Consider the following 72,089-nt stretch of genomic DNA (forward strand, 5'->3'; position numbering starts at 1 on the left):
TTAGAATGACATTGGTTTAACCCAGAGGCCTCTTACTGTTTATGTACTAGTTTTAGGATTTTAGACCCAGATCTAGGAAACAAAGTCCTAGATATGGCTCCACTGTAATCCAGAAGACTGCTGCCAAACTCTGTAAGCAACTAAGTTTTCATGGTAAAAGTTCCCTCAACTCCTATGTTTCTGCTATGACCATGTGCACTGCTGCCTCTGTCTTTGCACCCAGATGCCTATCTCCCATTTAAGCCCCAGAGCAATCCAGGAACTGGGGAAAGTGAAGTGTTTAGCCACCTAACTCACTTGTGAGGTCTGAATCAGTGGGTGTTTTCACAGGCCACCAACCAGATTGGGTTGCATTCAAAACCCAGCTAGAGCACTTGGTAGTGCTCGTCTTATAACTTTTATCCCAATGGTTAAGGCACATCCCTGGGATGTGGGAGACCCATGTTCAATTTTCCCTCCTCTGCCAAAGTGGGAGAAAGGATTTGAAGAGGGGTCTTCCAGCTGTGAACAAACCACTGAGCTATAAGATATTTGGATGTTTGTATCCAATGTGGATAAATACTTAAGTAGTCCTTGGGCCAGAGAGCAAGTGACTCTGTATTCCAGTGGTTTGGAAACCCAGCTGGAAGGCCTTGGGTGCAGTCTCCTTACTCTAAACATTATTTTGTTATTTAGCTATAGTGGAACAGCTTTAGCATGCAAGACTGAGGGAGCCAAGAAAGCCCCATAGCTCAGTGGTTAGCACACATTCTGTTGAGTTAGGGGATCCTTTCTCCCCCTCTGACAGAGAGGGGGAATTCGTCCTGGGTCTCCCACACCACAGTCAAGTGCTCTAACCACTAGACTAAAAACCACAATATGGGCGCCACCTCATCTTCCAGCCATTTTCCATGTAGCAAGGCAGGTGTCTGAACTCATTCCAACAAGAAATGGCTCAGATGCCTAAACCTCCTGATTCCAGGTAGCAGGTTGCTAAACAGAGATAGGTGCCTCCCAGGAGCCCGGACTTAGGTGTCTATATCTGTTGGAGAGGAGGAACTTAGCATACACTCCTCTGGTCAGCATCTCTCATTGATTATCTCAGGCGGATCAGCTCCTAGCATGCTAGCTAAGATCACATTCTTAGGTATCTATTTGTCCCCATTCATTGAATAGGGAGCCTACATTGGGAAAGAGTTAGTGACATACAAAGACACAGAGAGAGAGAGAAATGGGTGTTGGAACAATTCACATGTTCTCAAATTGCTCTACAAAGGAATTTTTGTACTTCTTCTCAAAGTCTTTAACTCACATGACTGGTCTTAGTTTGGAACTGATATTTACTGGTATGTCTATCAATGACAGGGTGAACTGGAAGCTTTTTGAATGTAGGGAAATCTCTCTGAATCTCTTAGTTGTAAACTTCAGGCTTGGCTTATCTGATGTTCAGAGTTTTATACCTCTCCATCTCTGGATGGCTGGTCCAGAAAGAGAGCAGGATATAGCGTCCGATGTCATTGTAGTTGTGAAAGAGCCCCATCTCCTTCCTTCCTCATGGTTAGGATCTTTTGTGTGGATCAATGTTCCCTTTTTCACCTCAGGGCACACCTCAATATCTTCAAAGGCCAATCAGGTGAAACCTGGTAACTTGGCCTGGCATCTTGACCTTGAAATCACATTGAAGTTTCCAGGTTACTGTATATGTGTCTTACAACAATCTGTTGATAACCACAAACAGATGTCTCTTGAAAACAGGACACAAGAAGGCCCAATACATAAATTCCCTAACTGTTTAAATATAATTAATAGCTCATCAGCATTTGCACATTCCCACACATTCTCATGACACTGAGTTCTGACACTGGGAAATTCACCTGAGAGATAGACACAGATTATAGGGCAAGTGAATGATCTTCCCCTGAAAACCTTTTGCCACAAACCAGAAAGCTACTTTGGATATCTCCTAGCAATGCTGTTTCATTAAACAAATGGCCAAGTAAAGTTTCTCAAGCCTAAATCCAAATATGGCCTATATTTCTTACATGGATCACAAACCTTTGGAGCCATGTGGTGGATAGGAGGAGACTTATTCAAACATGAAAATCACTGAAATGATTACTATCTCAAAAAGTTTAATAATAGGATATGAAGTTATAAGCACAGAAATTTCCATAATTGTTCTGACCTGTGCTCCATCCATTCCAGCATCTTGTGTTTGGGAGTGATACAAAATGCTCTTTGAATCAGGTTCTCTAACAGTGGCCAGTTCCAGATATTTCAGAAGAATGTGTGTATCTATGTAATGGACAATTATAGAATAGCCTACCCCTAGGAAAACATATTTCCTAAATCAAGGCTGTTAATTTGCAGCTTACTCCCTATAAAATGAACATGTATATAAAGACCTGGTAGCAGATTGTAATGTTTCTGGAAAACATTGCAAGACTGGGCCATCTCAGTGCTAAACTGTTGCCAGGTTGAAAATTGATCAATGCTTCCTGGCCCAGACAAGAAAAGAAAGTGCAGTGGTATAAGAAATGAAATTTTATAGTGCAGAAAAAGATCTGATTATTTCTTTTGAACTTGAAATAGTTGTCCAGTGTGAGGTTAGAGTTAAGATTCAGATCGATATTTGTTTTATCTTAAGCTGTTTCACTCATCCCCATTACTAACCCCTGCTAACAGTGTGTCCTGTTCCACTGATACGAAGGGGACTTATTGAGGAGTTTCCCAGCACAAGGGAATCTTTGGCTGGCTAAAACCAGTGTTGGGTTTCTTCAGCGATAGGCGGGGATGGAGTCAGAGCACATTGCACCCTGGAAATTCCAGTACAATGGAACAGTTGTTAAAAGACCATTTCAGACAAATTAAGTTAAAGCAGACCCTTGGACTGTCCCCTGGATTAAGGAAGGAACACATATGGTTTACAATCACCTTCAACACTCTTCCCCACTCATCTGCAATGAGTGGGGATCCAGCAAAGGGTATCTGTATTAAATATTGTGGGTTGTTTCATTTTGCTTTGGGATTTTTTTTTTTTGCTGTTGCAATTATAAGTTACAATGTAGGTATTTAGCTTATGTACAGATGGAACATATATATTACAAAGATTACAAAATAAAACATCAGAATATCCTATCAGATGTCATCTATTGTAGATAGAAACAAAGTCATACAAGATATAGAAAAGAACAATACAGTGTAGCAAGAAGTAAGAAAATACCAGAGCCTCATCTGGTGAAAAACAATATAGTTCTACTGACTTTAGTGGGACTACACTCTGATTTACATCATCTGAGAATCTAAGTAAAGTTTATTATTTTTAGAACACAGAAGATTTGGTTTTCTCGGGACTCTTTTTTTGGTATAGTCATGAGGCTCCTCAAAGAAGTTAAAGCTGAAGTAGAATCACTTTTCTGAAAAAAAAAATATAACTGATATCATCATACACAAAAATGTCAAGGAAAATAAATAAATCACAATAGCAGAATCATTCCTAATGGAAAAGAAACTCCTGTGACATAGAGTTCTCTTATGTTTATATATACTATATTAGAGATGCAAGTTACCACAAGGCCTTCAATTGATTTGATTTTTCTGTGGTTGGTTTAACTCGATATTTCAAGGTCTTGCTTCTTTGCTACGTTGCCCTTTGCTTCTTAGTTAAGCCTTTATTTTGAAGTATTATAAGATGCACTAGTTTGAGCATCAGTGAAAAGAGAGAATATGTATTGGTTCATATTGAATCTCACTATATCCCAGGTCAAACTGATATTTGGTCCATTTCTCCTCTCAACGCTCCTCCGCGCCCTCCCCCCCACCCAAAAAAACCCCAAAACAACTAACCTTTAGAAAAATTCAGTTAGAAAGATGAGCTATTTCAACAAAATAGGTGCAGGTACAAAGGATTCCTATGGCTGAACGTTGTGTGCTGCTGTTACATGTGGGTTGTTAGGAGTGGGCCAGATACATGGGGCTGATCATTTGTTACCTGGAACAACTTGGGGAAGGGATAGGAGAAGAGTGTACTGAAAAAGTGGCATCTTTGCAGCTTCCTGATCTTTGGGTTGCCAAGCATTAGTCTAGGAAGTGGGGGCAATTTAGAGTGGACTTTGAGTTGCTGTAAGGTGCACATTGGCTACGATGGCTCTTAAGGAGCTTTTCCAGCAGTCGAAGGTTGACAGCACACAAGACTGCTTTTGGCCAGGCTTCTACACTGGTGTAGTGCTAACTACAATAGACATTTTTCCTGAGTAAAACTAGGTAAAGATTGAACAATGTGGGGTGAAGGAGTTGTTTTATGATAGTGTACTGCTTGTAACTAACAATTTAACTTCTTATACTTCACCATTTTTTGATAAACTGAGTGTAAATAATCCCTGTAATTCAGAACCATTTATTCACCTTCCATATATACATAGAATCTGACACTTTTTTGAAAGTCATTTGCTTAAACTGCCTCTAATGTTCTGTAAAAGCTCCTTAACTAAATGTGGACACAATGCTCAGAGTCAATGAGAAGAGATTGCTCAATCTAAACAAATTTGTGATAAACTTCACTGGATGAGATTTTATAATGCATTTTTAAAACATTGAAAACTACCAAAACCTGTTTGAGTATTGCCCTGTTCGCTCATATCTGACATCATTCATAGTGATTTCTATCTCACAGACTGTTCTATGAACATTTAAAATGACACCTAATTGTATTCTCTGTTGAAGAGTCAATGCATTAATATTTATTTCTCTTAATGTGGTCTCTGATTTTTATTTTGAAGCACTTACCCATATAGCACAGGTTAAAAAAACAAAAATAAAAAAGAACCCTGATTCTAAAAGCTTAAACACCAAATGTAACAGATGTTAGTGGCATCACGTAATACACTACTAGAAGATGCTCAGATACTTTGTTGATGAGTGTGGTATAGGAACCTATATAGAATACAGACTAAAGATGATGCCAAGAAATGACTAACAAAACACTAGGGAGGGACTGGAGAATGCAGATCAAGCAAATGGATAACCAATGAATGCTAGTTCACAGCATGATAGAGTCAAGAAGTGTATTGACATTTGAATAAAGAAAAGATTGAAGCCTTGCAGACCTGCTGCACACATAGGAAGTAGCATGCAAAAAAAAGTATGATGCCAGTTATGTGGAAAGTGGTCAAAAGTGGGAGGGGGTACAGAAGGGAGCCTTACTAGCAGGATGGAGGGGATTTAAGGGATCTGGCAAGAGAAAATGTTGGATAAGAATTCAGGACAGAGTTGTATGGGAACTTTAAAGCAAAGAGAAGAATCTTGATCTATGTGCATTAGAGAAAGGGGAGCCAGTAAAGAGGTTCACATGGGGTGACATGGTGAAATCAATAATCACTATCAATAAGAAAGGATTTAGACATGGCATAGTGTGGATGAGAGAGAGAGAGGAATCTGCTCAAGATGAACCCGAGGTTACAGATATGAGTCATATGGAGTTTGGTGATGATTTCAACAGTGATTGAGAATGGGAGGCATGAAATAGTTAAGGAGGAAGGACCAGGAGTTCAGTGATATCCACACTGGTCAAGTCTGATAGTGAATATGTTACAGATGAAGTTAAAATGTGTGATTAAGCACAGGGCCAGGAGAGGAGAGGAAGTTTGTGAATCATCATCATAGAGGTGGTAGGGGTGGCTGGAAAAAAATAATTCCATTTCACACAAAAAAATGAGGTTTCAGAATTTGTTTTTGTTTCACATCAGAATGAGACTGAGATTTTTTGAAAACAACACAGCTCTCAATCAGGGACTTGAACCTGAATCTCCTACATACTGGAGAATAGATCAGAGAAAATCCCCAACCACTGAAGTGTTCTGGGGTGGCTTGCACTTGCTATTTGATCAGAAATTACATACTGGACCTGAGAAACCTTGCCAATGAAAGTTTAATCAAAACTAATAAGTTTCTGTGAAAAGTTTCCATTTCAATGAATCAGCAATGATAAAAGATTTAGAAAACCTGACCTATGAGAAAAGGTTAAAAAACTGGACATGTTTAGCCCTGAGGAAAGAAGAATGAGGGGGGACCTGATAAGTCTTCAAATATGTTAAGGGCTGTTATAAAGAGGAAGGTGATCAATTGTTCTCCATGTCCACTGAAGGTAAGAAATAATAGGCTAAATCTACAGCAAGGGACATTGAGGTTAGATATTAGGAAAAAACTTTATTACCTGGAATAGGCTTCCAAGTGAGATTGTGGAATTGCCAGCATTGAATATTTGTAAGAACATGTTGGACAAACACCTGACAGGGACGATCTGGTGCTTTTTTGGTCCTGCCTCAGCACAGGGAGCTGGACTTGATAACTTCCTGAGGTCCCTTCCAGACTTACATTTCTATGATTATATAAATGTCCATAGAAAAACCATTTTGTTGAAAAAATCCTGATCAGCCATAGCTGAAATTTGAACTCTATGAATAGATGAGATCATGCAAAGGAAAAAAAGTGTGGGGAACAAGGTCAGATCCCTGAGGGACGGCAATGGAAAGTGGGAAGGGAGTGTAGAAGGAGATGCTGAAGAAGTGACCAGAGAGATAGTAGGAGAATTTTTGGAGGGCAATACAAACCAAGATGTGGAAAAGTGGATAACATAGAAATATCCAACATATATAACACCAATGTTAAAATGATGGTGAAATGACAACCTGTTTTATGATCTGTTTTATGTAACTGAACATGATAATGTTTGAAAGTGTCTCCTGTTTTTGTTTCTTTCCCTCAGTTTTTGTTCTTTATACTTTTCTAAAGTATTTACTCTATATTATTTTATGTACATATATTTTACATACATATATTTTCAGTCTAACTCCAGCTTTCTCATCTCTTTTCAGTTATAGATCATTTTCCCATTAGTCTATTTGTCTTGAACTTTTTTATTATGTATTTCTGTTTCTCTTTCACTCTTCTGTCTTTGTTCCTTTCAGGATGTTTACTTCTACTCTGTTAATTTTATTTCTTAATCTCTTTTCTTCTTTCTGCACTGGTAAATTTCTCCCTGTGCTCTTTCTCCCTATCTCTAATTCTTCCAGTCAGTCTTCTTCCCTTCCCCCTCTGCCTTCCTGGAATGTTCCCTTTCATTCCTATTTCAATTCTTTCCTGTACCCACCTCTACTCTCTTTCTTCTTCCTGCCTCTGAGACCCAGATTTCCCCTTCTCTCTTCCATATTTGTACCCCAAAATTGCCACAAGTCTTCCCCTTCATATTTAGCCAACAATCCCAATAAATGCTGCCTTTTAAATTTACCACTGTTTACCTCCCTCCAGATTTAAGTCCCAAAATTTGTCCCAGATTTTGCTTTCTAGATTTGACACCTGGGATAACCACATTCCCCCTTCTCATTTTACAATTTAATCTTCCCCACATTCACCAGAGCCAGCTGTAGCCTAGCAGGGATTTTCCTTGCAAGTGTGGCTATTGTCCACCAGAATTGTGCTACTTTTGTTCTCTCTCTCTTTAGGGAGAAGCATGACAGGATGAGGAAGTGATGTGTATACATCAGTGTTATCTAGTAGTTCACAGATAGAAGAGTATTAATTGTTCAAACTCCTGCCACTGTTGAGGCTGAGATGATATACAGCATGATTACAGAAATGAGATGATTCCAGAAATGGCAGCTCCCTTGCTGGAATGTGAGAGCCTCCCCCACCCCACCCCTCAAACAAATAAACAAAAGACCTATGTCACTGTATGGAAAATCGGTACTCGTTCAAAGCTCTGCACATTCATCAGTTACAATTCCATGCAAAAATCAGATGAAAGAGCTATAGAAGTGCTAAGTATTATTTCGATTATTAGTGATCCTAAGAACAGAGTCGTTTTTCAGGGCAGACCTGTGAAATAATTGGTATATAAAAGGAAAGTTAGCCTAGATTTGAAGTTCTGCTTTAACTAAGTCAATTTCACACCTGCTCCTTTTATCAGTCCATATGTTTGTCATCAATGAAAAATCCTCTCCACAGGAGCATTTGCAGTGGGAATGATGATGACACATTTCATTATCTTCAATAAATTGGATGATTCAGTCCTTGAACTGTGGAATACCCCACACGATCTTGTCTGCATTGCAGACTTCACTCAGTTATAGCATAATTGAGTTGAACTCATCATACAGAACATACACTTCCAACTCCATTGTGAGGTGAAGCTTTTCAGCAGAGGTACAAAGAGTGTGTAGGATTTTTTTCCCCACAAATCCAAAGGTCATAGACATTTTAAATAACTGAAATTAAGCAATTTCAATAAGTAATCAATGGCAGCCCTCTCTAAGGCTCTCTGAAGTTGGTCAGCAATTTTTAAAGCTGCACATTGATTTCAAATCACGTATGTGTTCTTCATACCTTTGGTCAACTTCTAGTGTACTGAAAGATGGTTATTGCCTTATTTCTTGCTATCCAAGAGTGTGAATTACACCCTATAGCACTTTTAGCACACTATACAAACTGGGCCAATTAAAGCACATGTAGGGAGCCATATGAAACAATTCAGTTGGTCCTTCCAGCTATATGGCCAAGATTCAATATGCAATGTACTCCTTTCCACACTGAAAACTCTTATGCAATTCCATTTTGGAGTGGAAAACATGTCGAGAACTGGTGTGTGAAAGGAAGTTAGCAGAATCACCAAAGAGCTCTGTCATGATATATGAAACCACAATCCTCCTTAAACAAGAGGAATTTATTAAAGAAAACAGCTACTAAAACAGACCTAAACAGACTTGCACCTTTCTTGATTTGTTGCTTTGTCTTCTTTGTTTATTAGGGACAGTACCGTGCCTGGAACTCCATACACTACACAGAGAAATCTAGTGGATTAATAATATAGTACAAGCAAATATATACAGTCAGCATGAAATAATTCATATTCCACACCATGTGGCAGTGGAACATGGACTGTAAACAATGCAGTAGAATGGCATTGGCCCAAGGGACTCAGGCAAACTTTTGCAAATACAAATGCTGATGCAAAAGAAGCATTTATGCTTCAATAGAAATCACCACTTCTTCACCTTCATGAAACAGTTTTATCTTCCTAATGGCTTGTGAACTAGTTTTCCTGTCCTAGGCTTAAGAAATATCACTGAGGAGAGGCTCAGCAATGAAAGATACAATCAGTTACAAGAAGCTAGTTAATTATTTTTAGTAGTAAAACTAATTATGGTAAGGCACAAAAGCCCCAGTGTGCTGGGTGTGGTACAAACACGGAAAAGAGACAATCCGTGTGTTGAAGTTCTGTGGAAATGGGCCATGCAGGATTTTAATTAACGAAATATTAACCAAAGCAACTGAAAATCATAATTCAGCTTTGGGCTCAGCTGAGGAAGAGAAGTGATTTTATGTTTTAATGAAGAATCCTTCAGCATTTGAAGGGCAACTTGTTTATTACAGGCTTTGCAGTATCATGAAAAATTTGAATTAGTTTTCAGGAAATAGAGTTCTTGTCTTCAGCTTCAGTAACTAAAACAAAGAATGATGCCTCATGTAGAACCATGTCATGTTGCAGAAAACCAGGATTTGGATTTGTAAGGCAATGGTGACCGCAGCACTGGTGTTACCCTTATCATGGAAACCTGGAAAACAGATGACTAGAGAAACCACAGGAAACAAACAAGAGCCATGTTGGCTTGTTTGAGAGATCAGCATAGACAGAAAAGTGGGTTTTGTTTTTGAGTTTCATTAAAATTTGTTCCCAAAAGAGCAAGAGAAGGTGAGCCTTTTTCATTTTTTTTTTCAGTGCATGACACTTACATAGTTGCTCACTTACAGTTTTTCTGGTAAAATCAGACTCTTGGCACTAAGCAGACTGGTGCTAGAATCCATGTACATGTTCAATAGTAGAGACTATCCTGTGCTATCTATATAACCTCATCAGCTAGTATTCTGTGTACCCTGTGCCTCTTTCTAGCTATTGACAAGGATTCTGAATACAGATGCTTCTGATCTCGTATTATACAGCAGATTATTTCAGTACTGAACTCCTTCAGTGCAGTGTCAGATCATGCCCTCACTATTGGCAATATTGACATTTCTACTGCACATCTCACCAGATGCCTTGTTTACTTTTCCATGACATAAGGGGAAAAATATTTCTCCACTTCTCCAACCCTCCCCAATTTTTCTATAAATGTACATTATTTTCTTTATGGCTGTTTTTTTTAAATTTTTTTTTAAACATGGTTACGGGTTTCAAACATGAGAATAGTAATATATAATTGTAACCTTTCCACCAGTCAGAATTAGCATCAACAAAGGCCAGGTTCAGTATCTAGGGGTTCCTTTTCAACAATACAACACAAAATTGTCTTGAGCCCACCCCCAGTGACCTGGGATAATTACACACCATCCCCTGGGTGCCTCTAAGAGGCAATACTTCCCTGCTCACAAGCACAGACTCTGAGTTTAGCAAAAAACTTAATAAAAGGAGGGAAGCAACTCAGCATTAATTTGGGAAAATGCCGTAAACAGGGTTAATAAACATGAGCAAAAGACCCATCCCCAAGTAAGTTGGGCAGTGTCTTTTTCCCCTCAGGTTCCAGCAACCCAAAAGTCTCTTTAATGTGCCTGTCCTTTCTCTGCACCCCATTCACAGTTGCTGTCCTTTGGTCAATGCAGATGCAGAGTTCACCTCCCACCCTGGGTGGAGGAATGGGGGAAAGAGGAACCTTACTCGCTCCACTTCTCAGGCACTCACTCACTACCCCTCTCCGCCCACCACCCTATTGGCCGTGCACTTGCTTGCACCTTTCCGCTCGCTCCAATTCTCTCCACCAGCTGCCCTACTGACCAATCACCAAGATGTTTTCAGGGCCCACCACTTAACACAGCTCTCAGAGATTTCAGCTGTTAGTGGGGGAGCCTCACTGCTAGTGCACATAGAGCAGCCTTTTGCATCCAAGACACTGTCCCAAACCAGGTCTAATACTTACACCTAGGTATCAGTGATTTAAGCTCTGCAGCATGTAACAAGACTCTCAATTGAGTCTAAATTTGCTCTTTTATTACATAGTGGAGACAGGAAGGGCCAAATGGTATCTACAACCCTTAAGCAGGGCCCACATGACCAGGTAAAGATATCTGTCCCCCTCCTCTCTCTCTACTCACTGGGCTTTGGTACCCATGTCCCTGCCAAGCGAGTGCCATTTAGTTGAGGGTGAGTCCCTCCATAGGGATGCGCCAAGAACACTTCTGCTGCCCTCGATTCACACAGCCAGGATAACAACCCTTTATTACTCCTGCCCCAATAACAAGGAGACTGGGGATCCAACACCAGCCAAACGTGATAATTTGGGCAAGCAATCCCATCCTGCTGAGCACTAGGCAGGGTATGTGTACCCATGCAAACAAGATCAGCTCCTGAAGTCCTCTTCCATAGCTCATCACTAGATGTCAGTGGAGAGCTCATTCAGACTCTGCTTACATAATTAAAACCGTACATACAGCGAACAGACAAAATACACAGCTATCAGGCACTACAAAAAAGAAAAGGCTTTTATGTCATCTATGATGATATTATGTGAAAGGACAGAGGGACACCTCACGCTAGATTAATCGAGACATATAGGTGCTATGAGTAAACTTCATCCCTGTGCAGAAAGCTAGCAAAAGTCCTACTCATCACTTACCTAAATTGCCCTTCAGTCTTATTTTCAAGTACCAAAATCAGACTGAAGTGGTGCATAAGCCTTTTACTGGGCTTTTGCACATGGGTGAATTTCATCTTATATGCATGAAATTCTATATGACCAAAGTTTTCACACACTTAAACTGTCAGCTCAGAATTTCCTCAGGCATCTTTTCTTATTTCTCAACTGATGTAATTTCTGATATCCCGTAACAACTGATCTCTCCAATATGAAATCTATACCACTTGATGAAGGTTGGTGTTTGGTCATTTCCAGATCTATTTTCCAGCCATATTTCTTTTACAAGTATATTTAACCTTTGAAAGTGTAGCAGGGTGGCTTGCCCCTTTACAGCTAGAGGCCTGGAGCCAGCCAACCTTGATTACTAAGGAGGCACAGCTGAGCAGGAATCGTCTGATTCCCCTATAAAGGCAGCAGGAAGCTGTGGAGAGACAATTCCCAAAATAAATAGAGGGGCTGATGGGAGCAAGTAGGTGCCAGCAGAGACACCTGGGACTTGGGGAGTGAGACAACAAGCAGGAAATGCCTGGGAGACTTGAAAACTTTATTTGGAATGTTTGTTAATCTAATAAAGCTGAACCCAGACTGGGGTGGGAGTGGACAAAAGAGTTTGTGAATGATTCCCTATAGGGGGAAAGTGAGGGGAGGGGCTGCTTGCAGAACTTCCCTGATGCTACCAGAGGATGCCTGGCTGTTGGTGTCTCATTGATAGTTAGTTAATATTATCAAATAATTCTGATTATCAATTCCTTTACTAATCATTGTAATAACATTGATCATGATTGATTTACTTAGCAATAATGTGAGTGTCTTAAGGGCTTCTATAGGATTTCCAGTGTAAATTCAACATTAATGATTGTGGCTTTGATTCCAAGTGTTATTCTTTCTTGCAAATTATGTTCTATGGGTGACAGAAATAGCTATGGCATCAGTGGAGAAAATACAATTTTATTGCTTCCTTGGGAAGATGACATTTCCAGAACAATGGCTCTGTTTTTCTTTACTTGTTTCCTCCCTGGAAAAGGTTAGTGTCATAATAAAAGAAGCCAGCTTCACCCTTTCAAAGATGAAAAGGAAAGTTTTCCTTTTTGCTTGGGATTTAGCTAAACCAGATCCAGATGTGTTAAATACACAGGTGTTAAGCCAGATGTGTTAAATACAGAATATATATAGTACTATGGATCCTTCTTATGTGGTGAAATTTTGCCCTGTGCAGACAGCTAGCACAAGCCCTGTGCACCACTTGGGGAACTGAATGTTACACAAACATTGTATGGGCCCTCTGCATGGTGGTGAATTTCATCCATAGCAAATTGTAAACTGGGATATCACAGTGAACTGGAAGCAATTCAGAGCATTTTTCACTACAGTTTCTATTCAGCTACCCTGAATCAGATTCTGTTGTAAATGATTATTTAACAAGTCTAAAGTGAATGTGATCAAGTGTGTGAGAGAGAGAGAGATGTGGGGGTGGTGTCATATCCTCATGTTAAAAAAGAAAATCCATAATGGAACTTTTTTTTCTAAAACAAGCCCTGTCAGTTTAAAGATTGGAAGAAGTATTTTTAAATGCATTTTGCTTTTCACTGTTTTTGCTTATTTAGGGCATTTATCTAAATTTGACAAAGGAAAACAATTAAGACAGTTACATTTTCAGGTTATTTTGTGCTACAATTACTGTGAAAAAATGTTTATTTCAAATAATTCCAACATTTTTTTCTAAATTGTGGCAATATTTCTAGCTGTCTTACAATTGGTAATGGGGTTGTTTATATAAAATCTGCTTTTAGAGGCAAATACATTAGTGTCTCTTTAAACCTGTAATGAAATATTTTGGCCCGACCATACCACTGATTTCAATGGGACTACTCTCAGTTTATGCAATCTGTTCAACTCTAAAAGTGTCTGCAGGATCAAGCTCTAAATGGACAGACACAGTGCACTCTGGGACCGATGACCGGAGAAAGATTATTAGAGGGGTGGGTTTTAAAATCAGGTGTTCAGTAGCACTTTTCACTTAGGTGGATTAGTAATGTAGCTGTAACAGCATTGAGAGAGAGACTTTTTAAAGAAAACTCCAAGGGTTAAGTACTCACCTATTCTAAATCAGTATAGTTCCATTTACTTTAATGGAGCTATGCTGGTTTGCTACAGCTGAGGATCTGGATCAGAAGTTTTTAACGGTGTAAATGCCTTGGGGAGATGAGGAGTTTCAATTTTAATGAAATGTTGTAAGGCTGTCTGTATGCTACTCATAAAACACTTTCTGTGATAAAACTACCTATTTATTTTTACACCAGATGAGAGTCTGGCTCAATGATACAAGAAATGGAAGTTTTTCTCCTTGGCTAGGACAGAATTATTCCTTTGAATACAAATAGTTTTCAAATTACGCTACTTCTTATGAGCATCTGAAACTTTTGTGTGTGTGTTTTTGTGCTTGGCAAATGGACAATCAGAGGCACTGATCATCCTTTATAATTTTGCCCCTCTAGCAAAGATGTGATCTTCAATCACACCTCTGGTTTAAAACTTAAAGGAGATCAGTACTGTTTTTATTTTGCTGTTTGATAACTTGCTGAAAATGCAGTTCGTGTTTCCTATAATACATTTATTTCAGTGACCATTTGTCATTTTTCAATACTTTAGATGATATGGAAACATCAAGAGACAGTAAGCAAGGCAAATATATCTACGCGTGTCTCTCAACGTGTCACCTGCCATAAAGAAGACATCCTCAAGAGGACTTGCTGAATGTGCTAACCAGCTTGCCAGGCACCAGTGAGGATGCCTATTGCATTGCAGAGGAAGCAATGAAGGATATATATTACTATTTGCTGGACAACTGTCCACTGCAGGCATATAGTATATTTTATATTACTAATTGACTCACTTCCTTTCCTCTTTCTTCTCTGCTTACCAATTACTCAGAATATATAAGGACAAATTTTCAAAGGAATCTTCTTAATTGATGTATTTTGTGCACACATAAATCCTGTAGGCAACTGCTGTGTATTATGCCTGTTTGAGTGGGATATTTTGCACACAAGCTGATACAGGTGCAGATGTTTAAGGCAATATTTAGAAGGGTTTTTTTTTTATAAATTACCCCACAAATTATCTCTCTTCTCTAGAAGGCTCAGCCAGTTCTTAGTACTAAATATTGTTAAATTTTGTGGTGATCTCAGGTAGTGAAATTTACTTCCTTGTAGAGGCACAAGGCTTATTCTCTGCTTAAGACCTAGTTGGAGGGCTTAAGGGGGATTTATGTGAGCTGGTCAACAAAACCAGTTTAAATTATTTTCTGTGCCATATGGCCACTATGTTTAGCTTTTCATATGGCACAGCATATACCATGGCTGATACACAGGTATTCGGTGTACTTTTTGCCACAGTATATAGAGACTTCATATAATATAAGGGACTTAAAAATGGATCCTAAGAAACTCAAAGAATTGGTGGATAAGGTTCCATAGGAAGAAAAACTTAAGGGATAAAGTAGTTCAGGAGTGCAGGCAGTTTCTCAAGAGACAATAATAAATATACACCTGAAAACTATTCCAACGTGAAGGAAAGATAGGAAGAACAGTAGGAGACCAATATGGCTCCATCAGAAACTCTCTAATGACCTGCACATTTTAAAAAAAGGAATCTTATAAAAAGTAGAAACATGGACAAATTGCTAAGGATGACAAAAGATTAGCACAAGTAATCAGAGACAAAATGAGAGAGGCTAAGGTACGTAATGAATTACACCCTAACTAGGAACATAAAAGACAAGAAGAAGAGATCCTTTAAATACATTAGAAGCAAGAATAAGATGAAGGATGGTGCAGTTCTTTACTCAGTGGGAAGGAGAGCTAATAACTGATGACACCAAGAAGGCTGAGGGCTTTAATGCCTATTTTGTTTCATTCTTCACCAAAAAGGTTAATGGTGACCAGATAATCAGCACAAATAACAACAACATGCTGGAAGGAACAGAAGCCAAAATAGGGAAAGAACATGCTAAAGACTATTTAGATGAGTCAGATGTATTCAAGTCAGCAGGGCCTGACTGAATTCATCATAAGAAGCTAAGTGAAGCAATCTCAGAAACATCAGCCATTATATTTGAGAACTCATGGAGGATAGGTGAGGTCCCAGAGGACTGGAAAAAAGAAAATATAGTACCTATCTTTAAAAAGGGGAATGAAGAGTATGCAGGGAATTATGGACCAGTCAGCCTAACTTCCATATGTGAAAAGATAATGGAACAAATTATTAAACAATCAATTTGTATGTATGCACCTGGAGGATTATGTGGTTATAAGGAATATCCAGCATGAATTTGTCAAGAACAAGTCATGCCAAACCAAACCAATCTGATTTCCTTTTTTGACAGGGTTACCAGCCTAGTGAGTAGGAGGAAAGCAGTAGACAGAATATATATTGATTTTAACAAGGCTTTTGACCCAGTCCCACATGACTGTCTCATAAGTAAACTAGGGAAATACTGTCAAGATGAAATTACTATAAAGTGAGTTCACAACTGGTTGAAAGACCATACTTAGAGTAATTATCAAGGATTCACTGTCAAAGTGGGGGTCCTATACAGGGCAGTCCTGGGTCCAATACTATGCAATATTTTCATATGCTTATAAAATTTGCAGAAGACACTAGCTGGGAGGGAATGCCCTTGACAAATGATAATTCATCTGAAGTCAACAAGAATAAATTCAATAAAAACAAATTCAAAGTATAACTTTTAGGAAGGAAAAAATAAAATGCACAACTACAAAATGGGGAATAAATGGCTATGTAGTAGTACTGCTGAAAGGTATCCAGGGGTTATAGTAGAAGGGATCTAGGGGTTATAGTGGATTAAAAATTGTGTATAAGACAGCAATTTGATGCAGTTGTAAAAAAGGATAATAGCATTCTGGAGTGTATTAACAGTGTCATATGTAAGACACGGGAGGTAATTGATCCTCTCTATGTAGCATTGGTGAGGCCTTAGCTGGAGTACTCTGTCCATTTCTGGGTGCCATACTTTAGGAAAGATGGAGATAAATTGGAGAGAATCTAGAGGGGAGCAAAGAAAATGATAAAAAAGTTTAGAAAACCTGACCTATGAGAAAAAATTAAAAAAACTGGACATGTTTAGTCTTGAGAAAAGGTGACAGAGGAGGGACCTGATAATAGTCTTCAAATATATGTTAAAGAGCACAGTGATTGTTCTCCATGTCCACTAAAGGGAAGACAAATAGCATTTAGAACTGATCCAAAGATGAGAACAATTTTTTTTCCAAAAAATGCTGACATTTCTAAGTTGGTTTCATTCAGAAATGTTTGAAATGGACCCATTTTGGTTTTATTTTTAAAAACTTATTGAAAGCATTAATGAAAACACTATGTAAATAGTTAGATTTTTTCATTTACTGACAAAAATTGAGAAATGAACATTTTTCTATAGTTCATGCTTTTTAAAAAAATTGCATGCTTTTTTAAAAATTCCCAGATAAAGGCACAGCATTTCTCTTTCTCCCCCTCCCCCACTCTCTGTCACACACAAATAAACAATGTAATCCATTTTTGATGAAAATGTATTTTCTGTAAAAGCCATTTTTTCAACGGATGTTTATGTTGTCTGTGTGTGTGTGTGTGTGTGCGCACATGCATGCATATACAGTGTCTTGCAGTAGCAGACCATAGTTAAGGTTGTGTTGTATTTTTGTTTATTTGTTTTACAAGGTCTGTACCTCAGTGTCTCTAAGCTTTCATCAGAACATTTTTTGTAAACATACCATTGGAAAATTTGAGCCAAATTCCAGCCACTAATTAATGTGTCTAGAATGATCTTCAATGTGTATCTTGTTGGCTTTTTTAGGAAATTTGCAGAAGTTGGAACACCAAAACTCTGATTCCCCCCCACCACATACACAGTTCACATTCACTGCCCCATTCTGCTATCTGAGCAATAACATTATGACATCAGAGAATTTCTACTGATCGCTCCCTCCCTCACTCCCGTTCATTGTAATGCTTGGCAAGAGTCAGTGTGGTCCTGGGAACAGCTTCCTTTTTCATAACTGACTTACCTCATGTGACAGGGTCAGGCCAGATGGCTACAGGAAAGTGGTCCTACTGGGATCCGGGAAGTGGGTGGGCAGAAGAATTAATGAAAGCCCTCCCACTGCTAAAGGGCCTCCCCCCAGCCTAAGGGGAGGATCCACATGACCTGGAAGCCAAATGAGTCCAGGGGACAACTAATGAGATAACAGGGACAGAAATGAGGTCAAAGGGTCAGACAAAGGGAACTTGACAGGGACACCGAACAGAGAACTCCAGACAGCACTCACTGCTCCTCGAAGGCATCAAGGGAGCCAGTGGATGCCGCCCAGAGGAACTCTGCCCAGATGTGTGAACAGACACAGATGGATATTTTAGCCTGGGCTAGGAGGAAGTTGACCAGGAGATCCTGTGACTTTGGGGCCATGGATAGGGAGTGCATAGATAAGAAGGTGAGGGGAAAAGTGCAAACAAAAACATAACAGGATGTCTAAGAGGAGCCGGAAGAGGGGCTGCAACCTGGCGCACTTCAGCTAAATGTGCACCAGGGTCTCCCTCTCACCACAGAAGGGGCAGGTGTCAGGGACGGATGTGAACCGCACCAAGTACATGTACGTGCTCACAGCTCCATGAAGGAGCCACCAACTGATATCCCCGGAGGGCCTCAGGACCAGGGTGGAATATAGGCTAGCCCGCCAGGGTTCCTCAACCTCCAGAGGTGGCAGTAGGTCCTGCCACTTTGTGTTGGGGTGGGGCGCGAGGGTGAGGACGTAAAGGGTGTGGAGCACGAGCATGTATAGATGTTTCCTCGGTGCAGTCTGGAAATGAACTGGCTACAAATTGTGCAGCCAGCTCATGGTGAAGGGGCTGGGGGGGTGGGAGCTGGTCAGGTCCATGGGACAGGGGCCCATGAAAAGGTCCGGAGGGTCTGGGGTGGAGGGTGGGTGGGGCGTGCCCTCTTGCAGGACCCAGTTGAGGTAGGCCTGAGCACCGGACGGTAAAGCGGCCCTCACCTCCTGAAGTACGCGCCAGGAAGTACGGATCTGGAGACCCCCATTCACCAAGCAAGTGTCAGAGGATCCAGCCAGTCTCCCTGGTTGTAGTCCAGGTGGACTCTGGTGACTTCTGCCAGGACCAACCTCTGGTGCACCGAGGGGGACCCGCCACCTGCACATGGAGTGTGTAGCAGGGGCTCCGCTAGAAGATCTTCTCCCTCGGTGGCTGCCACAGACCTGGTCTCTGAGAACAGTTTCCAGGTCTGGAGGAGGTCCTGGTAGAAGAGCGGCAGCCCAGAGAGGTCTTGTGGAAGGCCTCAGTTCGGCTCAGGGATCTGGGAGGTGGGAAGGGGGTCAGTTGCCCCACACCTATGAGGGATACCCCATGGGACTCGGGTCCCAGCTGCGTGGCACTGGCTGTCGCCTCAGTAGGGTCGGCGGCTGTCAGCAGGGTGCCACCTGTGGCTGGGCAGATGGAAGAGCCCACGGGACCTTTGGAGGCGGGAGCAGAAGCTGCGGTTAGGGGGATGGAGCATGGGGAAAGAGGGCCGGGGTGAGGTCATTTTGATCGTGGCCCACTGGAAGAGGGTCATCCTCCCCTGGGTGACCAGGGTAAGACCCAGGCCCTTGATCACCTCATAAATGGAGGGGAGATTACCTTCCACTACCTCGGGGTTCTCCCTGCCGGCACCGGAAGCGACGTTCACTTCACGGCTCACAGGGGCTTCAACTGTTAATGGGGGCAGGAGGGGCTCCATTGGGGGCCTCTGAGGGAAGGGACAGTAATGCCCTCCAGTTCTGCCATGTCTTCCCCAGCTGGTACTGGTGGACAAAATCCACCTGGGGCAAAGTGGAAGGCCCGGCATTGGTGCCCTCCTTCCTGGTCTTCTGTGGGACTTCCGCATCGGTGGGAAGGAGTGGAGCTCCAGCATTCCGCTTGCCCCACTTCCCCTGTACTAAAGTCCAGCCCTCTACGGCATCATCTGGGGGCTGGCTAACAGGGGTTGGGTCGGGGGCAAGGGCAATGGCTCAGGGACTCAGGAGGTAGGGGTGGGGCAGCATGAGGGAGGAAAGATTCCCCCTGGGGTGGGACCTCTCCCATGCTTGGTGGTATCCCCGCCTCACCCTCCTCCACAGGCCCCACCAGATTGCAGGCAGCGGAGGCGGGGCCCTCCTGCTCATCTGGGCATACTGGGGGAGGTTTCTCTTGGGCCAGAGTGGGAGCAGTGGTGGGCTGGGAAGGAGGAGGGGCGGCACTGGGATGCCGTGGACGACGACACCATCATCACCACCAGCTGCGAGGGGTCCTTTCTGCCTGCCTAGCCATTGGACTGCCACCTGGAGTTGATGGAGCTGCTGCTGTGTTTGCTGCCTAGAAGCTGCTGGAGCCTCGAGGAGGAAGACAAAGAGGACCATTTGCCACTGGGGGAGTGCTCAGAGATTCTGCAGACCACCATGGAGGGGGCCTCACAGACTGAGTACCTTTTGAACTGTGCTTTTGTGGTGGGGGTCTTGACTGTGTTTGTGAGGACACAGGGGGTGTGGTGTGTACCCTTCCCCCTGGTCCATCCATGTATCCCCCCTTTGTCTCCCCCACCATCATCATTGCTGCCCCCTCCACCACCCACAGTGGACACTTACCATCTGCTTCAGCTCCTGCCTCTGGGACTCAGCTGCTTGCCTCTCGGATGGAGATAAAGGATCTGCCAGTTGTATCAGAGCTCTCGGAAGCGGCGCAGGAAGGTGTGCACCAGTACGCTCCATGCTGGACTACCTGCACCATAAAGGAGCCTCTGAAGGGCCTGAAGGTGGAAGACATGGACCTCAGTGTGTAGACACTTCAGGCCATGCCCTCCCTCCTCCAGGGGCGTCCACAGCAGCAGCAAGAGCTGGGGCAGGGGTCCCTCACTCCCCTCCTCTGGGGAGTGGGCCAGCAGACCGCCAAAGGGCTGTAGATGGAGCAGCAGCAACTGAGGGTTGGGGGTCCAGCAGCCCAGCAGCAAGCTGGTAGCAGAGAAGTGGGGGGTGGTGTCTGGCCCAGCCAGGAGAGTAGCTGGAGCAGCAGCAAGAGCTCAGGGCCTAGCAGCACCAGGAGGAGCAGCAGCCCTCTCCCTCCTTCCTCCCTCCAGGCCAGAAGCCTACAGGAGAGTGGGAAGTGGGAGGGCAAAGCCCACCCACTGCTAAAGGATCCCCTCCCTCCCCCAGCCTAAGAGGGGGATCCACAGGACCTGGAAACCAAATGAGTATGGGGGACAACTAATGAAATAACAGGGACAGGAGTGTGGTCAAAGTGTCAGACAAAGGGAACCAGATGGGGACACTGAGCAGAGAACCCTGGACAGGGCCCAATGCTCCTCAAAGGCATCAAGGGAGTCAGTGGATGCGGCCCAGAGGAACTCTGCCCAGATATGTGAACAGACCGAGGATCGGAAATAGGCCCCACAGTCACAGGAGACTCCATCGGCAAACCTCCTCACCCTGGTTTTATAGATGGCCATTTTAGCCAGGGCCAGGAGGAGGTTGACCAGGATGTCCCATGACTTTGTGGGGCCATGGATATGGAGTGCATAAATAAGAAGGTGAGGGGAAAAGTGAAGCCAAAAATGTAACAAACTATCCGTGAGGAGCTGGAATAGGGGCTGCAACCTGGCACATTCCAAGTAAATGTGCGCCAGGGTTTCCCTCACACCTCAAAAGGGGCCGGTGTCCGGGATAGGGGTGAACCGGGCCAAGTACTCGCCCATGCTCATGGCCCCATGAAGGAGCTGCCAACAGTTATCCCCGGTGGGCCTCGGAACCAGGGTGGAATATAGGCTGGCCCACCGGAGCTCCTCACCCTCTAGAGGTGGCAGGAAGTCCCATCACTTTGTGATGGGGCAGGACACAAGGGTGAGGACATGAAGGGTGTGAAGCACGAGCGTGTATAGTTGTTTCCTTGGCATGTTCTGGAAGCAGACCAGCTGCAGATCGTGCAGCCGGCTCATGGCGAAGGGTGGGGGGGAGGGGGTCGGTTGGGTCAACGGGGCAGGGGCCCAATGAAAAGGTCATGAGGGCCTGGGGTGGAGGGTGGGCAGGATGTACCCTCATGCAGGACCCAGTCGAGGTAAACCCGAGCAGCAGGCGGCAAAGCGGCCCTCACCTCCTGAAGTACATGCCAGGGAGTACAAGATCTGGAGAGCCCATTGTGCTGAGCGAGCATCAGGGAATCCAGCCAGTCTCCCTGGACATAGTCCAGGAAGTCTCCGACTCCTGTGACTTCTTCCAGGACCAATCTCTGGCGCACCTAGGGGGACTCCACCACCTGCACATAGAGCTGGGGGTTGTGTAGCAGGGGCTCCACAAGGAGATCTGCCCCAACTGTGGCCGCCACAGACCTGGTCACTGAGAACAGTTTCCAGGTCTTATTGGAAAACCCAGTAAGTGGGTGGGCGCAAGGACATCTTGGTGGGGCCTGGGACAGTGTAGGCCTGGTCCGGGTGAACCATGTTCGCCAGTATGGACCCTACCCACAGCAAGATGGCTTTCGCTACGACTTTGTAGTCCATGCCGAGGAGCAAGACGGGATGCCAATTTCGTAAATCGCGGAGGTCCCCTTTCTTTGGCAATAAGGCGAGCATGGCTTGCCTGCACGAAAGAGGGAGGACTCTGCTCTGCACAGACTCGGGGCTGGTGGTCAAACGCCTCTCCAGCTCTAAGACCTCCTGTTCCAACTGGTCTATCGCCACATCTCTCTCTCGGCTGGCGCCCTGGGTGTAGTCACGGCAGAAGAGCCAGGCACACACATTCCCCAGGTCCCACCACTGTCACACCGAGCGAAAGGCTTCCGGAAGGAAGCCACAAAGCCCACATCCTCCACAAGCTATTGTTGAAATGCCAGTATGTTGTCCCGGCCTCTTTGCGCAGAGAGAGGCCATCACGGTGGCTAAATGATGATCAGAGAATGGGGCCAGCCAGATGTTGGAGGAGTGGGCCCGTGAAAGGTGGAACGTGATAAATAGATGCGGTCCAACCGGGCGTGGCATGACCGATGGGCATCCACCTGGACAAAGGTGAACGTCGAGATGTTGTCTGGGTGGTGGTTGTGCCAGACGTCCATCAGGGAGTGATGTTCGACTATCTCCTAGAGGACGTTCCGCTCCTCGAGGGTCCCAGGTGCCGAGGAAGGCGGACACCTGCTGATAGAATCACAGCCACTCTGGGCCCAATGTTGGGGCATAGATGTTAAAGAGGTTGACCATGAGCCCCTCCATATGGACCTGGAGGTGCAGCAGGCGGCACGGCACAGCCTCGGTGACCCCCACCACCTCAGGCCGTAGGTCGGGGGAGAATAGGGTCATCACTCCAGCCGTACGAACTGTGAAATGGCTAAAATAGACCCGCTCCCCCCACTCCAGCCTCCAGCTGTCTTTGGCAGCCGGATCCATATGGGTCTCCTGCAGGAAAACCAGAGTACCCCTCCCCCAAGGAATGAGAGCTCCTGCGACCTGCAGAGACCCATCCTACAGCCATGGGTATTCAATGTTGCAATGATTATAGATGCCATGAGGAGGACTGGGGGGGGATCCTTGCCAGCAGGGTTGCTCGCGGCCCCCATCGGGCCTGGCAACAAACCGTGACCTACCCCATAGGTGAGCAACGAGTCACGGAAGCCGCGGACCCTCTGGTAGGCTGCGGTGGCCTGCTTCCCAGTCCTTTTACACTTGCCCATGAGGGCCCTCGGGGCCTGGAGCATTTGATGGAAGTCCCCCCATTGCTGGAGAGTGAGCTGCACCTTATTATGGGAGCCACAGATGTCTTCAAGGAACTCCCACAGCTCTTCCCGCAGTGTATGGGGGGTCAGGGTCACTAGCCCCTGGCTATCCTCCGGATGGATCCGACACAGCCCCGTGGCCTACCAAGATGCCCAGGCAAGGGGTCGACCCAGCACCCAATGGGCCGGCCCCACATGGCCCACCTCGAACCCAGGCTCAGTAGGGGGTGGCGGAGGGAAGATAGCAGCCCCTAGTGGGTCTGGGCAGGGAAACACAAAGGCTGCTCCCTGGGGTCATCTTCTGGAAAAGGGAAGGAGACAGCCCCAGGGGCCGCAATAACATTGCAGGAGGTGAAAGGAATAGGGACAGGGTTGGCATCAGGGACAGGGCTGGTGTCAGGGACAGGGGCAGGGGAAGAGGTGAGATTCTTGGCTCCAGAAGCTGAGCAATTGGGTGGTGGAACCTCTAGGTCAGGCTCAGGGGTTCGGGCGGTGAGAAGGGGGCTCTCAGCGATGCTGGGTGCAGGCTCCATGGTTGGTTTGGCAGCCACGGCACCAGGAGGTGAACTATCTTCTGTAGGGCCCCCACCAGGAAAGGAGGTCGATTGCCCCACACCAACGAGGGGTGCCTCTGGTGGCTCAGGTCCCGGCTGCGTGGCACTGGCCGTCGTCTGAACAGGCTCGGTGGCCATCAGCAAGGTGCCATCTGCAGCCGAGTTGGTGGTAAAGTTCAGGGGCTTCTCGGAGGCAAGAGCAGAAGCAACAGTTAGGGGGAGGGAGCATGGGGAAAGAGGGTCCGGAGTGAGGTCTCCCAGATTGAGGCCCACTGGCGGAGGGTCGTCCTTCCCGTAGGTGACAGGGGTCAGACCCAGGGCCTCGATCTCCTCATAAATGGAGGGGAGATTGCCTTCCACCACCGCGGGGTTCTCCCCGCCGGCACCTGAAGTGACGGTCGCCTCGGGGCTCACAGGGGCCTCCGGTGGTAACGGGGCAAGAGGGGCTCCATCGGGGGCCTCTGAGGGAGGGGATTCCCGTGAAGGGGCAGCGCTTTTCTCCGGTGCCAGCACTCGTTGGTGGAATACACCTGTGGGCAAGGTGAAAAGCTCGGCATTGGTGCCCTCCTTCCTAGTCTTCCAGGGAGCTTCAGCATCGGTGGGAAGGAGTGGAACGCAAGCCTTCTGCTTGTCCCGCTTCTCCTGTACTAGGGCCCAGCCCTCCATGGCATCATCTGGGGGCTGGCTAGCAGGGGTCGGGAGGCAGGCCAATGGCTCAGGGACTCAGCGGGGGTAACGGTGGGGCAGCACGAGGGAGAGAAGATTCCCCCTGGGGCGGGCCCTCTCCTATGCTTGGCTGTATCCCACCGCTCCCTCCTCCACAGGCCCCCCCAGATTGCAGGCAGTGGTGACGTGGATCTCACACTCGTCTGGGTATAGTGGCGGAGGTGCCCCTTGGGCCGGAGCGGGAGCAGTGGAGAACTGGGAAGGAGGAGGGCTGGCTCCAGGTGCCAGGCAGCCAGGGGCACCAACGATGACAGGGCCGGCACCCTGCCAGGGCTCGGGGGTTCCAGATGCCCCTCCTTGCCAGGTCAGTGGGCAGTCTCACCAGATATGCCCCATCGCCCAGCTGAGGTAGCACTGGGCCTCCCCCGTAGAATAATGCATGCGGTAACAGGCCCCTTGGTAGAGGACCAGGAAGGACCCCTCGAGCGCCTCTCTGTCACGCGCCACTGGCGGCAGTTGAAGTTGTACTTGCCAACAGAACGAGATAACATGACGGAGGGCAGGGTCTTTGCAGCCCAGTGGGAGAGGGCTTACAACATAAATGGGCTTCCCCAGGGTAGAGAGGGCGGGTAATAGGGCGGCATTGGGATGGAAAGGAGGGACCAGAGGTCAGGACTAGTCATACGCCCAGGTCTTCTAGAGGCTCTAGGGGGACGAACACACCTCGCCCCGCCAGGCCCTTCTCCTAGGCCGCAGCCTCCGATGCCAAGAAGAAGATGACCTTTCCATACATTTTGGAGGCTGCCACAATGGCTGTGGGCCCCACCACCCTCACCAATGCCCACACGTAGGCCTCCACGTGGGCGAGGCACGGGTACCAGGAGTCAATGGACACCGTGCTTCCTGGTCATGGTGGGGAAGGGGCCCCAGCCTCTATAGATGGTAGCAGAGGCAGTGGGAGGGAGAGATGATGTAGTGGCAGGCGGGGAGGCTGCTGCCACCTGGGCGTACGCCCTGGGGACCAGGGGAGGGGCAGCTGCAGAGCTGGTGGAGGGAACAGTGGGGTGGGATGCCACGGGCACGGGGGGCAGCCCCTGCCATAGAGCCTTGGTCTTTTTAGTGGGGCCCTTCCCCTTCTTTTTACCCTGGCCCTTCCTGGCGGCTGGGGGTGCTTCCCATGTGCCCATGTGTGCTTGCACAAAAAGTCAATGTGAGCTGGCTGCTGCTGCTTCGGACCCAAAAGGTGGTGAAAGGGCATGGCAAGCTAGGGGAGCAGCTGAGTCCCAGAGGCAGGAGCTTGAGGCAGATGGTAAGTGTCCACTGGGGAGGGTGGAGGGGGCAATGATGGTGGTGGTGGGAGGAGTTGGGGGACACACAGATGGATCGGGGGTAAGCTCCATGCCACACCCCCTCTGTCCCCACAAACACAGTCAAAACCCCCACCACAAGAGCACAGTTCAAAAGTTACTCAGTCTGAAAGGCCCTCTCCACGGTGGTCTGCAGAGTCTCTAGGTGCTCCACCAATGGCAGACGGTCCTCTTCTTTTCCTTCTCGGTGTTCCAGCAGCTCCTCAGCGGCAACCACAGCAGCAGCTCCAGCAGGCAATCTGGTGGTCCAGGCACACAGAAAGGACCCCTCTCAGGTGGTGCTGGTATCTGCAGCAGTAACCGCTGAACTGGGGTCCCTCACTCCCCTCCTCTGGGGAGCAGGTCAGCAGCCCGTCCCCAAGGGGCTGTAGTTGCAGCACCCGAGGGTGGTGGTGGGGGTCCAGCAACCAGGTAGCAGAGAAGGATGGGGGCATCTGGCCCAGCTTGGGGAGCAGCTGGAACAGCAACAGCAGCATCAGGGAGAGCCCTAGCAGCCCTCTCACTCCTTCTCCCTCCAGGCCAGAGGGCTATAGGAGAGCGATTGAAGTGAGAGATCTTGGTCCCCGATTAACCAGGTCCCTTTTCCCTGGGTACGATAACAGGGGCAGTTTCAGAACAATCAGGAACTTGCTGGAACCAACTAATTAGGCTACTTAGGACACCTGGAGCCAATTAAGAAGCTACCAGAATCAATTAGGACAGGCAGGCTAATCAGGACACCTGGTTTTAAAAAGGACCTCACTGCAGTTAGTGAGGTGTGTGTGATGAGCTGGGAACAAGAAGTGCAAGAAGCTGAGCAGGCATACTGCTAGAGGACTGTGAAGTACAAGTGTTACCAGACATTGGGAGGAAGGTCCTGTGGTGAGGATGAAGAAGGAGGAGGAGGTCATGGGGAAGTAGCTGAGGGAGTTGTTGCTGTTACAAGAGATACTGTAGATAGTTGCAATCCATGGGGCCCTGGGCTGGAACCCAGAGTAGAGGGCAGGCTTGGGTTCCTGCTATTCTTCTCAATTCCCTATTTGGGATGAGAGGAGGTGACTTGGATGGTGGGTCCCACCAGAAGGGAAGGTCCCTGCCTGACCCACTAGCTGGGTCAGTAGATACTGTGGGGTTTGTTCTCCTCCCTTTCCCCAGGCTGGCCAGTGATGAGGTTAGCTGAGTGAATGGCAGTTTTGAACCACTAGTAAAAGTGGACAAACTGAGGGCTGTCATGAATCTCTGAGGCAAGCAAATCTGCCAATAAGCACAGGACCTACCAAGGCAGAGGAGAAACTTTGTCACACTCAGCTTACCATAACACTATTCCGAACAAGGGTCCCAGGAGGTGCTGCAATGCAAGCACGCTGGGGTTCTATAAGCTCCTGCTTTGCTCCTTTGGGCTTATACTGTAGTAAGTTCTAACGCAGGGATTGGCAACCTTTGGCACGCCACCTGCCAGGGTAAGCCCCCTTGGTGGGCCGGGCCGGTTTGTTTACCTGCTGCATCCGCAGGTATACTCCCACTGGATGCATTTCGCTGCTCCAAAGATTGCTGAACCCTGTTCAAAGGGAAATTGTTAGTTACTTCCTCAAAAAGTCTTACATGAAAATAATATGCAAAATACCAGCTCATTTTCATGTATAAGTTTCCTATAAACTGGGGGCTCTGGCTTTCTGAATATGTATCTTAAAAAAAAAAAATGGAAGTGATATATGAGAGCCCATACTCTGTTTTTTTTTCTTACTGTAACTTTCAGATGACTTTGTTTTTTAATTGTGTAACAGTTATTTACTATTTATACTGTAAATACTGATGTTGGAAGGTTTGTAGTAAATGAGAGAGCTTACTGTTGAGAAAGGATGCTCTCATGGTAGAGCAGTTGAATGCCACCCTGGAGACTGGGATTCTTTCTCTGCCTCTGTCGCTGGACAATTCACTTACTACCAACTTACACAGGTAGTCATTTTTTGCATGTAATTAAAGTCTGTATCATAATTAAGGCTATGATTTTTGTCATGGACAATTTTAGTAAGTCACAGGCGATTAACAAAAATTCACGGAAGCTGTGATCTGACTTTTTACTAAAAATGTCCATGACAAAACAGGGAAGGAGAAGGGTCGAACACTCTGCCCTGCTGTGTCTGAGAGGGACGGCTGCCTGTGGCAGCTGGGGACTGGAGTGCTCTGGGGGATCTCCTCCCCATCCCCACCCCCCGCAGCGGCTGGGGAGCTGTGGGGGATCCACCCACCGCCAGCACCAGCTCAGGAGCTCTGGGAGATTCGCCCCCCGCCACCAGTGGCTTCTGGGGAGCTGCCAGGGATCCCCCCCGCTCACAGGGCCTGGGGAGTTTGGGGGGATTCTCCCAGTGGCAGCTGGGGAGCTGTTGGCGATTGCTCACCACCTGTGGGGACTGGGGAGCTCTGGGGAATCCCCCCTCTGCCCCCACAACAGAAGCTGGGGAGCTGTAGAGGATTCCTCCACCACTCTGGGTGGCTGTGATACCTTGCAGCTCCCACCCTCTGCGGGCTGAAGTCACTGATTCTGTGACTTCCCCGAACTCCATGACCAAATCATAGCCTTAACCATAATGCCCTAATTTATTGTAGTTTAGGTTTATTGATGAGACACTTTAATTTTAAACAACTTTTTTTTTGTAAATATATATTTTGGAAAATGTCGGTCTACTCTAATTGTAGTGCTCTAAAGAGTGCTGGTTAAACAATGCATGATTCATATTATAGAGTACATCTAAGGAAAATTAATGAAATTGCATTCAGATAACTCTTGGCAGCAATTTCCAGTGAGGGGAAACTCTGGAAACTAATTTGGGACAGAGCAGGAGGCTTCCTGAAATATCAATAAAAACAGTGGGGATGTTTAAAAATATACAGTTCAAACATGTTAAGGAAAATAATGCATGTAATTTAGGTGAGGGCTATGTGTGTTTTTGTTTTTGTGTTTTTTTTTTTAAAAATCTCATTTCCCTTTTTCAGGCACAAATAACTATTAGGGCAATTAAAGCAATTTAGAAGTCTTATCAGGTACCATCATATGTCAGAGCATTCAAGTGGTAAAATATTTGAATGACCTCAATTACACCTTTTAAATTGCAAGCACACAAAGAAACACTGGTCTTAAAATCAAACCCAGGAAATTTGGTTTATGGGAATATCTAGTTAATCCAATGAAGAACCGGCTTGGTATATTGTGATTCAAATTAATTTGTGAAAGAGAGAGCTGTCTGGTTGTGGGCTATAGATAACTCATTCTGTTTGTGATATCCCAGATGAAGAAACATGAATTCCAGGCGGTAGATGGTGTACTGAAGGGTAAGAGGTAGGAAGGAGCAGTCAGTCAATATAAAAGGAGAAGGCAATAAAATTGACAATGACTAGAAAAAATGGCAGATACATTTCTTAGGAAATTAAACAAATTTAAAAAAAGATAGAGGAAGAAAGGGAATATAATGTAGCCTCAATACTGAGGCTCTAAAGAATACTGAGCAAAAGAAGGATGGTAGATAAAACTCTAATCTTCTGTCATGGTATCCAACAGAAGAAAACAATCATGAGCTTTTATTAATAGAAGTAAAGTGTTGAACATAAGTCAGAGAAATGATATATAAATGCAGGAAGTACAATACAGTACAGCTAAGAAGGAACCTGTGATACAGTATTCCAGTTATCCAAAAAGTAAAGAGAATATGAATCTTTAGAAATTTAAAGTGATGTGCACCCTCAAACAAAAAAGAGCTGAACTGTGTCATACTTGTTCTAGCAGATAACATTAAGGGTCTAGAATCATAGAACATCAGGGTTGGAAGGGACCTCAGGAGGTCATCTAATCCAACCCCCTGCTCAAAGCAGGACCAATCCCCAACTAAATCATCCCAGCCAGGGCTTTGTCAAGCCTGAACTTAAGCTTCAAAGGAAGGAGATTCCACCACCCGCCTAGTGAAAAACTTTTTTCCTAATATCCAACCTAAGCCTCCTCCACTGCAACTTGAGACCATTACTCCTTGTTCTGTCCTCTGCTATCACTGAAAACAGTCTAGATCCATCCTCTTCAGAACCCCCTTTTAGGAAGATGAAAGCATCTATCAAATCCCCCCTCATTCTTCTCTTCCACAGACTAAACAATCCCAGTTCCCTCAGCCTCTCCTCATAAGTCGTGCATTCCAGTCCCCTAATCATTTTTGTTGCCCTCCGCTGGACAATTATTTCACATCCTTCTTGTAGTGTGGGGCCCAAAACTGGACACAAGTACTCCAGATGAGGTCTCACCAATCTCGAATAGAGGGGAACGATCACGTCCCTCGATCTGCTGGCAGTGCCCCTACTTATACATCCCAAAATGCCATTGGCCTTCTTGGCAACAAGAGCACACTGTTGACTAATATCCAGCTTCTTGTCCACTGTAACCCCTAGGTCCTTTTCTGCAGAACTGCTGCCTAGCCATTCGGTCCATAGTCTGTAGCTGTGAATGGTATTCTTCCATCCTAAGTGCAGGACTCTGCACTTGTCCTTGTGGAACCTCATCAGATTTCTTTTGGCCCAATCCTCTAATTTGTCTAGGTCCCTCTGTATCCTATCCCTACCCTCCAGCATATCTACCTCTCCTCCCAGTTTAGTGTCCTCTGCAAACTTGCTGAGGGTGCAATCCACACCATCCTCTGGATCACTAATGAAGATATTGAACAAAACCAGCCCAAGGACCGACCCTTGGGGCACTCCACTTGATACCGGCTGCCAACTAGACTTGGAGCCATTGACTACTACCCGTTGAGCCCGACAATCTAGCCAACTTTCTATCTTCCTTATACTCCATTCATCCAGCCCATACTTCTTTAACTTGCTGGCAAGAATACTGTGGGAGACAGTGTCAAAAGCTTTGCTAAAGTCAAGGAATAACATGTCCACTGCTTTCCCCTCACCCACAGAGCCAGTTATCTCATCATAGAAGGCAATTAGATTAGTCAGGCATGACTTCCCCTTGGTGAACCCATGCTGCCTGTTCCTGATCACTTTCCTCTCCTCTAAGTGCTTCAGAATTGATTCCTTGAGGACCTGCTCCATGGTTTTTCCAGGGACTGAGGTGAGGCTGACTGGCCTGTAGTTCCCCTGATCCTCCTCCTTCCCTTTTTTTAAAAATGGGCACTACATTAGCCTTTTTCCAGTCATCCGGGACCTTCCCCGATCGCCATGAGTTTTCAAAGATAATGGCCAATGGCTCTGCAATCACATCCGCCAACTCCTTTAGCACTCTCGGATGCAGTGCAATCGGCCCCATGGACTTCTGCTCGTCCAGCTTTTCTAAATAGTACCTGTCATAAAAATAAAGGGAAGGGTAAACACCTTTAAAATCCCTCCTGGCCAAAGGAAAACTCCTCTCACCTGTAAAGGGTTAAGAAGCTAAAGGTAACCTCGCTGGCACCTGACCAAAATGACCAATGAGGAGACAAGATACTTTCAAAAGCTGGGAGGAGGGAGAAAATCAAAGGGTCTGTGTCTGTCTGTATGATGCTTTTTGCTGGGGACAGAACAGGAATGGAGTCTTAGAACTTAGTAAGTAAGCTAGCTAGGTATGTGTTAGATTATGATTTCTTTAAATGGCTGAGAAAATAGCTGCTGAATAGAATGAATATTCCTGTCTGTGTGTCTTTTTTGTAACTTAAGGTTTTGCCTAGAGGGATTCTCTATATTTTGAATCTAATTACCCTGTAAGGTATTTATCATCCTGATTTTACAGAGGTGATTCTTTTTTACTCCTATTAAAAGCCTTCTTGTAAGGAAATTGAATGCTTTTTCATTGTTCTAAGATCCAAGGGTTTGGGTCTGTGGTCACCTATATAAATTGGTGAGGATTTTTACCAAACCTTCTCCAGGAAGTAGGGTGCAAGGGTTGGGAGGATTTTGGGGTGGAAAGACGTGTCCAAACTATGTGTGTGTTTTGTTTTGTTTTTTTTCCAGGAACCCAGATAAAGTTTGGTGGTGGCAGTGGAAATCCAAGGGTTAAAATTAATTTGTACCTTGGAAGTTTTTAACCTGAGCTGGTAAAAGTAAGCTTAGGAGGTTTTCATGCAGGTCCCCACATCTGTACCCTGGAGTTCAGAGTGGGGAAGGAAACTTGACAGTCCTGAACCACTTCTTTCTCCACAGAGGGCTGGTCACCTACTCCCCATGCTGTGCTGCCCAGTGCAGTAGTCTGGGACCTGACCTTGTTCGTGAAGACAAAGGCAAAAAAAGCATTGAGTTCATTAGCTTTTTCCATATCCTCTGTCACTAGGTTGCCTCCCTCATTCAGTTAGGGGCCCACACTTTCCTTGACTTTCTTCTTGTTGCTAACATACCTGAAGAAACCCTTCTTGTTACTCTTAACATCTCTTGCTAGCTGCAACTCCAGGTGTGATTTGGCCTTCCTGATTTCACTCCTGCATGCCTGAGCAATATTTTTCTACTCTTCCCTGGTCATTTGTCCAATCTTCCACTTGTAAGCTTCTTTTTTGTGTTCAGCAAAGCTTTCACTGTGAAGCCAAGCTGGTCACCTGCCATATTTACTATTCTTTCTACACATCGGGATGGCTTGTCCCTGTAATTTTAATAAGGATTCTTTAAAATACAGCCAGCTCTCCTGGACTCCTTTCCCCTTCACGTTATTCTCCCAGGGGATCCTGCCCATCAGTTCCCTGAGGGAGTCAAAGTCTGCTTTTCTGAAGTCCAGGGTCTGTATTCTGCTGCTCTCCTTTCTTCCCTGTGTCAGGATCCTGAACTTGACCCTCTCATGGGCACTGCCTCCCGGATCCCATACACTTCTGCTTCCCCTACTAATTCATCCCGGTTTGTGAGCAGCAGGTCAAGAAGAGCTCTGCCCCTAGTTGGTTCCTCCAGCACTTGCACCAGGAAATTGTCCCCTACACTTTCCAAAGACTTCCTGGATTGTCTGTGCACCACTGTATTGCTCTCCCAGCAGATATCAGATATTACATTTGTACAATACCTTTCATCCTGAAGGTTTACACCAAGTGAGGATCTGGCTCATAGTACCTAAAGCTGACTCAGTTTTAAACAGCATAAATAAGAGGACACAATTCCAAATTCCACCATACTTTTAGTTTGATAAAACAAGGAATGGTCTGAGTGGGAGGATCAGTTCATCAGATTCCAAAACTCCATTTGTAGGAAATAATGGTGAAAAACAAGCTTTCAACTCTAATAATTCACGTACATCATCACTTTCCCTTGGTTTCCCTTTTCAAGGCTATCTTTGTAAGGAAAAGAACTAAAAACTCACCTTAAAAAAGAAAAGGAAGCGAGCGGGGGGCAGGAAGAAAGATGCTCCTTCACATTTCTTGGCCCACACATTAGGGTGAAGTTGTCAAAGTTGTAGGCCTTAGGGGACTACAAAGCCTGGCTTCTTGGATTTCACCCTGTAAATATATATTTTTATATTTCCCAGATGCAATTGGACCTGCAACTTAAAAGACCATCCTGTGAGGTGCTGAGAATGCTCATCTCACAGATTTCAGTGGAAGTGGAGGGAGCACAGGCTCTCACAGTAGTGAAAACTTAAGTATTGGATAAACATTTTAAGTTGCATATGGTCAAGCAAATATTAAATTCCAACATTTTCTGACTTTATTAATTCTATTCCAGTAGTGTCTAGAGGCCCCAACTGAAATCAGGGGACCATAGTGCTAGGCACTCTATAAACACATAGAGTGACAGTCCCAGACATGAATAACTTGCAATCTATATAGACAAGAGGAGAAAGGGAGAATAATTATTCTTATTCTTCACACATGGGGGAACTGAGGCAGAGAGAGATTAGCTGATTCATCCAGCATCACACAGGAGGTTTGTGTTAGTCAGGATCTGAACGCAAGTCTTGCGGATCCCACTTCAGTGCCATAGCTGCAAGACCATCTTCCCTCTCTAGATATTCAAGGAAACATATTGAATGTTTTATGTTATGAGGCATAATTGTGATTGACTGTAAGGAAGAGCATGCTGACATACTGATGGCGGTGAGATGCCCCTACTGCACATAATACTTAATAGTATTGCAATACCCCTTTTGTGCACCAAACATAAAATATAGCTTTTATTTAATTCTAATGTTCAGTGACCTCCATACAATCCCTACCAGCTATGTATTTTTTTTTAAATACAAACTTAGCTTTAGATTAACTTATTTTTATGGAATTCTGCAAGCAGTTGTTAGTCCTTCTTTATACTCAATCCATTCAAACATAAATAGAAAAGAAGAAGGAAATGAGGCTTGTCTTGTCAGTCTCCTAAACTAATTCCACTTAGTGGAAAGTAGAGTTGCACATTTGTCAGTCACACAAACAAACAACACTTTGAAAGACTCTACATAATTAAGCATCTTCTATTTAATTATATATATATAAAATTGTGTCACTGCTTTGGCACTTTCCAATTGCTTCCTGCCGTTACATAGGCACCCTATTCAAATGGATAACCAAAGGCAACACTGAGGTCAAGGAAACAAATTCTGGAAGTCTTCTCTAGGCCATTGACCTCCATAGTCCAACTGATGTTTTCATTTGTATTTTTAATTCATTCCGCTTTATGAAAAAGAACAAAAAGTCACCAACCTGCGGAACCAGGAGTGTGTGTGTGCATATATAGTTTCATTCCTTTGGGACTAAATTGGCTGAAATATTTTTCATTCATACAATCACAAATCTCATCCCCAAAATATATTCATGTAGATTTGTTTAAAACAATTTAGTTTTTTTCTTTTTTAAAAAAAGAAAAAAAACTGTTACTCCTTGGAGTCATATGAGCTAAATTAGTGAGGAACTATTTGGTCACTAGTGTGTGGTGTAGTGTGTTGTTTTTTTTTTTTTGTTTTTTTTGTTTTTTTAGTTCAGAAAAATAAATTTAGCCTGTGACTTAACATATAGAATAGTCATAGAATAACTGAAGTTGCAGCACCTCTGAGAAGGGGGGGGAAATATTTTGAAAAGGAATGAGGAAAACTCTGCATGCTAGACAGGACTCTGTAGAGCAAATTAATAACCCTAGTGTTGAAAATGGTGGCTTCTGTTGAGCAATATAACTTCAGCCTGTGGCTACCATCATTCTGTCTCTCAACCTCTCATAAATATAAAGGGAAGGGTAACCACCTTTCTGTATACAGTGCTATAAAATCCCTCCTGGCCAGAGGCAAAACCCTTTCACCTGTAAAGGGTTAAGAAGCTCAGGTAACCTGACTGGCACCTGACCCAAAATGACCAATGAGGGGACAAAATACTTTCAAATCTGGAGGGGGGCAGGAAAGGCTTTTGTCTATCTGTGTGATACCTTTGCCGGGAACAGATTAAGGATGCAAGCCCTCCAACTCCTGTAAAGTTAGTAAGTAATTTAGCTAAAAAATTCATTAGGTTTTCTTTGTTTTGGCTTGTGACATTCACTGTGCTGGAGGAAATATGTATCCCTGTTTTTGTCTCTTTTTGTAACTTAAGGTTTTGCCTAGAGGGAGTTTTTATGTTTTGAATTTGACTGCCTGTGAGATTTTTTTTTATTTTGATTTTATAGAGTTGTTTTCTTATCTTTTATTCTAATACAGTTCTATTTAAAAAAAAAATTCTGACTGGGTTTTTTTGGATCTTAAAAATCCAAGGCTGGTCTGTGCTGATCTTGTTTATTCTTAAGCCTCCCCAGGAAAGGAGGTGTAAGGGCTTGGGGGGGATATTTTGGGGAAATAAGAACTCTAAGTGGTCCTTTTACTGATTTGTTTGTTAAATCACTTGGTGGTGGCAGCATACTGTTCAAGAACAAGGTGGAATTTGTGCCTTGGGGAAAGTTTTTAACCTAAGCTGGTAAGAATATAAGCTTAGGGGATCTTTCATGAGGGTCCCTACATCTGTACCCGAGACTTCAGAGTGGTGAAGGAACCCTGACACAACCACATGCCAGTAGTCTTCCAATCTGAAGCCTTAGCTTCAGTCAATATAGGCCAGATTGTTCTTGACCCTGGCATGAGTGCATGAAAGGCGACAGAGCACAGCACAAGAAGAATCCTCACACTTGACCTATATAAACAAGCCAGGGACAGTCAGTCTCTAACTTGAAGAATACAAGGACTGCTCATTCCATGAACCCAGGGGGGAGCAAATTTCCTCCAAAATAATGGGTGGGAAGGTGGTGGGACACAGCACTTCGGAAAAAGGCAGGCACAATTTATCTATACCAGACCATAGGGAAAGGTTGCTACATGTCGCCCAATAGTCAGAACTATGCCTTAGTGTTACAATCTTTCATAACACATCATTTTCAAGTACTATGTGAAGCATCCTGTTATATGGTTTTGTAACTAATTGACAGTGACACTACTGGTCAAATTCATATAATAATTAGAGACAAATGTTTAAAAATACGCTATAATAAAATGATACATTTGTCCTTTCTTTATTTCCCTCCTCTAAAGAAGAGGAAAATAATCAGTTCTTCCCCTCTGGCTCTCTTGGCCCTTTGTCTCTCTTTTAACAGCTCTTGGACAAAGTTAATTTTCTTTTTAAAGAAAGGAACCAATGACTTCTAAATACAGCATTGCTTTAGGCTTCCTCCTTTTTCCTCCGCAAAAAGTTATAAATTAAAAAAATAAATACAAATACAATTGCACTTACTGTTTGTTGCACTTTCCATTAAATGATCTCATAAGATATATCAATCACTAATTAAACAAACTTATCAACGCTCCTATGGATAGTTATATACACATTGTATAATTTTTAACACAGAGATTAAGTGACATACTCAAAAGCACACAGTTCCATTTTCTAGAACGGTTAGATTTTTTTTTTCACTGTAAACTTTGATGAAAACACACACATTTTCACTTCTATGAAAAATTGCAAAATCCAACTATTTTTTTGGTGGTCAGCACCCATAAATCAAAATTTTTAAAAAAAAGACCAAAACCTGCTGAAAACTAAATATTTCCTTTTTCACCCAAATGTTTTTGCTTTTCCTATGAAAATATAGATACTTCCTATGATAGCTTTTATTTAGAGTACATCAGCACAGCTGCTGGGAGGTGTAATTCTTAGCATGGGTAGACATACACATGCTAACTCTGTTAGTGCATGAAAATAGCATGGCTGCAGTGACTTGGGATAGCCATACAAGTACAATTTTGCTGGATCCCCTGGGTACAAAATTGTGACTAGCCTGAATCCCTGCCCAAGCCATCTGCTATTTTTGTCATTCCTTTCAACTGCTGTGTAGAAATACCCTTAACTGAAAACCCAATTTTCCATTAAAGTTTTGACAAACTTTTCAACCAGTCCTAGTTATTTCGCATAGATAAGTACCAACTGCTTGGTGTTTACATGAAGCAACTTTCTTGGTTATCAAGGGAATATCTTGGTTACTTATTTGAACTTCTCTGTTTCAACATCATGATGATTTCAGATCCCTCCTGCCATCACTCAAGAATGGGCTTGGCATGTGCCGGTGAAATTTCAATTACATGAACATTAAATAGCTATGGAAATTGTTTTCTAAGCCTACATAGCCATAGGTGAACTTCTATATTTCTTTTACAATTAGTTTAGGACATTGCTGCCTTTCTAGCCTGATACTCCGCTGACAATTTACAAAAACCTGAAGAATGTCACAGATAGTAAAGTAGTTCATCACAAAATTTTGCAGCCGCAAAGTGGACCTCAGTCTTTCAGTTAGATGGCATCTCTCTCAAACTTGCTGATGGTCCTCTAATGTAATTGACACTGTCTGTTTAGCACTGTATCACAATAGCCATTCTCTTGCCATCTAACTTATGCAACATTTTATGACTGGGAACATGGCTGGAATAAAAATAGATCAACACATCCCAAGACTGACAAAGGACATCAAAGCCTGAAATATGCATGTTGCTGTTTTCCCCTATAATCTCTGCCCAATGGGTGAGACATTTGCTCATGTCACACTGGTTTAAGGTGCAATTTCATTCCATGTAAACTGGTATTAGTAAAATAAGGAGTCTCGCAGGATTTCCAACAGTTTGCTCGAATACTGAAGATACTGTTTCATAGACTTGGATAGTTCATGGAGGTTGCCTGCATGTTTGTTATAGTATTGCAGCTTCCAGATAAATAAGAAATGGAGCAATTCTGGCTATAATTTGGTGCCATTCTTATAGTTTGGGGTTAGAGCTAATTCCGGCTCCAGGCACCAGCAAACCAAGCACATTCTTGGGATGGCACAATTCCAGGGGCAACATTTCGGGTGGTGGGTTTTTTTTGTTTGTTTTTGCTTTGGCAGTTGTGCTCTTAGAGGGGTTTTTTGTTTTTGTTTTTGTTCTGTTTTCCTGCTTGGGGCAGCAAAAAACCTAGAGCTGGCCCTAAGTAGAGTCTATAATTATGTGTCTTGTTGTATCCAGTTTGATATCCAGAATACTGCAATGGATTCAATAGTTCCAGACAAAGGAACAAAATTCAGCAGAAGAAAAACAGTGATCAAAGGCAGCTAACCACAGGCTGTAGTTCTCAGCTCCTCTAGATCTAACCATAACCATGGAAGGGTGGTGACTTTGTGTGCCTAGTTCTTGCCTTTCTTTCCTAGGTGTCAACACAATATGAGCATTGGTTCTAGATCAGTGACAAAGTACTCCAGGCTCAGCCTGTGGGATTCCCAACTCAGAAGATAAAATTGTCAAATTCTTTGGCATGATATAAATTACAGCATCTGTTGATGGTTTTCCTCAGTCTGCTTTGCTTGTCCAGGCTTGCAGGGATCTGGAAGTCAGAAGGTCAAGCTATCGTATTGCTTTGGCAGGATACAATTTCCAGTAGCTGTTTGATGATTTTCAAGACCCTTACTCTGAGTCTTCATATACAAAAGTACTGTCAGATTCTGATGGTCATCATGAAAGAGCTTAAGATTTCAAATTTTCTAGACTATATTGTAAGGCTTATCTCTTGTGTGTAGATGAACTTTTACATCAGTGCAACTACTAAGCCTTGTAAAATGCTTTCTTCAGTGTCTCCTCAAGGTATCAGTGATGTCAAAAGAAAGATTGCTTTAAGAAATGGTTAGGCTGGACTATTCCACATCCTTGTTAAAGCCTTGTTGCGAGAATAGATTTCTTCTGTCCTCATTAGAGTTTGAAAATTGGGAAAGGAAAGTGGGGAAAAAAACCCATATTTTTAGCCTTTGTTACATGTAAAAGGTCACAGTCAATTGGTTTCATAATATCTGTCAAACAACTGAAGATAAATGTATGCCAAGTTTCTTAGATATTCTGTGGTTGATGTTCAAATCACTGTGTGGCCTGTTTTCAGATGCTGACCTTTATTAGCAAGACACCATGTTGCAGTGATTCTGAGCTATAGCAAAGAATCAAAAGGAAAAGCTAAACAAACAAATGTATGGAGAGAGACTAAAAATATCCTAGGTGTGTGATATAGTAATTCTATTTGATAATTATCATAGAATAGGAATATGATCTTTGGCATATGTCTACTTTCATATAAAGTTTAGGGGTAGATGGGGAAAATGCATTTACCATAGGGACCTCTAAATACAGTACATACTCTTTTTAACCAAAAGGAAACATTTGTCATATATTTCTGCTATCTACTGTGTTTGGGGCTTTAATTCTGATCCTGCTCCTGAAAGTTATACTTGGGTTACTGACAATACACTGTTGGATTTAAACTGGCTTGGGTGTTTACTGAAGTTTACTAAAGAACCATTTTAGATGATCTTCATAAGACATTTCACGATACATTAGCATGGTGCCAACAATGCAAGTTCTTGGCTTGGTAATGGCCATTCCTGCAAGAAGTGAACACTGAGGTTAAAGGTAATGCTTATTAAAATAAAAATGTTTATGGTTGTATAATAATTCAGTTACATTTATCTCTGGCTGTTAAGATAAACCATTTTCAAAACAAAACAAAACTTTGTTTGTCTGAACATGTCTTCATTTGGTTTTGATTGTACCAGAGAGGCATCCCATTATGGGAAGGGGTTGGTGGGAATGAAACAAATATTGCAGACTGGGGGTAGGGAAGGATAGATTAAGAGGCTGCTGGGCTGGGGAAAAGAGCAGAAGATGGGGAAAGCTGAGAGATGACACAAGGGTGTTAAGAGGTGATGCTAGTAGATCTACGCCAAGCCAGCAAGGCTGGAGAAACAGCAACATAAACAACCTCCGTGAGGACCTGTTTAGATTAAAGGGGTGCAGTGCCAATAAGGCTGTTGCAACTCTTCAGAGTGGCACCACTGAAGTGAAAGTTAGGACCCAAACACATTCAATAAAGGTTTGAAGTTAAATTTGAAACAAAAAAACAAAATCTACTTTTCCCCCCAATCTGAATTAGAGAGTGCACATAGATCTCCCCATTAGAGCTCATGCATCAGCACTGATTGGGAATGACTATGAACTGAAAGAATATGTGGAGTACATCAAGCCTTCCACTTTGAAACTGACGGATTTGGGCATACCTGATTAAACACAGCTCCAGTCTGTAAGTTACTGTAACATTCCTGGACACCGTAATATTGAAAACACAGTGGTATGCCTGGTGTGCTTACCTGCAAGTCAATACTCTGAATGCTTTTCCAGATCACAATTTCATAACAGTGTTGTTGTCTAACCTCTGGCAAAAAAGTGAAAGTTTTGGGAATGCCAATTGGATTCACTGAGATCTTTCCTGTGTGTGTGTGCGTATTATATATATATATATATAATATAGCCAGAAATGTGTGTTTTTTCTACTGAAACCAATGAGCACTGCAGAGTTGTTCGTCTGTCTCTGAAATCCCTTCCCCATGAGTTTTCTTAACATGCACATTTGAGCTAGTCTGACATCATTAAAATAGGCCCCCTTTTATGTATGGTCATGAAAGGGAGGAACAGAATCTTGTCCCATGGACCACAGGATGGGATTATAAAAAAACATATATCTGTATTTCAAAAGGCTGTGGTGAGAAATTTTCAAATCCAAAATCAGGATTAAGCTTTGCAGAAATCAAAGTAAGAGAACCTTGCTGTTATTCCATAGATAAAATTTGGAAGTTGCTGATATTATGTATGAAAGTTATTTATTATCCAGAGTACAGCCATACCAAATGATCAGCTTAGTATAGTGAATGCAAAAAATGCGTTTTGTTCTGACAGTAGTAATGTCTGCTACCTTTCATACAAATCTAAGACCAGAAATGAGGAAACAAGAGCAATGGTTGTCAAAGCATCATCAGTTGCCCATAAGTCGGGAGTTTTGTTTTTCTCAATTTACTGAGACACTAGAATGTATATCTCATTATAGTGGGTTTTTGTCACCTGCAGAGAATGGTGACAAATTTATTTAGAAAATTTCCTTCTATGACAATAAAAGAATAGGTGCACTGTAGCAAATGTATATATCCATAGTCTGGCACTTTAATTAACTGCAAATTGAGAATGCTGCTGACCTGCTTTTCTGAAAGGAACTCTTTTATGACTGCAGTTAGAGAATTTAATCTAGAAAGACATTGACTGCTTCTGGTTGTATTTGTTACCAAGTAGCAAAGCCTGACATATGGAAAATATAGTTATCAAAATGAAATTTACAAAGAATATAATACAAAAAATACAAAGAAATGATATAAGATGTAAAATTGTAGTAATTGTTTTTTCAAGTGTTCTGCTAGAAGAATTAAAACTCACATTCTGACCAACCTTTCCTGCTCTGGTTAGCAGTGCATGGTATGGCTACATACTCACCTTATTTGTTTCAGCAGAACTAGTAAAATATGCTCAGATACTGTAAATCAGTGTAGCTCTGTGGAAGTCAATAGAGCTATGCTGATTTACACCAGCTGAGGATCTGACCCCCTAATGCCTCCAATCTCCAATGACAAAAATGAGATGAAAATCATGCACATTTATTATCAGTCATCAAGCACATGTCCGCATTCCTTGCTCACCTAAAAGTTCCACTCGCTTAATAGAAGCTTTGGGAGTGCGCAGAATACAGGACTGAGATTGGGATTTTAAAGTATGTACTTTACATCAGTGGTTCTCAAAGCCAGTCCTCCACTTGTTCAGGGAAAGCCCCTTGTGGGCCGGACAGGTTTGTTTACCTGCCGCGTCCGCAGTTTCGGCCAACCGTGCCTCCTACTGGCCGCAGTTCGCCGCTCCAGGCCAATGGGGGCTGTGGGAATGGCGGCCAGCACATCCCTCGGCCCGCACTGCTTCCTGCAACCCCCATTGGCCTGGAGAGGTGAACCGCGGCCAGTGGGAGGCGCGATTGGCCAAACCTGCGGACGCAGCAGGCAAACAAACCGGTCCGGCCCACCAGGGGCTTTCCCTAAACAAGCGGCGGACCGACTTTGATAACCCCTGCTTTACATGGTTTATACTCTGTCCCAGGGAAAGTAAAGCTAAATTATGTTGACACAATGGAAAGTGATTGAAATGATAGGCAGAAAATTGTGAGATTATGCATAATAATTGAATCTGTTTGAAAATTCAAAAATATTGTGGCACTATTTAGCATTATTATTTACAGCATCCAAAAACATGCCAAGCTCTTTACAGAGCCATTCTTAGCATAGGCACAATGTGCCGCAGGTGGCACGTGACCAGGATTCACCACTGAAGCTGATCTGCTGGTTGGATCATTAGCTTTCCCGGGTTGGGCCAGTTACTGATGGGGAGTGTTATATGAATGCTGAAGCAATGGCCTTCCCCAGAAAAGAATACAATATGAAAAATAAACTCATAGGCTCATATTCTGTTTTCACTCAGTTGCTACACAAGGAAAACTCCTGTTGAAGTCAGTCAGAATTCTGCCTATGTAAGGACTGAATGAAAATTAAGTTTGGGCCTCAGTTTCAGATGTGATATACCCTAGGGAAAGGCAAAACTCTCAATTCCCAATAGGCTCCTGACACCATCTTCTTAGCGTATGTGCAATGTGCCTCAGGTGGCATGTGACCAGGATCCATCGCTGAATGTGGTCTGCATAAAACTCCAAAGTCTGGAATGAAAACCATGTGAGCAAACTGATCTGCATTTATTATTCTGTTTCTTGTATGAACACTTGCATAATGCAGAGACAGAAACCCCAGAGTCCAGCTGTTCTACAAGATGGGCTCAAGGTTGTTTCCTACTGTAATACAAAACACAGATTAATGTAGCCCCAGAAACAGAAGTGTACTGAACGTCTGAAATGCAGAAACCACTCCCTAGGGGCTCCCCCAGTGATGTATCCTTTCCCACAATAGGCAAGGAGGGTAGAGAGAAGGCAAGGCGGTAAGTCTGCTCTCCATGCCCACACACACATACCAGAACTCATTTGGCATGCAGAAGGGAGTATGCTGCCCCCTGAACTTCCACATGCACGTTCGTTGAGACAATGAAGCTGCACATTGCAAACTGTGCCTAAATGAGATGACAAAGCCCTATATTCCTATTCCTTGAGACATGCAAGAGTGATGACAATGCATTTGTGGGATTTATTTTTAAGCTTTCTGCTTTTATTTTTATTTTTTTAAATTTCTGGGTGGCCACTGTCAGAAGACAGGATATTGGGCTAGATGGACCTTTGGTCTGACCCACTATGGCTCTTATTAGATTCTTATGTGTCATATCCTCCCAGAGTGTTTGGGATACACCTCATAATATAAGAACATTCCAAAATGACAGAGAAATACATCACCTCTTAATAAACATGTAGGGCTAGATGGTGTAACACTTGTGTTGGTGAGCACTTCTGCTCAGCAGGACAAAATGAGAGTTTTGCCTGTGTAAGGACTGAGTGGAAGCTGAGTGAGGACTCTATAAGATTGATGGATTGTATTCTCGTCTAAGCAGGCCCATTGCCCTTTAATGGCTCTGTAAAGTGCCTAGCACAGTTTTGGATCCTGTAAATAATAATAATCTACTTCAGTGGAACCATTGATGCACACAGGTGTTCACCAGTGTGTATAAAGGTTGCATAATCTATCCCATAGTTAATGGTTGTTTGAAAACGTCCTATTTTGCATGTGGTATAAGAGCTTCAAAAGCCAAATTACTGTGTGTATGCCAGAAAACCTGACCACCGAAGCAGGATTACATAGCAGGAGCTGGCTGCTCTAATTCTAGTTTCTCCAGAAACTCAGAAGGCTTCATTGCCTTATATGCAAGATATGAGTAATTCCCATTGGTTATAAAGGTAAATTACTCATATCCTGTATGGTTTCAGAGTAGCAGCTGTGTTAATCTGTAACTGCAAAAAGAAAAAGAGTACTTGTGGCACCTTAGAGACTGAGCAAACAGGAGCCATGGAAAAATTTCTCTGTAGGTCCTCTGTGCCCCCATCCAGGAGGGGTGAAATAGCTGTGGTTGTCACATACAGTGCTACCTAATTTTATCATATCTCATTCCCTGGTCTCTCCTTGCCCTACCATTTCCTTCCTGATGAATGCTAAAGAAACTGGCATGTGGTGTGTATACCAGATGGATGAGCAATGACACACACACAGATATTCTGTGCAATCCTTGCATATATATATATATATATATATATATATATATATATATATATATTGTCTTGAATTTATTAGCTATCTAGGTTCCAACAGCAGCTGTCTCACAGACAATGTTGTTCACTGTCGCTACATTAAAAATAGTTAGACAAGGGAGAACCAGTCCGAATAAAATGAGCTTCACCAGAGCTCAAAATGAACCAAGTTCAAAACCAATTTGATTAACTTTTCTGGCTTGCATTTCATTGCTTCAACTGGAAGTGCTGAAATATTGTGAGAAATTCCATTCCCATGCTGAGTCCACCAAACAAACTTACATTTCATCTGACAATACACTTTTTCTTTTCAAAGAGCTGTAACACCCACTGAAAGGCTTTGCTGATGCTAGAGAGGTTTTGCCAATACAGTGATGCTGGTATAGCTATACCGACAAATCTCCCAGTGGAGACAGAGCTTACACCAGCAAAAGAGTCCATTACTGGTTCCCAAAACAAAATAAGCTCTACTGGAAAAATGACTTTTTGGACAGTATAACTGCATCTACGCTAGGTATTTTCCTTGCAAGATTATGTTGGTTAGAGGTTTGCTTTTATTTTATTTGTATTTTCCTCGCTGCTAACCAACATAGCTCTACAGGCAAAACTTTTAAGTATAGATCAGGCCTAAGTGTCTGAACCCTTAGGTAAACATTTGCCTCTCTTATCTGGATTGAATGAAAATTTAGATAGTGTGGAAGTTTTTAAAACAAAGAGAAATATTGCCCTGTAAAATAATGTTAATAGAAGATTAGTTTGGGGGGCCTTTTTTTTTTTTTTTTTAATTCCTAAAAATTAGACGTTTGAAACATTTTCAGCAATTTTTTTTTATTTTGTTTGAAACCAAAAACAGCTGTTTCATTGAAGCCAATATGTTTCCCAGAGATCTGCCAATTTCAGCAATGTCTTTGATAGGGTCAGATCTCAGAAACCTTCCCCTTTTTAAATCCAAAAATAAAAGTCAATTTTTCAAAAACATCCAACAGCTTTATTACAACTTGTGGCTAGATTGATACAACCCTCACTCCCCTTCTTGGCCCTTTTCAGATTGTAATGTTGTCTATGATAGTGAAAGCAGGGATTGTGTGCATAATCTATGAGCAAGTGGGCAAAAAGAGGATGGATGGGGGAGGAGTCCTGGCTTTTCCCACTGCTACCCACTAACCAAAGTAGCTGGCCTGGTACACAGAATGAAATAAGCTAATTCATTCAAAGAGGTGAAACATTTACTACACTCAGATAGCAAGGGTGGGGCAGGGAAAAGATTGACTTTTAGAATTCATTCCTTGCTCTGCTCCTGAGGTAATGCAACTATATACTACCTTTCACTCGGGGTAGATTGTAAAATTAGTCTTGCCCTAGAGAAACAGGGAATTTACAATTACAAATTCATCATCAACTTGAAGTCTGCTCTGTATTATCAGCAGTTCTCCACCTATGTATTACAGGGACTCTGGGTTCATGTGGATTTTTGAAGTGGATTACTGAAAAGTGGATTGGCCATATGTGGGCCTTATGCAATGTTCCCTCTAATTTTTGACAGGCCATGTGTGCAAAAAATTTCTTCTGTGCAAATTTTTTGTGCACGGTGTTTCACCATGTGCGCCAAGTTTAGGATCTGTGTGTGCACGCACAGCTTAGAGGGAACAGTGGCCTTATGCCAAGCTCATGACTACTATTGTGAGATATGACAGTCTTTTGGAGACTCTTAAAAGCCAAGCTAAACGGTGATATATTTACCTATGGTACTTTGCACAGTACTTGCTAAACAACTACTGGCTTCTCCTAACAAACAGTATATATTTTTGGCCTTCATTTCGCACTGAATATCAATGGGCCCCAAAATAAAAAATCTGAGCCAAGGCTATTAAATAGTTTTGGTCCCTTGAAACTAAGCTGCTGCATAATAGGCTTGAGAGAAAGAATAGAGTTGGTTGGGATTTTTTTTTTTTAATGGAAAGTTGTTTTTCAGAAGGAAACCTCAGTACCATCATGTGTGTCAGGCCAGGAAACGCACACTCACACACAGAGCTGACCCATGGATGACCATTGTTGGTTTTGGCACAGTGTGGAAAAACTAATATGATCTACATCCTCTGTCAGGTTTGAAAGATGTAGATCTATCTTCACTGTATGTGGAACCACAGGCTACATTCTTGTTTATGGATGAAACAGCCATTCCACTACCTTTCACGTGTCTACAAAGACCCGCCAAGGAAATTATTTCCACAGCACACAAGATAGGGCATATAGAATCCTGTTGCCCAGTTTTATCTTCATAGATTTCCATAGCCCTTAAATGCTAACATCTCAGGATTTAACCCTATATTTGAGTTTGATTGAGATTCACCATATGTAGGATCTATTCCTTCATAGGATACATCCTGCCTGGTATGTTTCTTCTGTAACGAGTTGAGTGAGATTGTAAGTATATATTATATAATATTTCTGACCTTTACAAAATGTTAACTGAGGATTTTCCCAAATCGACTCATCCTAAAACTAGACATTCTCAAAACGTATTACCTTCTAGGTGACTCTCCCATTAAACTTCCGGGCACTACTATTTTACCTCATCCTGCTGAAAGCCTTTACCTCATTTGAGTCCCCAAATTGTCACAAAATCGGCTAATTTATTAATATCAAGATCTAGCCAATTTCCAGTAGTTACCAGCCTGCCTTTATGTAAAGACACACAAAGGAATATGTAATGATTGACTCCACGTTGAGAGGTCCTTTTCACCTATATTAACACCATCACTGAAAATACATTAGTACAAAGAACAAAAGGTGAGGGCAGCTAGTTCATTAATATTTGCTAAAGCTATAATTTGTTTAATAGGTCAAACTTGACCTGATTAAATGACTGTAGTCATCTGAGAGGAAAAATAAAGAATTTGAATGGTGGAGGGAGGATGGAGGAAGGGAAATCGTATGTTAAAACCAAAACCATGTAGCTAATAAGAGATGCAGCTATAATTACTCTGATCACTGTGCTTTATATTGCATCCCTTTCCCATTCTTTTCTCTTTTTAGAATGTACACTCCTCAGGACAGATGGTGGGTCACATCCTGAACTTGTGTAAATCAGAAATGTGTAAATGTGTGGAATTATATCTCTATAATTTCTGATTTCTGATTGATTTTTGTGAAGTTGTATGATGAAAATCAGCTGTGCAATGAGTGTCTGTATGCATGTGGCTCCAACACTCCTGACAAGTCCAGTAGCATGTATGCACCAGACAGATTCAACAGAAAATGGTTGGGATTTAATGACATTATTCAAATACAAATGAGAGGTACAATGAATGAGCTGCATCCTTAGGAAACCAGTTGAACTGATTCTTCTGAAGGGAACGGAAAAGTCAGGAGCAATGGAAAGTTATCAAGAGAAGAACAAAGGTGACCAGGAAGAGTTTAAAATGAAGAGCCAGAAGGGAAGAGGAAGCATGGGGCAGGAGAAAGCAAGGTCACATAAGCTGTGAAGGGGATCTATGTGGGAGAGAAACCAGCTAGTATGCAATAGTGTGCATGGGAAGGGGACACCTTACCTGGGCACCTGTGGCTCCCCAAGGGCTCACAAGGGAAGGATAAGACAAAGTGAGGGATATTGCAGGTTAAGATGTTTATTGTTTTCTTTTGGCTCTACTCTCCTGTGCTTTAAGTATAAAAAAGCATAAATGTGTTTGACTGCATAATGTGTCTCTCTGCATGATAAATGCTTGACAGCTGCTGTGTATCCCTGAAGGGGAGGAGTTCTGAGAGAGCGATATGTTTAAGTACTTGGGGTATCTTGTGGGTCAGTGCAGGTTCTGTGGCCTAGGGGGAGCGCTATTTCCAAGAAGAACAGGCTGGGATTCAGTGCCCAGACAATAGGCCAGAGAGGCCAAGGGAGGAAACAGTACTACAAGCTGCTGAGAATCTAGAAGCTTTACACCCCCACGAGGAACACAGTGTACACAGACTTGGATTCCCCTCACAGCAATCATCGTGAGTGGCCAGAAAGGGGAACTCATTAGGTTCTGTGATAGGCTCCACTGACATCAATTAAATGATGTTAATTTATGCCAGATGAATCTGGCCCATAGGGGCCTTCCTCTGTATTTGAAAAGCACCTTGTACATTTTGGAACACCACTGCAATGATAATTATCACAATCACCACAGCTTAACTCTGTCCAGTAGACAGTAGATGGCTGCCTTCCTTTTTATAGCAGTATATTCAGAGTTTACAAAAAGGTTTTTTGTTGCAAGATTTATACGTTATGACAAAAAACACTATATTTTCCTAGGAGTTCTGTAAGCATAGTTAAGCACAGAAGCATTAAAGATAAAGAAAAACACAGCTAGTTGGCCCCAAGTGTAATAACTTGAGTGTTAAACAGACCTTCATCCTGGTTTCAGATCATTATATCTAATCATCTAACTTAACAAAGGGCTTCCCAAACTTTTCTCTTCTTGGCCTGTGATAAACACAATGGACCTGGAGTAAATCTACTCAGAGTCAGGTGTGATGAGGGACAGGGAGAATCTAGTCATTCGTTTTCCATTTTAACCAAAAGCACTTTTCATAATTACAATCAATAACGGAGATGGTAGATCTAATCATCAGGTGGTATAAATCTAGGTAGCTCCACTGATTTCAATTAAACTATGTCAGTTTACAATATCTGGAAATGTGGCCCAACACCAATTGGCAAATCTATTTGGGGCTGCACTTTTCTGAAAATATTTGTGCATGGTTCCAGGAAAAAAATATGCTGAGTTATATGACATATTGATGGTGCAGGCCAGTGCTAATTTGCACAATTTAAAGTGAGGAACAGAAGAGCTCCATACTGAGAAACAGAGTACTATCTTTCACTGGGAAATATTTGAAAAATACTTGCCATCCAATACAAACTGGTTTATTCCAAATGCAAAAGAAAAAAACCTGCCACTCAGAATTAATTTTATGAGGCCAGAAATAATTTAGGGATGGCAGAGATGATTTAGTAGTATCCAAAAAGCTGGCAATCCTGAATTGGTGGTATGAAATCAGTCCTAGTTGGATAGTGTCTCCTGTTGAATAAGAGACTCCTAAGTGCTCATGGGAACCTCACCCTATCCATCGCTCGTCATATGAGGTGTGTAACAAAATTATAATGGTTTCATCTATTTAGAAATCAGCCCATGCTAGCAAGTATCCACGTTGAAACAATAGCCAATATTTTGAGCTTTAACCTTGAGGTTAGACTATCATCATACTTTATTTTATGGTCTTTCTGAGAATACACTGCAGAGGCTCCAACTTGAGCAAAATGCAGCTGTTTAGAATTTTGCTCACACTAAGTGCCTCAGCATGTCATTCGTATCCTGAAGGAGATACATTAGCTCCCTGTCAAACATTAAATTGATTTTAAAATTGCTTTGATGGCTTATAAAGCAGTGCAGTTTGGGAAGTGTATATTTACCTGAGTCACTATCCCTGCATGAGCCTAGTCTTGGTTTGAGATCATCCGAAGCAAGTAAATTGGCCATTCTGGAATTTTATAATAGGTTAAAAACAGAAGGTGCACACATTTAGCTGTTGTATAGCCCAGGTATGGAATTTAATCTTTGACGAAACTGTCATGGTGAGTCAATTGATTCAATTAAACCTAAACTGTTATACATAATTTCAGATGTTTGTAACAGATGACAGAGTGACAGTTATTTGGCTAAACACTATTAGAAGGCTTTAGATTAGCTATTTCTTGCCTTGGTCCAGAAGAACCATAGTTTCATAAGCCCACAACACTGGTTTACAGTTTCATAGCCTGTTTTCCACCTACTTTACTAGGTTCAGTGAAAAAGTCAATTAATCCAGCTCATAGCTAAATAAAATCATAGTCTCAGATATAGCAAATACAAAACTCATATTTTGAGAGAACAAATGACAAATATATTATTTAATATTTATATTGGGTAGCACCTAAAAGTCTCAACCAGAGTGGACCCTATTGTGCTAGGTGCTGTACACATGTATAATAAATCTTAGTCCCTGAATAAAAGAGATTTTAATTGAGCAGCAATAGTTCACAGGTGAATCTGAAGAATCAAAGGTTTCAGAGTAGCAGCCGCGTTAGTTTGTATTTGCAAAAAGAAAAAGAGTACTTGTGGCACCTTGTTAGTCTCTAAGGTGCCACAGGTACTCCTTTTCTTTTTGAAGAATCAAAGGTATTTCACAAGCTCATTATGCCATTCCAAAGAGGCTCCTTTCCAAGGGTTGAGCTGAGACCAACTGACACTTCCTCTGCAACTTCCTCTCGAGCTGGCATCCAGTTTACTTATGGAATTAAGTTTTTTGTAGGATCAGTCCCAGTTTTGGAAAAAAAGCAACTGCGTTTGTCTGGCAAGCATTGTTCTGTATTATCTCATGCTATTTATTGTTCCTATATATTTCTGTCCCCTTTTCTTTGTGGAATGAAGCCCCAAAAATTAAGGGGATTCGCTAATTTTGCTTGAAGCAACATTAAATACCCCTATTTGCTCTACAACTACACCTGTGGAATCAAGAATGACAGTCCATGGACCGGAAGATGATGGCATCCATTGTTGGAGGCATCTGGACAATACATGGAAGGGAAGCCCACCTGTGTGCCAATTGGAGATGTGCCAAAAATTATGGCCTTAACTCTGATTCTCTCTGGTCCCTGTTTATTTTTATGGACGTGATACTGAGTTTATCCCAAGGTGAGGGGATAAATGGCCCAGTTGGTTTGGATTATTATAGTGTCTCTTCTTTATTGTACAGTCAGTTCAAGCAGTTTCTCTAATAAATACTTTTTGTAATTTTTGAAGATTATACAGCACCAATTGTAAAGTATAAAAAACAGTATTTTTGAGGATTATTTTAAAAAAACCCACAAACATTCTATTGCAACAGTGGCAGCTATACTATAACATGCAAAGCAAAATGTGTGAAACCAAACTGCAGTGTCAACAACAGTGAAATGTTTCTACATAGAAGGTATTTTGTGCATTTTAACAGGCCAAAGTACATGTAGGGAAAAAAAAATTGGATGCTAGTTGTGGCTCTGCCATTGAACTACCATGTAATCTTGGCAAGTCACTTTGCTTCTCTGTTTATCCTCCTACTTTTTGTCAATGCAGATTAACTGTAAAGTCTTTGAGATAGGAATGGTCTCTGTATGTTTTCATATGGTGCTCTGCACACTGGTGGCTCAATCTCAGTTGGGCCTCTAGGCACTATGATATTAAAATAATAAACACCTAATAAATACCTTCTCAAGTAAAGGACCTTTTTTTGCAAGGTTTCACTTGTATTATGTATTTTTAATAACAGGTATCAATATTCAAGCTGACATTTTCCGTATGGCTATTAATGTCCTTCATTAAAGTTATTTGAAGTACTTTGAACTTTATGAACAGACGAGACTGAAGGAATGCCAGTGACATTAGATTTTATGTTTTTACTGACATGCCTCTGTGGCCAAAGTTTAGAAAAAAAAAAAAGAAAAAGGAAAAGTGTTTTCCCATTGAGAATATAAAAATCAATTATAATTATGTCAGAAAAAATGATAAAAGTTAAAGATAGAAATGAGTATTTTGTCAACTTTCCTAAAGTTCAATTATCTTGAAAAGTTCAAGGCTTTTATTAAACATTTCCAGTGGGGTGCCCAATCTTCCATGGAATGTAATGGAAGTTTTGTCATTGACTTCAAAGAGAGGCGTGGGTGCATGAGAAATTAGACTAGTGGCACACTTTTAGTTTCCAAGAATAATAAATAAATAATCTCATGGAAGCCAGTCTGACTGGAAGCATGAACAAAGGAAGCATGTTACTTAACATACAATAGGCTAATGGTTTCATACTTGGCCCCAGTCCTGCTATTTAATATCTGATATAATATGAAGGCTGTGAATGCTCAACTCTGAAAATCATGCCATGTTAACTTAGATGCTTAAATATGAATGTATTTGCCTAAGTTTAGACACCCAGGTTTGAATATTCTAGCCTTATTGTTTACTTGGCACTTCCATTCAAAGTCTCATTTTTCTCAAAACTTTTAAATTAATTCTAGATCTTTTGCTTAGATAACTTAAAAATGTTTCACTTCACCTTTCCTACTAAAAGTTGATCAAAATCTAACCAGATTTCCATTTTGACTTTTTTCAACAATGCGTTAGAAATCAAATTGATCCTGTTTTAATGATAATGTTAAAAAGTGGTCTTTTAAAACACTGAGCCAGATCCCTAGCTGGTGTAAACTAGGATAGCAATGATGTTAAAACAGTTTACACCATCTCAGGGTCTGGCTTCAAAATGCTAAACATGCATTTATAAATGGACTTGATTTTGTCTTTATAGTTGACATACTCGGCAATAGTATTCTTTTTTAGGTGGCTCCTAAGAACAGTGTGAGCAATGCTAGAAAATAATAAATGAAAATAAGTCTTTTACTTAGGCCTGTTCTACACCGGGGTGGGGGTGGGAATCGATCTCAGATACACAACTTCAGCTACGTGAATAATGTAGCTGAAGTTGACTACTTAGATCTACTCACCACGGTGTCTTCACTGAGGTGAGTCGAGAGCTGACGCTCCCCCATCGACTCCGCCTGCACCTATCATTCCAGTGGAGAACCGGAGTCGACGGGAGAGTGCTCGGTGGTCGATTTATCGCGTCTAGACCCCCGCTGGATCAATCGCTGCCTGTCAATCCTGTGGGTAATATAGACAAGCACTTCGACTCTTCTCTCTCTTATGGCATTGTCAAGAATCTTTAACACTTCTTTTCCCACTGATTATTTTTTTAAAACATTGGAAGCCAAATCATGCTCTCCAATTCCATGAATAGAGAGAAATGATATCTGGCTGCAAGGGCATGGAAGGGTAGACCACCTATCCTGATTTTTCCCTCCTGTCCTGGAATTCAACAGAAGCTCTCCACTTCAGCTGTGCAAGGGAGTTGGGACACCTCCAGTGCACTAGATAAACTTTTGGATTTCCACTCCTAACTTGGTGCTGGCTGAACCAGCTTTACCTGTGGCTCATGTCATAAAAATAAAGGGAAGGGTAAAACCCCTTTAAAATTCCTCCTGGCCAGAGGAAAAATCCTCTCACCTGGAAAGGGTTAAGAAGCTAAAGGTAGCCTTGCTGGCACCTGACCAAAATGACCAATGAGGAGACAAGATACTTTTCAAAAGCTGGGAGGAGGGAGAAAAACAAAGGGTCTGTGTCTGTCTGTGTGATGCTTTTGCCGGAGACAGAACAGGAATGGAGTCTTAGAATTTAGTAAGTAATCTGGCTAGGTATGTGTTAGATTATGATTTCTTTAAATGGCTGAGAAAACAGCTGTGCTGAATAGAATGAATATTCCTGTCTGTGTGTCTTTTTTGTAACTTAAGGTTTTGCCTAGAGGGATTCTCTGTTTTGAATCTAATTACCCTGTAAGGTATTCACCATCCTGATTTTACAGAGGTGATTCTTTTTTTTTACTTCTATTAAAAGTCTTCTTGTAAGAAAACTGAATGCTTTTTCATTGTTCTAAGATCCAAGGGTTTGGGTCTGTGGTCACCTATGCAAATTGGTGAGGATTTTTACGAAGCCTTCCCCAGGAAGGGGGGTGCAAGGGGTGGGAGGATTTTGGGGGAAAAGACGTCCAAATTCCGTTTTTTTCAGGAACCCAGATAAAGTTTGGTGGTGGCAGTGGAAATCCAAGGGCAAAGGGTAAAATAGTTGGTACTTTGGGGAAGTTTTAAACCTAAGCTGGTAAAAGTAAGCTTAGGAGGTTTTCATGCAGGTCCCCACATCTGTACCCTAGAGTTCAGAGTGGGGAAGGAACCTTGACAGCTCCCCATCTGCAGCTTCTCAGAAGTTCTGTGCAAGTATTCATAGATCCATATATTGCAAAGCCAGACAAGACTATTGTGATCATCTTGTCTAACCTCCTGTATAACATATGCCATAGAACTTCCACAAAATAATTCCTAGAATATATATTTTAGAAAGAAATATCCACTGTTGATTTATAAATTGTCATTAATGGAGAATCCGTCACAACCTTTGGTAAATTGTTTCAATGATTAATTACCCTCACTGTTAAAATGTTATGCCTTATTTCTAGTCTGAATTCGTTACCTTCCACCCCATTATTAAATATTTATTTCCCACATAGGTACTTATAGACTATGATCAAGTCACCCCTTCATTTTCTTTTTGTCTATCATTATAAGGCATGTTTCCTAATCCTTTAGTCATAGTTGTGGCTCTTCTCTGAACTCACTCCAACATCAACATACGTCTTGAATTGTAGTCATCGAAACTGGACATGGTGGTCACACCTGTGCCAAATGCAGAGGTAAAATAATCTCTCTACTCCTGGAGATTCCCCTGCATATGCATATCAGGCTCACATTAGCCCTTTTGGCAACAGCATCACACTGGGAGCTCGTGTTTCCTGATTACCCAACAGGACCCCAATGATGGTTGGTAAAAAGCAGCAATGTCTTCTTGCAACACCTGTGCTGCTAATAGAGAGGGGCAGTCAGAGCACTAGTGCAGAGAGGCAATGTTGGCACTTGTGGCTCTTCCCCCTGTAAGTAAACCAGTTCTGCAGGGCTGGGAGAAGAAAATTGCTACGTGATCAGAGCTCTGAACCTCTTCTTCTGGATGGGAAGATTAAGAAAATCTGCAAGCTCATGATTATGGAATTCACTGCTTGTCTTTTTTTTTTCTTTTTTAATACCTGGGATATTTCTGAAAGAAGAAATCACATTTTCTAATGGTGATACCAGAGTCTCCTCTTACTTAGTGTCTTCATGCTAGTGTAATTAAATTGACTTCAGAGAGTTGCTCCTGGCTTACACCAGTGTAATTCAGAGGAGAATCAGGCCACAATTAGCCTCTTAGAGATGTCAGAAAAGGACTAATCAAGCTCAGGAAGATTTCAGTTCAGTTGTTGCCAGTGAATTATAAAATTAGCAACATGATACACATAGATTATGTTCATGTAACTATTTCATTAAGTAATTATACAATGTATTTACAGCTCACAGCCATTATAGATATCAGCAACCATTACAAATTTTTATATTTTAGAGCAAGTTTTGTGAAGTTTATTATAATTGGCTTGCAAATGTTTACTTAATGTTTATAGTGAAGTATATTTTTGAATCATATAAATCAACAGCTGCCTCTAATAGATGCATTTTGTTTTAGAGGTTACATATTTAATTGCAAATGGCTTTCTAATTGTATATTGTGCATGTCTATTTGGATGTACTGTACAGTACTTTACAATGGATAGTGCATTACAGAATTAGATCCAGGACATGCCATGCACAGCCTGAAAAATGCACAAGAACATATGTTAATAAAAAATTAAATCGCCACTTACCTAGCATCTATATTAAAACCCCATTGTAGTCAGTAGCAAAATACCCAGTGGAGCCAAGATTTCAGCCATTGTACAAATTAACAAATGTTAAATGTATAATAAAGCTATTCAAGATTTATTTGATTAAATGTTTTGTGTTTTTTTTTTGTAGGAAGATGTTGATTTGCAAACACTTAGTGGAAAGGTATCAGTTTTAACAGACCTTTTTTTGGACAGGTTTCTTTGTACAGGATGTGGGGGGGGGTCTCAGGTCAAAAGCACTGAGAGACCGATCTCACGCAGGCCAGCGAAGCATAACCAATAACCCTGTAGTGAGGGCATTCAGTTGAGATATGGCAGACCCAGGTACAAGTCCCCACTTTGAATTGGGAACAGGAGGGAGTAGTCCCTGGTTTGCCTTCTGATTCAGGCAGAGCAGGGATTTGAGTGTGGGTTGCTCACATCCCCTAGTGCAGTGGTTCCCAAACTTGTTCCGCCGCTTGTGCAGGGAAAGCCCCGGCGGCTGCGCCGGTTTGTTTACCTGCCGCGTCCATAAGTTCGGCCAGTCGCGGCTCCCAGTGGCCATGGTTCGCTGCTCCAGGCCAATGGGGGCTGCGGGAAGTGGCGCGGGCCGAGGGATGTACTGGCTGCTGCTTCTCGCAGTCCCCATTCCCTGGAATGGCAAACCACGGCCAGTGGAGCTGTGATCATTCGAAACTGCGGACACTGCAGGTAAACAAGCCATCCTGGCCCACCAGCAGATTTCCCTGACATGCCAAAGGTTGCTGATTCCTGCTTTAGATGCTCCTGAGCTGCTAGCAGTGGCTGAGGATGGAGCTGTGTACCCTGAGAAGGAGGGCAGTGTTGGGTTAGGTAATAGCTTCATGTCTGGAGCTCTCAGTGGGGTGCTGTGTCTGCCTGGCAATAGTGAGTCTTCAGGCTCCTGATCCTGCATGCTGTCATGATGATGCTAGTTCCCAGCCTGGGGCTGCACTACCTACCACTCTTGGGGAAGTGAAGATTTTACTGAATCTCTCTGCTTCCTGTATGACGAGAATGTTACAGTGGTGGCTCAATACTCTTCTTAGCTGTTGGAGTCTGATGGAGATGAAGAGGATGATGATGATCTCTTTGACTCCTCAATGGTTCCTGAGGTCCTGGCCAGTCAGCTAGATAGGAAGGTGGGATACAGTGTGAAGGAGATTAGTGACTTTTTGGACAGAAATAAAGGGAAGTGGGGAGTTGAGGTCAAGGTCTATTTCCCTGATTTACAGCACTGTGCTCACACAGCTGCCCTTGTCTTGAGAGATACCTCAGTTAATCCTATAAAACATTTCTGCCTCCAAAATTTGTTGAGCAAGATGAGGATGCATGTGGGGATTGTTCAAGATATATAGGTTTCGCCAGGGTCCTTTTTGAAAAGTACTTCCACTTTCCATTGCCTTTCTCTTATGCTTGACTCCCTCTCCTTCTAGTCTCCATGGTGCTGCTCAACTTTGGCTTTCTAAATATAAATGGATGCCAGGATGGTCATAAAAAAGGTATAAATCTCTTTAAATTTCTCAGACAAAAACAGGCTGATGTTGTCCTTTTGCAAGAGATGCACTCAGACCGTTATAATAAGTGAAACTGGCTGAAAGGATGTTTTCTTGAGCCATGGCTTGAATGTCATTGCTGAGGTAGCAGTTTTCTTTTTCCGGGGAGCCGTGGCACAGATCCTTTCTGATAAGGAGGTTGTGCGGGGCTGGCTTCTCAAGGTAGAGATGTATTGTTGCTATTGTTTTTAATCATTTTACTGTGCATGGCCCCATACTGGGGCAAGATTGTCTCCTTTTTGCAGACACTGGACCATGCCAGGCTTGGCTGTGACACCAGTACTGTTGATTTCCTTGGAGGGGATTTCAATTGCACTGTAGATTGTTTTAGACAGGAGACATGGGGAGCCGTACCCTCTATCAGCCAAGGAACTATATTGTCTACTACAGACCTTTGGGTTAGTGGAGGTTCTCTCACCCCACTGTTAGTCAGTACCCTTGGCTGAAGGCTACTCCCAACTACGTCTCAGGGGTCTACTGGATTATTTTTATACCACAAAGGCCACTATGTCAGTTTGGTCCTTCATGTCTCCATTCACTTGTCTGATCATCTCTGTGTCTCTCTCCCTCTTCCTGCCTCTGCTTCCTGCCACTGATGCTTTAATACCAAATTATTACAGGACTTGAATTTTACCAAGACATTTGCTATTTTGGGGAGCAATGGCAACAGCTATATGAACCCTTGAGACAGTGGTGGTATATTGGAAATGTCCAGATGCAGCAGTATACCCAGGCTACAAAGCAGTTGTTGCATCAGTGCCCTGGAACAAAACATAGATTCATTGACTCATAGACTTTAACATCAGAAGGGACCATTGTGATCATCTAGTCTGACCTCCTGCACACTGCAGGCCACAGAACTTCACCCACTCCTGAAATACACCTCTGGCTGAGTTACTGAAGCCCTCAAATCATGGTTAAAAGACTTTTAAAAGAATTCATCATTTACACTTGTTTAAACCTGCAAGTGACCCTGCACCATGTGGCAGAGGAAGGCAAAAAAAAAAACAAACAACCCCCAAACAAACCCAGAGTCTCAGCCAGTCTGACCTGGGGGAAAATTCCTTCCCAGCCCCAATATGGCAATCAGTTAGACCCTGAGTATGTGGGCAAGATTCTGGTAAAGAAATCTCTGTAGTAACTCAGATCGCTCATCTAGTGTCCCATCTCCAGCAGCTGGGGATTTTTCCTAAGAGCAGGCGACAAGGAGGCAAATGCCATCATAGGCAGTCCCATCATACCATCCCCTCTGAAAGCTTATCAAGCTCAGTCTTGAAGCCAGTTAGGTTTTTTGCCTCCGCTGATCCCCTTGGAAGGCTGTTTCAGAACTTCACTCCTCTAATTTCAAGCCTAAATTTGTCGATGGCCAGTTTACGTTCTTGTGTCTACACTGGCGCTTAACTGAAATAACTCCTTTCCCTCCCTAGTACTTATCTGTCTTATGTATTTATAAAGAGAAATCACATCTAACTTCAACCTTCTTTTGGTTTGGCTTAAGAAGCCAAGGTCTTTGAGTCTCCTCTCATAAGGTAGGTTTTCCATTCCTCAGGTCATCCTAGGAGCCCTTCTCTTCACCTGTTCCAGTTTGAATTCATCTTTATTAGACATGGGAGACCAGAATTGCACACAGTATTCCAGATGAGGTCTCACCAGTACCTTATATAATGGTGCTAACACTTCCCTGTCTCTACTGGAAATACCTTGCCTGATGCATCCTAGGACTGCATTAGTCTTTTTTCATGGCCACATAATACTGACGGCTCATAGTCATCCTGTGATTAACAAAAGACCAGGGTCTTTTTCCTCCTCTGTCGCTTCTGTGATTGCTAGTAGCAAATACCTGCAATGGATGGTGATGGGACACTAGATGAGAAGGGCTCTGAGTTACCACAGAGAGTTCTTTCCCAGGTGTCTGGCTGATGGGTCTTGACAAAATGTTTAGGGTCTAACTGGCCACCATATTTGGGGTTGGTAAGGAATTTTTCCCTGGGACACATTGTCAGAGACCCTGTTGCTTTTTTCTTTTTGTGTTCCTCTGCAGCACGGTGCATGGGTTACTTTCAGGGTTAAACTGATATAAATGGTAGATTCTGTATTACTTGAAGTCTTCAGATCATGAGGAGTGAGTGAGTGAGTGAGGTTCTGTGACCTGCAATGTGCAAAAGGTCAGACTAAATGACCGTAATGGGCTCTTCTGGCCTTAAAGTCTATGAAAAATTTAGTTTTTTTAATTGTTAGAATCATAGTATCTCAGGGCTGGAAGAGACCTCAGGAGGTCATCTAGTCCAACCCCCTGCTCAAAGCAGGACCAATCCTCAATTTTTGCCCCAGATCCCTAAATGGCCCCCTCAAGGATTGAACTTGCAACCTTGGGTTTAGCAGGCCAATGCTCAAACCACTGAGCTATGTTATTTGATATTATTTTAAAAATCATGATTCCAGTTAACATTTCTGGCAATAAATGTATTTGCTAAAACATTTGCAGAAAGCAAACCAAAAAGGAGTGCATATTAAGTCAGTGTGAATTCATTTAAATATCTATATATTTGCCTGGACATTTTTTTTTTTTTTTACATTTATACAACTAGCTCTACTTATAACTATTGTGATGTAGTAATGTAATTAATAATAATCATTTTACAATAGCCCTGAGAGATCCCAACTGAGGTCAAAGCCCCCTCCTGCTGGGCAATATACAAACATCTAGTAGCGGGAGACAGCTCCTGCCCCAAAAAGCTTAAAATCCAAATACAGAAGACAGATATAGGATGGGAGGAGAAACATGCAAAGAGAGATGAAGTTATTCACCCAAGGTCACACAAAAGTACAATGCCCGAGCTGGGAAAGGAACCTATTCACTGGACTAGACTATGCTGTCAACAAAGCTACACTGTAGCAGTTCTGTTATGTAAGATAATGTTTTTACTTTATCTAACACCGTGTCTAGCCTGTTTGCTTATAGGGTCTCTGTCCTGCCATGTGCTGTTTTCCTTAAATTAGCACTGACTTCTACAGGAGTTGATGGTCCTCTACACCTCGGAGGAATGTTCAGCAGTATGTATGATTAAATCTGTTGGCTAGATCTTACTGAGATCTGGAATGTCCTAAGCTCTGGGATATCATCTTTGCAGTACAGGAAAAGGTGACAAGAAAGCCAATGATTCAGCTGCGCCTTGTGCTACTGAACTCTACCAGTCATGTGAAAAAGCAAACAGATGGCTAACCTGACATAGCCTGCCCATTCCTCCCCTCTGAGTAGCACAGATCATTAAATAAAAACATATTTTTTGAAAAATATTGAAGCTGACTTTGTCTCTGAGTATTCAAAATTGACCCCTTTAATGTTTTTTTAATTTGTTCTGATTTTTTTATTTTAAAAGGTTTTACTAAAAAAGTTATTTACATGATTACATATTATATAATTTTGAATAAGAAAAAGTGTTTAAATATCCCAAAGGCACAAAATAACACAGAATGCTGCTGAGATTACTGTAGCCTATGGGGCAGACCCAGCAAGGCTTCTGTAACTTAGACAGATCCCCAAGACTGTTTCTGTTATGCCAGGAGCTTCGCCAGTCCTGGGCACAGCCTAGAATTAGGCTGTCTCATGGCTTAAAGCTCTACTTCCATGAGGTTATGATCTCTGTGAAGTACCTGTTAGTGTTTCTATATTTCTTTGCTTATAGTAGCCATTGTGTAGCACACACAAGTACTTCTTTGCTAAAGTTTTATTACTATAACAGAAGTATAACATTAACTAAATACTATATTGATCACGTCCCCCTAAATTACCCCAGAAACAAACAAAAAAGGGAAGAACTCATTCAGTCAAACACAGTCTTGAAAAGTCAAAGACACAATAATGCTCACCATAGACCATGTCACGTACTTCTAATCTACCATGTTCAATAGATTCCTAGGTGATGGGTACTGTAAAATTGCCAAAGATAGGGTGGTATTAGATTAAACAATTATGTGTAAATAAAGCATTCAGTAATAGAACTCTTACTGCCACTTTAAAACTAAAAACACAACATATATTATTTGTTTTCTGTCTCCTGATTATATCACTGCAAGAATTTCTGATTAAAATACCCCTGCCCCCAAATTCAAGTTAACATAAACATGTCTTTCTCTGATTGGCTCAATCACTCTTCTTAGGCCCATACAAACCATTTAGGGTTGTGTGAATGTGAAGGGAGAATAGAGACAAATATTTAAAATGAGACCTATTTCTCAAAATATGCTATATGTATGCACCTATCAACCCTAACAATGTATAGTTACTATTTTTCCGGCACAGCTGGACATTATCTGCTCATTAATTCAGATTAACAATTGGGAGTTCATGGCATTCAGTTTCAGGGTGACATATCTAGGACATCTTTGAAAGCCACAGTATTACCAATAGTGCAGGCACATTAAATGTTCTTGTTCAGAATGTTGAAATTCCCCCATTTGTGATAGGGATAGCACAGGACCACAACTCCGTGGTTTGACAAGTATTGAGTAGGAACACTTTTCCCTCAGGTATATGCGCTCATTTCACTTGAACACACTTTGTTGCCTGGAAAACAGCTGTATTTGGCACTAAAAAATAAGGGGTGAAATCTCAGTCCCATTGAAGTCATTAGCAAAACCCCCACTGACTTTCCTATTTTTCATAGCTCTTACACATTTACTAAATGGGGGGAAAGAATGGGAGAACTACACTTGCTCAGCTGCAGAAAACTACAGGGAGAATAAGCTTTCTATTGCTTGTTCTTCAATACAGCTAGTCTGTGAATGCATCACAATAGTGTTTTATATATTCTTCACGTCTAAAATAAAATAATTGTCAGTTTTCTTATTTAGTGTAGCAAAGTTCATGGAACTGTCAAAGATACCTTCCTTCTTTAAGAGTCAACATGCCAGATCCTCAGCTGATGCAAATAAGAGTAACTCCACTGATATCCAGGGAGCTACATTGACTTACAACAGCTCAGGATCTGCTCCAGAATTGCTATAACTAGATCAGTATTCAGTAGTGTATGTATGATTGTAGTAACAGAGGTATTGCCTGAAGATAATTCATTAGGTCAAGGGGACTATTCACACGAATAGGGGATTGTGGGATCACATCCTAAAAAGATTTTTGAGGCAGGAAGGCTTCTTTTATTACTTGGCAATACAATGCCTGACACACTGTAGTCACTATATACATCATTAATAACATAATAAAACATAGCTCTGTGTGATTCCTTATGATTTGTTTTGCAGGTTTTGATGTTACCCTGTGGTCAAGAACTGATGGGAAAGATGGACTAATTTTAACATGTTGTGTCAGATCCATAGATGGTGTAAATCAGAGGTAATTTAGTGGAGCCACACTGATTTCCACTAGCTGAGGATCTGGCTTGTTGACCTGAAGGCCTAATTTCTCCCTGCTTCCACATTCTGTTGAGAAGATGAGGTTTACCTGTCATATTTCTAGTTCATTAACTTTTTGGAAAAGTTTATGGAGTCTATCATATGTAAAATTACAAGCTGATATGGGTTTTCCAGACTTCATAATTATAAATAAGAGGCATATAAAAATCTGTCACCAAGAGTATTAAAAATGCCTTTTCAAATGGCAGCAGAATATTAATACCTCAGATATCACAATGATGGGTGTAGTACAGATGTTGGATGGAAGGAAAGGTAGATAAATAGATGGGGAAGGATTCTTTTTGTTTACACCATTCTTGGAAGATACATTAGTGAAATTTTCACTGCCTGTATGGTAAACAAACGGCTAATAGATAATGTATAATTCTAATTCTATGCAGCCAAGTCTGACAGAAAAATGTAACAAAACAAACAATAAAATTTTATCACATAAGCTTGGTTTGCACAGGGTTAGTGTTATGAAAACTGAAAAGGGTTCTCTGCCTGAAAGTAGCTTCATAGCCTGATAGATTTTCCACAGGTAGCTGGCATTTATCTGGACTAGCCCTATTGTTATTATTGTGTCCTATGCAGTATAACAACAGTATGCATCTGCATCGACATATGCTGGTTTACTGACAACAATTTAAATTGGCACACATAAGATTTAATCTAGGAAAGCTTCTAATTGACAGGCTGAGCCAGTGGCCAAAGAGGGTAAATGATTGTGTAATTCCTGGGCTGAAACACTGCTGGTTTGTCAGCCTCTGAAATTACTGACAATCTCCTAGTCCATCTCTAACAGCTGAGAGGATGTGGTGCCAACTGGTGGCAAGCTTTCAAGAGGCTTAGAAAAGCAGTCAATGTAATTGTCATTTCTAGCGCTGAAAAAGTGTTTAGATGCTTAGGTCTGTTAGGAAATGTGTAGATAGAAAAGGGGCTGCAGAATCTTGGAAATGGCATGGTCTTCTTCTTGCCCACTTGTTTTAAACCTATAAACAGAAAATCGTAAACAGGGAAATGATACATCCCAGTGAGTAAAAATGTCATAAATGCAGCCCTGACACTTGTTCCAGTTGCCTGTGCTACATAGATTAGTGAAACTGGACAGTGGGTAGGCGCTTAAACAGGCAGAAGATCCAGGGATAAAATGATAACATGATCAGAACATTTCAAAAATTGCAAAGCTGAGGTGACTCTGGGCTTTGATTAAACTCAAAACTTACTATCACAGGGAGAAACTAAAAGTGAAAGATCCCAATAAGCACTGATTGGAGGGGTTTTTTTTTAATATCTAGTGTTTTGGTATCTTTATTTATTCTGGGGAGGAAATGAAAAGGCAAGCATTGTTATGTTTTAAGTACTGGTAATAAAATATCCTTCAAACAAGCCTGGCAAAAGTATTAAAGCTACTGAAGTCATGTCTTGTATCAAGAGGCTGATAAGCTCCAGTAAAAATTCTTGCCGCCTTTATCACTGTACTAAATTGATTATTTCCTGATGGGAGGAAAAGAGAATTGCCTGACCACCAGTCACAGAACTATAAGTGTTAGGTGATGCAGTGTTAAGAAAAGAGGCTGGAAAATTCACTGTTGTATCAACTAATTTAATTGTTCTGTGCCATATTACTCAGTAGAGTAAAGACAAGAGCTTATGTCATATCAAGAGTGAACTGTGACAAATGGGAAGAGGTACTCTTAACTCTTTGACTATTAACTATTTTTAAGCCATCCAACTTTGGAAACATATAAGGGGAGGAGTTCTGGGTGGTGTGAAAAGTAAACATTTTCCTGCTTCTCCCAAACAGCATAGCATGTACATCTCTCACATAAAATGTCTGTCCTTCTGTCCATCTGGCTCAGCAAGTACTTTACGCACTAGGGGATAAATTCAATGGTGTTTCACATAGGATATTATTTAAAGTAGAATATCATCCATTAATTTGGGTTTACTCATGTAGCGGTGAAATTTTAATAAAATCAAATAAAAATACCATATAGTCAGAAATGTTTAAATGTAACATTTGTTCGTTGTAGTACAATGAGGAATAGCGATACCAAACAACTGAATTATATATGTTATGTTATTTTTAATATAAAATTAGCAGTAGACCAGAAATAAAAATGCTGGCTAAAATTAGATAATGCAATGTGTGGTGTATACTTTGCTTGATGAGCATCTTGTACAAGACACTATTTCTAAATGTTTTCAAGCTACAGCCCTGATTCAGCAATCCACCCTTATTCTCAGTAGTGCTTAATATGTTCTTAATTTTAGGCATGTGCTTAAAGTAAAGCCTGCCTTTAAGTGCTTTGCTAAATAGGGATGGACTTAAACATGTGCTTAAATGCTTTGCTGAACTGGGGCCTACAAGCCTGATCCAAAGCTCTTTTAAATAAAGTCTTTTGCTAATTTCAGTACATTTTGGATCAAGCTCTAAGTTCCCATGTCAGCAAGGTACCTTAGCAGAAACCTATATTTAAACATTTGAATAGTTCTATTCATTTCAGTGACAATACTCATAAACTTAAATACCTTGCTGAATTGGAATCTATTTCATTTAGCCACTGAAGAATTACATTTTGTTGAGAACTCATTCTAGCTGACCTGAAATATCAAAATAATGTCGTCTTCCAGTAGATTTTTTTTGTCTCAGAAAATAAAAAGCTTATTTGTTTTTTTCTTAATCTTTGAGTTATTGAATTATTTAAACAGGTGACTTTCCCTTCCTTATTAAAACAGCCTTATAATTTACTTGCATATGCACATTAAAAATGGGAGTCAATGCGGGAGACATCAGCACCACTAATGGAAAAGCATATTCCAGCCATTTAAGTTACAGGTTGTAGTCTCGGAATTCTATTGATGCTAGGTTGCTAGCAGGAGCTCAGCTGCCTCAAGTGGGCAAAAAAAGAGTCTTTTATCATATTTGTTAAGGAGAGTGTACCCTTTCCCTTCCTTGGTATATTTTGTTGATGTTCAATTATACAATAAGTGGGAATGAATTAATGCATTATTAAAGCATCTTAGTCATAAACTGACAATTCAGAAGCATCTGCTTTGGCACACTTGTATAGTAATTAGGATTGGAGATTTGGTAAATGTAAAATATCACCGATGGCCTCCCTACAGTCTACAGACTAAATTAAAAGGGATATAATTTATTGACACACAATACTGGAATTATTTTAATGTAACCCTGAGTAAATATATTCCTTTCTGAATTTCCCAAAGATTAGAGTTAGTTTATACTTCATGTAAATAAGGCTAATGAGGTTCACTAGTTTAATCACATCTTTTTCTAATCTCAGAAGTAATTACCATCAACCACTTAGTGCAGATTGGACAATTGGTGTGTATGTGATGAAAATAAAATAAGTCTATGCTAATGAAAATGCAAATTACGTTTCTTTATTTGTATTCAGCTATAGCAGGTACCTGTAATGTGCAGTATTTATCTGTATTACACAAAGAAAATAATTAGAGATTTAATTAGCTACAGAAAAATGTTTGTAAAATAGAAACTACCTTATAAACTTGACAACTGAATACTGGGAATATCAGCCCTTTCCTGCAACAGTAACACAAGTAGTAGGCCTGATTCTCTTCTCGCTTACTCCAATGTGAATCAGGATTAACATCACTGCAGGCAATAGAAATGCACTGGTGTAAAGCTTGGGTCAATGAGATGAGAGCTAGACTCAGTGTTTCTTGTTTACAGAGATCCATTCAGCAGAAGCTGTAGAAGACTACTTCCTATCCACCAGTGTTCTGAGGAAAGGACGATGAGGTAAGAGGTACTGCTCATTGTGGAAGGGGAACATGGGCAAAGCGGGAGATTGCAGAAAGAGTTTAGATGGTGGTTCTGTGCATAAAATATGTTCACCGGTTCAAAAACATCTACAGTGCAGGAGCAGTGAGCAGTGTTCTTATTGCTTCTCTCCATAGACAGAAATAGTGAGTGTGGGCTGACTGCACAGGTACCTTGGCTCCTTTTTACAAAGTGTGTGTGTGTGTGTGTGTGTGGAGGGGGGGGGGATAATTGTTTCACTGGGTTCACTGAACCACTGGGTTAGACTCTTAAACTGCCTAAAGTAAGCAGAAGGCAACAAAAAGCTCATTTTCACCTATGAACATGTTATGCAAAACTTGTTGAAAGAAAGCAAAGAACATAGGCAAAGGCATGATCTAAACTGAACTGAAAACTGATAGCTAGGGATTTGCAGGGGTTCTGGTGAGGCTACAAAATTGTTACATACAATGTGCATACATGAGCAATTAGAAACTTGTTTTGATTGGTTACTTAAGCAGGTTCAGTGTCTAATTCCCATTGAAATACAGCACTTAATTCCCACTGAAATACAATGGGAGATAGGCAACTCATTCACTTAGGCACTTTTGTAAATCCCACTAGATGCTTATTTTCATCTTTAGAAGCATAAATACCTTTGTAAATCTGTCCTCAAGTTCCAAAGTCTCTTTTGAAAAAGGGACTTAGTCTCGTAAGACACTGAGGCCTGGTCTACAGTACACGGTTATTTCAGAATTAGCCGAGTTAATTCGAAATAAAACTGATTGCGTCCACACGACCAGGCTGTTTTTTTCGATTTAAAGGGCTCTTTAATCTGGTTTCTGTACTCCACCTTGGCAAGTGGAGTAGCGCTAAAATCGAGATCACAGTTCCGGGTTACAGGTACTGTGGACGAAATTTGACGTTATTGGCGTCCGGGAGCTATCCCAGAATGCTCCCTTGTGACCGCTCTGGACAACACTATCAACTCCGGTGCACTAGCCAGGTAGGCAGTAAAAGCACAGGTGACCATCAGCACAGTCCACCATCACAGGAGACCAATCAGTCCATGATTCGCAGACAAGCTCCAGCATGGTCTGAACGGGAGGTACTGGATCTCATCACATGTTGGGGAGATGAATCTGTTATGGCAGAACTACATTCCAAAAAACCAAAAGCAAATACGTTCGCTAAAGTCTCCAGGGCCATGACGGAAAGAGGCTACTCCAGGGACACAGAGCAGTGTCGTACAAAAATCAAGGAGCTCAGGCAAGCATACCAAAAAGCCAGGGAGGCGAATGGGCGCTCTCGGTCACAGCCCCATAATTGCCGCTTTTACCATGAGCTGCATGCAATTATGGGGGTGACGACACCACTAACCCACCACTGTCCGTGGACACCTGCAAGGGGGGAGTTGCACGGAGTGAGGAGGATGAGTTTTTGGAGGATGAAGAGGAGGAGGAGGACAGTGCACAGGCAGCAAGTGGGGAATCTGCAATTCTGCACTTGCTCAGCCTATAGTTGAACTGCTCCTTACTACTGTCCAGGGTGCCTGTGTACGGCTTCATGAGCCATGGCATTAAGTGGTAGGCTGGGTCCCCGAGGATAACTATAGGAATTTCAACATCCCCAACAGTAACTTTATGGTCTGGGAAGTAAGTCCCTTCCTGCAGCTGTTCAAACAGTCCAGAGTTCCCGAAGATGTGAACATCATACACCTTTCCGGGCCATCACATGTTCATGTCGGTAAAACGTCCCTTGTGATCCACCAGTGCTTACGCACCATGGAAAAGTACCCCTTGCAGTTTACGTACTGGCCGCCCCGGTGTGCCGGGGCAAAGATAGGGATATGCGTTCCATCTATCATCCCGCTGCAGTTAGGGAACCCCAGCGCATTAAAGCCATCCACAGTGGTCTGCACATTTCCCATAGTCACTACCCTTGATAGCAGCTGGTCAATGATTGCATTGGCTGCTTGCAGCACTGCAGCCCCCACAGTAGATTTGCTCACTCCAAACTGATTTGCGACGCACCGGTAGCTGTCGGGCGCTGCAAGCTTCCACAGGGCTATGGCCACTCGCTTCTCAATTGTGAGGGCTGCTCTCATTTTGGTGTCTTTGCGCTTCAGGGCAGGGGACAGCAAGTCACAAAGTTCCATGAAAGTGGCCCTACGCATACAAAGGTTTCGCAGCTACTGGGAATCATCCCAGACCCACAACACTATGCGGTCCCACAAGTCTGTGCTTGTTTCCCAGGCCCAGAATCGGCGTTCCATGGCATGATCCTGGCCCAATGCCACCAGGATCTCCCAATCGCCACATGCCATGCTTCTAGGAACGCCTGTGTCCATGTCCTCATCAGTATCATAATCGCGCTGTCATCACTTCCTCACCCGGTTTTGCAGGTACTGCTCGTACTGCTGGATAATGTATGAGGTATTTACAATGGTGAAAACTGCAGCAGAGATCTGAGTGGGCTCCATGCTTGCCACACTATGGTGCCTGCATGGGTAATCCTGGAAAAAGGGCGCAAAACATAGGAGAGCAGAGTGGCAGCGGAAGAGGTGCTGTTCAGTTCATGATAGCCAAAAAAAGGCAGGAAACGGTTGTCTTCTGTAGCTTTCCAGGAGCTGGGAGCCCAGGGCAGACAACATGGAGAGGCTCGGTAGCGCAGCAAGAGCTGGAGAGCAGAGTTGGCGGCGGAAGCTGTGCTGTTCGGTTCACGATGGCCGAGCAGAGTTGGCAGCGGAAGCGGTCGACGAGGAAGAGAAAGAGTAGATATTATAGAGATTACACAGGAAGATGAGAGGAAATGCAAAGTGGATTCATAGTAGCAGGAGAGCAGTGGTGCACCATACTGCACCATCTGCTGAAAGCAGTATGGCGTCTGCACGCCAAAAAGGTGCGGAACGATTGTCTGCCATAGCTTTCAAAGAGGGAGGAGCGACTCACGACACACACCCAGAAAAATTTGTGCGAATGTTTTTGCTCCATCATGCACTGAGAGCTTATCCCGGAATTCCAATGGGCGGCAGGGACTGCAGGAACTGTGGGATGGCTCCCCACAGCGCACTGCTCCGACATTCGATGCTAGCCTTGGTACTGTGGATGCACTCCGCCGAATTCACGCGCTTAGTGGAAACACACAAGACCGAATGTATAAAATTGCTTCTGAAAATTCGGATAGAATAATTTCAAAATAATTTCATACTGTAGATGTAGCCTTAGATGCTTTTGATAACGTTACCCAAGGACTCTAGCAGTGTTATATTCTAAGAAAGCAACATCTCACAGAATATAATAAAAAAATAGGATCTTTCTACTTTTAAAAAATATACTTGTAAAGTATTTAATAGACCATGATGTCCCTGCAAAGGAATATGTTTGAATGGTTCAAATATCTAATAGAATGGATATAATTACCCAGTAAATTCTATTGTAATGTCTATAGAAACCTAATGTTTTCATCCCTATTATATTCTCTAGGACTTTTTTCTCAGGAGAGGATTTAGTTCCTTCTGTAATGCAGTTCAGAAGAACAAATAAAACAGTTTTATAACAAATGCAAAATAATAAAAGACTTTTTATTCCAGTTCTCCCCCTTTAGGGCAGCTATGAGTGGTTCTGCATGTCCTAGGTGGGAAGTACCATGATATCTTTGGAGCAGATTTGAAGAGTAGTGAGACAGGTAGGGTAAAGTGGATACCAGGAAAAGGGAGTGCTGTATGAGTTATGGATTGAGGCTGACATTCTGTCCACTGAGATTGAGTGCATTGCCACCATTGCCTGAGTACATAAGCAGTGTATATTAGTGACTGTCTTAATATATTTTTAGAAATGCAGAATGGTATTTGCCTCTCTACTGTGTTACTAATAACCAGAACTCCACTTGGAGTTATATGGAATGAATGCTTCAAAATGGATAACAGTGCGCTTCAGTGGTTTATATTGCTGTTAAGCATGACCATAGTTGAACTTTTCAAGTTTATAGGGAGTGTAGAAAAGCAAACTACTTTAGAAGTATAAGGTGAAAATTTTTCAATATAAAGTTGATATTTCAAAGGCATAAAACTTAATCTTGATTTGGAAGCGCTAATCCCATGATCTAGTCACAGTCCAATTGATTTTTCATATTAAAATACTACAATAAAGTCCTCAAAATACTCTGTGCCTTATCATGATGTCCTCATTCAGGCAAAATTCCCACTAAAATCAGCAAGATGTTCCCTTTTAATCTTGGAAAAGCCCTTGGAGTCCAAAATTATCTTCACTTCAGTGTGACTTGTAGCAAAGAGGAGCATGTGTTCCCCATATGAGTGATGGGTTTGCCTTCCTCATAAACATTAGGCATAGGCCACTGCTGGAGGAAAGACACTGGACAAGAAGGACTAGTGATCTCCTCTAATACTGCAATAGTTATGATCTCCTGGGTATTGCCTGTATGTCTGTAAAAAACAGGGATACTGAGGTCAACTTACCATGTGTACAGATCAGCTTTCTGGAAAACTCCCAGTTCAGTGCTGCAGTAGATACTATTGAGCAGAAGCTATCCTGGATTTCTCTTTGTAAAGGTACACGTGTTTGGCTGAGAGTGAGTAAATGGCTATGAGGTATGGCTGATGACAAATAAGGAAGCAAGTGGTTGCACAGAAGGGAAGTCATTTCAAAAGTCCTTGTGTACTGTGCACATACCATGAGTGTTAACTAATAAATGTGGGAGCCAGTTATTTATTGTGGCTCTTTATCAAAGACAAGGTAAGGCTCAGATCTCTGGCTTAGTTCTGCATCAGAAGCCCTTTGACTATTCTCCTAATATATATTTATATGCAGTGATGAGCTGCCAGAAGGTGAAGAACTGGTTCCTTCAGTTGCTTCGAGCCTTTGGTGGCACTTCGGCAGCACATCCTTCAGTCGCTCCGGGTCTTTGGCGGCACTGAAGGACCCGCCGCCAAAGTGCCGCCGAAGGCCCTGAGCGAGTGAAGGACCCGCTGCCGAAGTGCCACCGAAGGCTCGGAGTGCCGTCAGGTGAGTAAAAATTCACAGAGGAGCCTTCGCAGCCGACAGCTCAGGTGGGAGGGACAGGACGGTCCCGTGGGCTGCATGTTGCCCGCGGGCCAGAGTTTGTCCACCCCTTTAACAACCAGTTCTAAATCGGCTTCAAAATTTAACAACCGGTTCGTGCGAACCGGCTCCAGCTCACCACTGTTTATATGTTTTATGCTATAGCCACTGATACCACTCATTAAGTTTACAAAATGGGGGTAAATTTTTCATGAAAACAAGGCCTGAATCAGGGTCTAGGTTAACGAACCAAACTCTTGAGAGGTATATTCTAACACATAACATTTTTTTTAGGAAACACAAGCATTAGAACACTTTTTTTCCT

This window comes from Lepidochelys kempii, chromosome 2, assembly GCF_965140285.1.
Source record: "Lepidochelys kempii isolate rLepKem1 chromosome 2, rLepKem1.hap1, whole genome shotgun sequence".
NCBI lineage: Eukaryota > Metazoa > Chordata > Testudines > Cheloniidae > Lepidochelys > Lepidochelys kempii.